Consider the following 56283-nt stretch of genomic DNA (forward strand, 5'->3'; position numbering starts at 1 on the left):
GTGTCAAATGACCCATTCAGCGAAATGCAGCACCACTAACGTGAAACCTGAGGAGGTGCGAAGCATGCATTGATGTACCGCCAATGGGCTCATACTGCCTTAAGCAATGGCTCAGAACCCCGTAAACGCGGCCTCCCCATTACGACGACAGAAGAGAAGTGAAATTCTACGCTGGAATGATGAGCGGCAGCGCAGCCAGCTGTGGAAGACGACGATGACGACGAACGCGGGAGCAGTGGAACGAGCGCGTGCCAAGCGCGAGCTCGAGCCGCTTGCTTTACCGTGACGACCACGACAGGGGACACCGACAACCCGAGCGCAAAGGACGTGATTGCGCCTCCCACCCCGTGATAGCTTGTGATTTACCGTAACGACGACGACAGGAGACGCCGACAGCCCGAGCGCATAAGGTGGTTCGCACCTAAAATCACCGCCCCTTCCACTCTGTGAAGATGGTCGAACAGCGAAGCTGTGTTAGTTACACCGAGTGTTACGAGTGTTACAAGTGCGTGTGTTGCACGTGATGCAATTGCGCAAACATAAGTAAACAATCAACAACAGGATCGTATAACGAAACGTTGCGATGCGAGAAGAGGCCGCGACTTCAGACGATACTCAACGAGTGTCCAGTTCTCTTGTCGGAACTGGCCGAGCCGCCGCCAGAGGCATCGGCTGCAGTCACGGACACCGCGCGCATTCGGCGCCAACGAGGGGAAACGCGGACGGCGTCGGCAGCAGCTCTACGCGTTGCGCGTTATCCGAAAGGGTGCGCCGCACAGAACCTTCTTTTCTCATCGCCTCTCCTCCTCGCGTCGAGCGTGGCCTCTGATTGGTCGCCTCCTCCCACCAGCGCGCCTCTCCTCCTTTGCTGGTCACGTGACCTGCCCTCCCCCCGCGCGGCTCGCATCCTCTCCTGGTCCCGTGACCTGCGTGACGCCGGATAGACGGCGAAGGGACAGCATGCGCAGCGCCTGCTCGAGGCGCAAGCTCGGCACGCGCAGTGTTGTCCTCGGAGCTTGCCAAGCTGGTCGTCGCAGCCGCTGGGCTCGTTGTCTTCGCCCTTCTTTTGAAGTAAAAGTTAGAACGACGGCACAGTTTGTGGGCCGCCGTCCCGTCCTCCTACATATTAAGCTGTCTGCGGGATCCACATACGAACAATTCAAAAAATAACCTTTCGCGTTTAGAAAATAATACCGCTTTGTAACTTCTCACATGCATAGCAGACATAAAGGGCTATCTAGTGATGTATCACACATATTTTAGGCTATTCATTTCAGGCGGTCCACCGAAGCAACTTTTTTGGCCTTGAATACTACTAACCTTTTCTGCAAAAAGTTGGAACTTTACAGTTTTTTGTCAGACAATCTGCTGAACCTTCAAAGCTTCAAATACTTTTCGGCTAAAATATGTTAACCGGGCTACCATTCTATATTTTGAGCCCTGTGACTTGTCCTGTGTTCCGAGAAAAAATTTCAAAGTTTGTAACTTTACCGGCCGGTGCCAAAAGCACTCGAAGTGTTTAAATATTTTAAATATTGGTTATTTTGTCTGGATTGCCGTCATTGCTACCATTGTCTTGCCATACATCATTTGAATGACTGGATCATATAATGTGCCCTACTAACAGCCTTATCACTCCTCATCGCTTAGCGATCTTCACAGATGGGGAGGTTGACCCAATATGCCAAAACTGTGACAAAAATGCCATAGCAAACCAAAGACACATCCTCTGGGAATGCGAGGGTCTTCCCCCACCCAGAGAGCTTCTGCCAGCTCCCTCTGAAATGACATGGGAGACCCTAATACGGTCTCCTGAAGAAAAGCTACAAAAAGGAATCGTTGCCTGGGCGGAAGAGGTCGCCGCAGACAAGCGGCCACCTACAACGCCATGAAAATTTTTTTTATAAAGTTGTTTCCTCCTTGAAAAAATGTTGATTGATACCTTTTGGCTCAGCTGGGCAAGAACAATACATTTTTGGCAGAATGATAGAACATTTTTGGGAAGATAAATAAACGAGGAGAATGAGTTTTGAACTTCAGGAAATACGTGGAAGCTTTTTGAACTATATCTGTGACGGTCGAAAGAACGCTGGTTGATTTCGGGTGCAGACGATATAGACGATGCTTCGTCTGAAGTATAATACACCGATGTTAGGCAGCGACCGTCGCTAGTAATGTGGTATCTCAACAGAAAAAAATGTCTGTCATGAAAACACTCTTAGCAACACTATGAGAGAAGAAACATTCTGCAAGGAGTCCATACACGAATAGAACATGAACAGTTGGTATCTTCAGCCCAGTTGGCATAACATGCATACTGCAATATTGCACCAGGTTTTTTAAACCCAGATGGTTATGCGTCTGTACAGGCGTCATAATCTAAAAGTAATCAAGCGGGAGTGTGTGTGTCCGTCACGTACTATGGGACACATACCCAACTACCCAATTGAAAGTGAAAGAGGTTGGTTGGGCTGCACATAGTCGGTGGAAGACACCGCGTGACCCAAGTTGGCGTCAAAAAGGTTCATTAAAGAGCCTCATCACAGCAGGCCTGTGCTCTGCCCATTTTACCACAGGCTACATAGTTTCCCAGGTTGGCGGGAAAGATTCTAAGCGTGGGCATACATAGAGACATACAGCAAACTGGGGGAAGTTGCCAAAGAATGGAAATTACTTCAAGTCAGTCTTTAAGGTGCACTTTAAAGAGCGTTGGTATCAGAGATTCTGGCGATATCTGCAGAGAAACGCATAAATAAGGTACGGTGCAGCTGACGCTAACAGAGTGCTTCTTACCATCAGTTGCGGTGGGTGAAGGCTCTGCCGCGCTATTCAGGGAAATTTCATGTCTCGTATTGTCTGCAACTGGTGGAATTTAGGTCCAGAGCAAGTGTAATAAGTAGGTGCGTAGCTTCGATAACATTAGAACACGCGTTTGTTGAATGAAAACGGGAACATTTTGAATAGGTGCTACTTGCGTTTGACACAGGGCGACATCACGCGATGGCTTTCTCTGGAGCAAGACATTAGTATTTGGGTAACCTTTAAATTAACAAATCTAGCATTGAACTTGAAAAAAAAACGCCAATGTACAACACATGAAATACTAGAGGTGAGAAGGTGGCGCGACATCTTATTAATTGAATTCCAAGTGCAAACAGGAAATAATGACAAAGTCAGATGAACATAAGAATATGTATTGAATGGTGCTCAAACGAGACATCTGGACAGGAGCCAGCGTTACAAGGAGACTTGTGGAACCATCCGCGTCTGACCAAGCCTTTCCTTGTACTACTATTGTTCTTCGCAAACAAAATAAATCCTGAATATCATATGTCGAAACGTTCCTAGAACGCAACGCATATATCAAGTTGAACAGTTCTAGAGTTCGCAGATACAATGCCATCTTGCGAGTCTCGCACCCACGGGGCTTTTCAAATGACTATTTGCTTTCAAAAGTGGTGCGAGGTACTTATTTCTACGCAGCTGCGAATAGCGCTATGGAATAAACTAATATAACGAAAGCGTCCATCGTCTAACGGGACGTGTTCTAGGTTGGTGTTCTCGAGCGATGTATTTTTCTTGACGATATTTTTTCGCATTCTTTCATCGTTTCGAACGTGGCTAGGAACTCGGACGCCGCTGAGCTGCCATCATCGCTGGGCTCGGCTACTCACAGCGACGCCTGATAAGAAAACACGACTGGAAAATGAAACGTAATTTCAGACATGGGCTGCAGTTACATACGGGTAACGTTACTCGGCAAGAAATGAACGTGTAGAAAAGAAACACCGGTAGAGGGTCGATGTGGGAAAGGAAAACTACGATTTAATAATGGGTGACATGAGTTTGTTTCTGGTTACTCTGCATTCTTTCATAGTTGAATTTCTTGGCCAGCGGGTCTTCGTCGATCTATTTAAACATTCAAGGGGGACACATACCCAGCGGCACCTACTCAATGATCCGAGTTGGTCCGATGATTGGCTTTCATCCGAGTTCAATTATGATAGCAGTCCAATGCAATACCCATTAGACCATGACCCACCCAGTGCCCCAGTTTGGCGAGAAAGCAGTTGGAGGCATAGACAGACATATAGATGGGCATAGATATTGATACGTGAAGTATTTTCAAATACTAATCGCAATAAACAATGAACAGGGGGGCACATGCTAGGTCGATGTGTGGCGAATAAAAACTTTTACCTGTATCTCCCGGGAAATCGTCTGCGCTGGGATGAAAGCTGTTTACGTTTGTCTTCACATTTATTGGAGAGCTGCTTGAGGATACACGTGTGAGAACCGAGAAATCTGTAAGCTGTTTTATGATAACATCTGTGGTTAACAGCTCATAAAGAAGAAACATGTGGCATACATGTGTGTTCTATTAATTTCGCTCGTCTTGCGCCGTAGCACAGGCCTGCATTCACAAACGCTTTTGATTGCACGTTTGTGAAAAAGGCTTTATTAGCGATGAAAAAATGCACATAAATGTAATCAAACGTGCATGGCCGTCGCTTAATACCTCTCGCTTATTATATCTGATTTAGGTCTTTTGTCTTCTCACTTTTGAAGAAATGGCAGCAGATGATTGCAGGATCTTACGAAAACATCAACAGCGCGCGTAAAACGTACGGGGATGCAGCGCGGGATTAGGTTGCGTTTGCGTGCAATTGACTGTCTGCAAAAAAGGTGAAGTTTTTCATCGCCAAGCAAGATTACAAGCTACCTCGCCATGGTGTTCGTTACCTTTCGCCCTTTCGGCTTGGAAGCTCTTTTAGAGCTATTACTATTTTTGTTCTTTGCGGCGGAATGCCTTCCTGTAGTATCGGTAAGTCTTTCTCAATTTAAACTATGACCCCGTTATAAACTGCACTATGTGTGTTTTATCTTGATAAAATATATGCATACATGTGCTGGAAATAACTACACTGTCAAAAGATATGCAAAGCTTTGCTGCTCAACATGTAAGTAGCAATGTAAGTAGTAGCATGTATTAATGCTGCCAGCTAAAATAATTTCACGCATTGTGCACAATCATGCCAGACTGCAGGAGTCCGGGTACGGAGCTGCGTGTTATAAAATTATTAGGGAATATAGTCTGATGTAAGTTTAAAATGAGATAGAAGAGACCAATTTGTCACTAAATGCCGTCCGTGAGGAGTATGCATTCTATGTTTTTTAAAACAGTTTGCTACAGTCAATCAATCAATCAATCAATCAATCATTTTTTTATTATTTCACAAAAACTTTCACAAATAGAGGTATACAGAAGGAGGTCCATAGTAAAAACTGAATTGGGACCTCCCGTTCATGGTTAACAAAATAGTTACAATGGCAAGAATGGCAGCTGAATCAGTACAATTCTTGACACTACAAGTTATTTTTGCACAAGTATCAGTACACGTATTCTTGACAATGCAAACGTTCACATGGAAATATTATCGGGAAAGTTTTATTACGGGTGCTTTACACGTACTAAAAGTAGAGCTTCTTTTTCCCAAAGATGCTAGCAATTTGCTTGCAAGAATTTGCTGGCCATGAAATTTCTCCTGATGGATAGTTAAGCTATGGCCCATGTTTGCGTAATTCAGAGTGATCTAGTAGTTACAACAATATATATTTTTTTATCAACCTTACACGTACCGCTGCTCTTTAGTTTAGACATTTACGTGGGATGGCTCGTTTGACCCATCTAGCCTTTGCCGCAGATAAGAAGAATAAGAAATAGTATTCCGACGACACATTATACGGACCACTGCACCTGTTTATCGCCAAGGTGTCCTGTCTTCTGCGTGCTGAAAAGTCATGGACGCAATCAGAACAAAACGTAGAGGAAACAGTTGAAGGCACCGGTTCGCTACCTCGTTGTTGTGTTACATGTTGTGGACGGAGGCCATCACATCTTTAGTCTTCCATAACAATGTTTGAATTTCTAATTTGTTTCAACTTCTTTATCACGTTTTCTGAAAGAGGCACTACTAATTTACCTGAATAGCCCGCTTGGAAGAACCTCGTAGTCTCGCGATGAGTACTTGTTTTGAGAAGAGCAAGGTGAGTGACGCGGAGTTTTAATTTAGGGATAGCATAATTTAGGGAGTCAAATACTATTAACCGGGAGTCTATCGGTTTCCTAATGGTGTCCAGAAAACTTCAAATTGTTGTAGCCGTCGAATAATCATTTCTGAAACAGAATTGGTTAGAGGAGAGCATTTCGTACTTTTTCAAGTAAATTGGTGAGCAAGTAAAATGTTTTTCGGAAAGTACTGAAATTTCGTACACTCAGTTGACTACTCAGCAGCAATGTATAAAATTTTGTTTGCTTTCATCTTATGCAACATGGAATCTCATCGAAGTTTATGCTTTTCCACAACAAAGGTGACAACATTATTCTCATGCAACCTATATGATAATGTACTAGACCACTTACAAGCTATGCCGGAATGCAAACTGCCAAGTCAGGAAGATGCACAGTGTGAGACGCTTACGCAGCCGTGTCAGGTAAACGAAGGTGAAGTGTGATGCCTGTTGAGGGAAGATTGGTGAAGACAGGTGTATGTAAATAAGTGCACGACACGTATCAAGGTACATTTAGGGATTCTCCACGGCTTGTGTCACAGCTCAACATACTCATTCTGGAGGATTACCCAAAAAGAGGCGCGCATTGATAACTACAGGCCAAATGGCTACGTCAACGAAAATAAAAATTAATCGAAGGATCTGGTCAACATAAGCCAGTATTTAATTTAAACTTTGGTGTGCTTTAGAGATATCTTGAGCCGACGTTATTAATTGACGTTATGTGTTGGGAGTTAATTTTTTGGTACGCACAATAAGTGAACTTACTCGCACTAATCTGTCGGTCAGCATACAAGGGTTATCTGAGCATCGTCGCTGGAATATGCATTCGGCGCAAGTCTAACCTTCGTGTATATATCCAGAAATACATACGTTAAGATAGTGACCTACCTGAAACCACGCGAAACTGGCAAAGTAGGCACATGAGCTTTTTTTAAAAAAAGTACATTATCATTAGACAACAAACTGGTTCCCATTTGGTAAAATGTTTCTATTCTAGCATTCAAAACCCGTATTACTGGGGGAATAAAACAAAGCTAATACCGGAGGATATAGTCCCAGAGCATTGCCACGTTTTCTACCCACCGATTCTGAAAGCCCACGGCTTTCAGAATAGGTCTTGGTTTTAGGTAAGGTAGGTCTTGGTGTTAGGTAAGCTGTTTCCGTGAATGATGCCTTTTATTGCGATAGCAATTATATGGATATTCCAAGCGGATTTCTGCTGTCGTCGTCGCCGTGAGGCTCCGTATATAGTCCAAGGGCGATAAAATTTTCGTCGCGCGCCGTATGCTGGAGTGAGAGCGTGCTTTCACGAAGAGCGAACGCACAGCGGAGAGCAAACGCGACGTCTTGCGAAAGGCCGTGGGGGGGATGGGAGGGAGGGAGGGGAGGTGACGTTTAGCTGCGGCACCAAACGCGTATCTTGCGACCGGGCGCAAGGGGAACTGTAATCTCGCAGGCGAAAGGAGGAAAGCGGGAAGGCAGCGCGGGAGGGAGGGTGTGCGGCTTCTGTTCTGCGAGGAACTGCGTACTTGCACTTTGTGCGGCGGCGGGCGGTCGTGCGCCCCGTATATTGAAAGCGATCTGCAACACGGCTGCTGCCTTTGTATGCGCTGTGCTTTCGCCGCTCAGTTTCTGTTGAAGCGATAGACCGCACGAACCTTCGCTCGCTGCTTCTCGCGCGCTTGCTCACGCCAGCGTTTTGACAGCGGTTGTGTGTGGTCACCGAGTGTGATCTATTAATGTTTGTCTGTGCGCGCTGACACCATGCTTGTTAATATAGTTAGTAGGCGAATGTGTCCAAGTTTATACGGCCGATAAAACTACTATCCTTACTTTTTGATATCGCAATTGATGCTTCGCCTTTCGGGTGAAACTGCGACTTAAAAAAATTTGGTAAGCTGTTGATGAAAATCAACTCTGTTCAAATGGTTGAGACGGCTGCAATGCTGTCAGATCGCGTGCTCTGGTGTCCTAATTTATTTTTACTCCCCCCATAGGTCTATGTCTCTTGCTTCGTTTAAATTTATAGACGTGAGTTTATCTGGAAACGAGGAAAACAGCCTCGTTTGCATGTGGACGAGTAAGGGAGCCATGAACTTAGGAGCGAAAAGCAGCACACCATCCTTGCGAAGACACTACACCATACATTACTATCATGTAGTAGGGACAGTGAAACACTACCAATCCTGTGAAGCATGCATCTTTCTTGGGCGAACCTTTGCCCAGTAATATAAGTAGCGGCCTTGGTTTGTGGGTTGTATATGTTTTGAAATTTGCAGTGTAAAAAGCGGTTGTTAATTTAAGCCGATGATTTCTCCCCGGTAAGGGAAACCGGGGAAAAATCCGGTTGTTTTTTGTCCGTTTTGCTGCGGATTTCTGTGCGCCTGGATGGAAATATTGATCTGCCCTTTGCGAAACAAATGTATCCTGCGCCACCTAACAAAAAGGAAAGGCAAATCTCAGCGTTAGCAGACAGATTAGGGTGCATTAATGCACTGTTCCGGAGCGGGTGAGATGGAACGTATCGATGCACCCTAGGACCGAGCACGACAGGGTGGTCGTGCTGCTGAGCATCTGACTGTAGACGCTTGTACTAACATTAACCAGGAACTGTCCATAGGCACAGCAACCTTGACGGAGTTATGACAGAGTCATCTTGGTGACGTGTTTGGCTGAGTATTGACATGGAGGAAAGAAAATTACCTGGCCGCGTATCTGCCTGCTTCACTGCAAATTGCGTGTAAGCGTGTAAGCGCGTAAGCGTGTTGGTTGTATGGCAGTATACAGGGCACCTGCAAAAGTTTATTGTACACCTTTTGCTTTGGTGTCGTGAAGTCGCACACTGTTTTGGCATTCTTATATTCTATAAGACAGGTGGGGCTACCATATCCAGAAAAAAATTAGGGCAGAAATCAATGTAGCAGCACCAACGAGGCAACTGAAAGATGAGAAGAGCTACTGCGGATGCCGTCAGCGTTTCCCCGCGTTGATGCCGAACGCGCGCGCTGTGTCCGTAACTACAGCCAGCGCCTCTGACGGCAGCTCGGCATGTTCCGACCTTGGAAAAAGAATTGGGATAACTTGGAGCGTAGCGTCAGGAGTCGCAGCCTCTTCTCGACTCGTAACGTTTCTGATGCAACAAGTTATTGTTGTGCACTCGGCCACAAAATATTGCGGGGGGCGCGAGCGCGTGGCGAAGCGCTCCTCCTCTCCTTCTAGCAGCGCACCCCTGGTGTCGAGACCAACGCTTGCGCGCTTGCGCGTCCTTCCGTGGCTGCAAGCGTGCATGTTTCCGCGCTTGTATCTTGCGCGCCGGCGATATCCGAGTGTAGCCGCGAGGTGCACTGTGACGACTTCGACAGCCCGCGCCGCTGCGGCAGCTTTTTGTCGAAACCACGACAGGGATCACTTTTTTTTGTCGCCTGTCATCTAAAGGCATACATATAGGCGAGAAGCCAGGGCAGTCTTTGCCAGCCCGTATACTAGGTTCATTACTTTGTCACGCTGTTTTGCGGGAGAACTCTTAAAGAAAAAAAAAAGAACGAAGATTGGCCACGTAAAGGCGCAGCGTAGAAAAAAAATGACTTGTTGCGTTTGCGACCGGGCGAGATATATCTGCGCTCGTGTTCCGACAAAAAGCGGCCGCAGCGGTGCGGGCTGTCGAAGTCATCACAGAGCTCATCGCAAAAGGTGCACCTCGCGGCTACACTCAGATATTGCCGGCGCGTAAGGGACAAGCGCGGCAACATACACGCTTGCAGTCATGGAAGAACGCGCATGCGCGCAAGCGTCGGTCTCGACACCAGGGGTGCGCCGCTAGAAGGAGAGGGGGAGCGCTTCGCCACGCGCTCGCGCCCCCCGCAATATTTTGTGGCCGAGTGTACATCTGTGTTTACTTGTATTTACTTCTGTTTACGCAATTGCATCACGTAAACACATGTACTCTACATCTGCACCATCCTCTATGATTATTTAAGTCCATACAAAGCATTTCTCCTATGCACGTGGTGCAAAGCCCGAACGAACTCACGTCTTCCCGGGGAAGCGCTCGTTCGAGGGCGGCTACATGCGTGGGCCGTGCCACCCTGACGACGAACGATCGGAGCACACCGCACCAAATTCGTCTTCGACAAAGTGCTTTTGAAAGTATGCGTCTGCGTACCGCAAGTGGAGGTTCTCCAATGGGCACTGCTAGGTAGGTCTCGGCGGCATCATCAGCATGCCGCTGTTCGCTTGGCGTGCCGCTGATCTTCGGCCGCGCTACGCTTTTCTTGTTGCTCGCGCTTCCTGGCCACGTGTCTCTTCCCGTCACTTCGCCTCCAGCCTCGGCACCCTCCTTGCTTTGGTACGCATTGAACCCTTCTGTAAAATCTGCAGAGCCTTTGCTAGTTTAGGCTCCCCTTTCGCTTCATACTTTCGAGCGCCCACGGTTCTATCTGCGCGTAGAGGCCTGCGCGCAACATAGCGCAGCTAGCGCAACCGAGCCACGTCTACTTGTGGCGCCTGAACCCGTACCGCGAGTGGAGCAAGGAGAGGAGGCACCAAGCCAGTAGCGGCGTGCAAGCGGGAGCGTGAAGGAAGGAGGGGCCCAGCGAAACGTGCACGGGGGGCGTGGGCATCAGAGACAAACTCTGTGACCTTGAACGGCCTCGCGTTTCGCCTTGGCTCCGACTAGGCATAGGAATGCTTCGCATATAAAGGTACACAAGAGGTTACATGTAAATCTTGTTTTGCATGTAGTGAAATGTGTCAGCGTGTTGACGTCTTCTTGGGTTAATGTTGCTTCAAGCGGGGTCACGTTGCTAGCCTATAAACTTACCCTGGGTCATGATCCGCGCTAGAGCGCAGTATCAATTTATTTAAACATATTCAATTAAGCTAAGAAATATATTTTAATATAGCAGTCTTTTCGCATGCCACAGAAATTACCTTAAAAATGATATTGATAAGCTGAACACCGTGCAAAAAATCTAGGCATATCTGGCAGGGCTATAGATGGGTTTCCGTAATGTTAAGTGGCGCAGCGCAAAGCAGGACCGAAGGCACGTCTCGTCCTCGTCTTTTACGTGTCCCTCTGCTCTGCTTCGTGCTGCACCCCTTAAAATTAAGAAAATCTAGGGAATTCTTTTATTTCACTTACGAAAAAATTGGTTGGTGGTAGTTTGCCCCATTGCGGGCAGCTCAAAGTTCAGGGATTTTTGGTAACTTTTGTATAAGATTAACATAAGCAGCGGTCTCGTTTTCGGCACGCACGTTCTATTTAAACAAGTGAATTTACTCACAGGAATATGTAATGCCAATGAGAGCTTCCCGCAGAAAGAAAGAACTGAGTTCTAGAAATCTTCGTTGTCAGGCATTATTCCATAAAAAAAGTTGCAGTGGCTTAGCTCGGCTATGCCAGGATATACGTAGCGTTAGCAAAGGTTCAGCTGATTATTCTTAGCTTTCCTGGTTGTCTCCTACGCTCAACCGCTAATTGCCAGGCAACTACTTCGGGATCCGATGAGTCAAGCTTCTCCGTTCTGCGCTGTTGAGCAGCATTTGCGCTCTCCTTCTCCGTGGATATACCACACTGGCAAACGCCAGTCAGAAGCGCAGCGGCTCCAGCGCAGTGTCAGACGGCGACTGCACAGCGAGCGCGCGCCGGCGCCAGTGCGTCTACCACGGCTACGACGTCACTCCTCTGGAATGCGCAGACCGGCGGCGGTGAGTCGCGCGCGGCGGCGGCGGAGTGCGCGAGAGGTGCCGGCTCCGGTGGCTCCAGTGCGCAAGCCGTGTGACATCACTGATCCTTGCGCATGCGCAGCACGGCTCTTGATGTGCCGCGCGAAACGGGCTTGGCTAGGCCAGTGTAGCTAACGCTACAAAACATCTTAACAAAACACAACTAAACAGATAGGGGTTTAGCGACCCATTATGGACGTTTTCTCTGCACGCTTCATCAAAAAATGTCACAGTTTCGCCCTAAGGGCGAAGCAATGAATGCGATAGCAACACAGCAATGTCATACGAAGTAAGGTGAGCGGCTTTGGTAGCAATATGAATTGTAGTAAACATGAGCTGATTAAGTAAGCAGGTGTGCTGCGGCGTAAGTAGACCGACTTGAAGAGAGACTCGATGACCACGAGAAGGCGCGTGGGAAACGGCGGTGTTGATGAGAAGCGCTTCCCGTGGGCAGCGCGTGCGAAGGGACACACCTGTAGTGCTGCACTGCCGATCCGGGCAGTATTGCATGTGTAGCGTGCGTTGGAAAATGTGGCCCGACTATTACTAACTGAATGAACAAGCGTGGTGTGAGCGCGCACAAACAAACATGAATAGATCACACTGAATGACTGCAGACAACGACTGTCAAAACGCTGGCAGCGAGCCCATACGCCGCAGCGGGCGAAGGTACGTGCGGTCTATCGCTTCAACGGAAACTGAGCGGCGAATGCACGGCGCATAAAGGTCAGAGCCGCGTAGAGATAAGAGACGGTGCGGACGAGCGACGAGCGCGGTTGTTGGCAGCGTAGAAGTGCGCCCCCCCCCCCCCCTCCCCACCGCGCTCCCTCTGGCGCTGGCTTCCCGCTTCCTTGCTTGCGCGTGGGTGATTGAGTGCGTTCGCTCTCCGTGATAGCGCGCGTCCCCGCACGCTTCCGCTCGGGCATACGGCGCGCGGCGAAGATGTTATCTATAGGGAACCTCACGGTGACGGCGACGGCGACGGCAGAAATCCGGTAGAAGTGTTCATATAATTGATATCGCAATAAAAAAAGACAGCACGAAAGTAGTGCGCACGATCACGCTTCACAGTAGGTGTGGTGCTTTTCCTTATCTTACGAGTACTTGATGTGCATTATGAAATGCATGCATTGGGAGCATTTCTGTGTCCATCCACGGTGGGCGGGGCTTGTCGGGCCCTTCGTGTTCATCTGTCGTCCTGTTTTACTGGTTCTCAATATACGCTATTGCAACAAAATTATAGGAATACCAACTAGACGAGTCAGACGCCCTTCTTTGAAGGTAACGTAGTTGGGTGAACATCTGCTCAATTCACAGTTACCGTGCGCACTGCAGAGTAGCATCAGCGGTGCGTTAACTAGCTTCCTAGTGCTTTACCGCCGTTTACTTGTGCGGGAATTGCGATGAAATGCGCCATTCATGTAAACGGGGCAACTAATGAGGCAGCAAGCTTTCGTTCACTCTAGAGTGGCTGGTACTGAATGTATTGTATTTTTTTATATACCGGTTTTAGCTCGAGCGTTAAGCGAGAATTAGGTATATAACATATCTATAAAATAATATTATTGATAAACTGACGTATCTTGACCACTTGCTCACAAACCCGCCGTGGTTGCTCAGTGGCTATGGTGTTGGGCTGCTGAGCGCGAGGTCGCGGGTTCAATCCCGGCCGCGGCGGCAGCATTTCGATGGGGGCAAAATGTGTAAACACCCGTGTATTTAGATTTAGGTGCACGTTAAAGAGCTCAAGGTGGTCCAAATTTCCGGAATCCCCCACTACGGCGTGTCTAATACTCAGATCGTGTTTCTGGCACGTAAAACCCCATAATTTAAATTTTTTTAATTGCTCACAAAATGTGGGTAGCGTTCATCAGTTATGTATGACCTACATTTATTATCCTTTAGGAAAGAGCAAACATTAGGGACAAATCGAGGTTTACCCGACTTCATAAATATTGTTCGGGGTGGAAAAATTGGGAATTTTCGTGTTTTACCCGCAAACGAAGAACCCTAAATGTATGCACTAATCAGACCCTAGCCATAGCGTCAAGCAGAACAGTAGGTCGTCAAGACATGATACCACGGGTCATGTGCGTCCGCTAGTTTTGTATGGCATTTGATGAATTTTAACGTAATCGTTGGTCACCGCGTACAATCGAGAATTTTGGACATCACTCACATCACGCGCAATCTTATTAGACAAGGCTCTCTCATTGTGGAATTGGCTACACCATTGAAGAAATTTTGGGCACTGTAGGCGTCTCGTGCGCCGAGCAATAACTTTGTGACAGTACTAAGGTAGTGAAAAACGGTCTCCATCTGAGAGCTAAACAATAATGGCCGGACGATATCTCGAACGCTGCTGGTAAAACTTCTTGCTAAACAAAATAAAACTGCAGCTAAGGCAATAATCAAGTAGATCCATAAATATCATCAACGGTAAACGCCACGTATGCAGGAGGCCGGCAGCGCAAGCCGCTGCTTTTATTATACTATTGTAATTGTGCCGAACGACCGTGATGTAGCACTGAAAGAAAAATTGGTTTGCTGTATCTATGAAAAATGCAAAGGCGTACATTTTGCTGTCCTACCACAGCGCTTCGTCTGTCTTGTCTGTTGTCTGTGTTCGTGCCAAATTATTAGCCAGTGCTCTGCACATTCACTAGAATCATAGCGTAATTCATTTATTTATTGACGCCTTCCTTGCAGGCTCGCCGCATGTCCACTTGCTCACTAAACACCGAGAGTAAGTCTCCATTCTCATGTATTCAAACTAATATGTGTTTTTATACTACCGTACTCATCAATAAGCTTTCAGAGTGAGCGATGATCCCAAGCACTTACAGTAAGTGTTTGCTTGTATCTTAGCCTTCGTCAGTGGCCCTTATTGCACCCGAAATAATTAGTTTTGACAGCGTAAGCTGGTATGGACCAAATCGAATAGCCATTCCGGTTGGCAATTTTGTCATCCGCCGCCACCGCCACTGGTTTCCGTCGCAGCTAGCGTCAAGAATGAGAAAAAAAAAAAGTTCCAGCCGTGATAGAACCCAGGCCCTCACCGCGGGAGTCAGCTACTCACCACTTCGCCACAGTAGCGCTTGCTAGCTGCGGCGGAAACATGCCATTTACAGGCGTCCTAGCGCACGAGGAGTCATGCGATTAGGGAGCCTACATGCAAGCGCTGAAACGTGCAATATTATGCAATTGCAATCGAAAGTGCGCAGGTATCGACGCTACGCGGCGCGCATCTGACATCGCGTGTAGGGAGCCTACATGCAAGCGCTGAAACAGCGCTTACATGTAGGCTCCCTACACCCCTTGTCAGATGCGCGCCGCGTAGCGTCGATACCTGCGCACTTTCGATTGCAATTGCATAATATTGCACCAGGTGGCCCTCCATGTAGCAATTGCATTGTATTTTGCCACGTGTCAAGGGATGAGACATGTGCGCCGCGTAGTCTTGATACATTTGTTTACTGTTCGGTACGTGTTATGGCACCTCCTCGACAAGTACGAACCACTGCTGAAGAAGCGACTGGTAAAGATACGCGCGCAACTATAACTAGGCAACGTCGGGCTCAGCAGACCGCTGTGCAGAGAGCAGCCCAAGCGCTAAGTCGCCGTTGACGCCGGGCGGACAGTGCAGCTCGTTCTCGTGAAAACGTCGCAGAGACTTTGCCGCGAAGACCCTCAAGAGCGTGTTGCCGATAACCAGGCGCGACAGTTTCTTCACGAACAACCTTACGTGCCTGCAGCCGAAAATGAGGTCCGGGGGTGTCCCTGCGCAGACCCTCCCGTGCGAGCAGCCGTAAATATGGCCCGGGAGCTTCAGCCGCGTAGACCGTCACGTGCGTGCTGCCGAACATGAGGCCCTACAGCTTCGCCGTGGAGAAGCCTAAGTGTACGGGCACGTGAGAGCCTCTCGAGGCAGCTTCGCCGACGAGATCCTCATGTGCGGGAACGTGAAAACCAGACGAGATTTCACCGAGAAGACCCACAGATGCGTGCTGCCGAAAGCGTTGGCCAACATCATAGGCGACAAGTACCCGCGGTAGGAACACGTCAGGCATACTCCCGGCAACTTCGCCGACAAGTTTTTCAAGTGCAGGAAAAGGAAGCTTCCACATCCAATCCTCATTTAACGGGGCCAATATAGAGTTTAAACGCACGTTCCTGGACAACGCGTTTGGTGCTATGTGCGATCTGTGTGACCGCCAGTGAGTGAAGCCTGTGGGAAACGCACACGTCCCTCTCTTAGTACATTTCCAGGCGACACCATTGACTACTTTTTTGTCTGTGCTACGTACCGCAGATCCTTGATCAAGAGCAATCCCTCTATCGTTGTCCGCCAGCCATGGGTAAGCGTATCCTGCACTACCACACGGAATTCCTAAACTCAATAAAGTGAGTGAACTGCTCAGATCACCTCGTATACCTTTCATGTCTTTGCGCCGGCTGATGCAATGGGGCACTCAATACGGAATCACGGGGCCCGTGGTCAACGTGCCCGTAGACATCAACAAGATCGCCATGTCACTTCCTCGGAATGTTGACGAAGACTACAGCGTGAATGTCCACTTGAAGAGACGCCTCCTCAACAAGCCATCCAGCGTTTCGGGCACCTTCAAGAAGTCTGAGTGGCTGACCCAGCTTTGTGTGTAAAAGTACTCCACAAGGAGCACACCATAATTTGACAAACTGTTCACACGCAAGATGGCACACAGGAGGACATAACCGATGACGTGATGGAACACCTTCAAGAAGATTTACAATTGCACAAGCCCATTGATTCTTCAGGCGCACTGGCGTCGTATCAGCACACACAAGTTTGGGATAGTAATTAGATAGCCAATTGCCATTGCTCCAGGTGAAACAAATAACCCCTTGAGTGTATTGTTTCATGAAGATGCGGAAAAATCGTCATTTCCTCAAATTTATCTCGGAGAGCCTCGACAGGTTGATCCCGCTGCCCAGCTGATCCCCTGCACAGCTTATCACCTTCACCAGGTGAAAGAATGCTTCGATTATGATCTGTGCTTTTCCAGGGACTAGAATGCGTTTGTCATTGCGTACTTGCGTAACAACAAGGTGCACGTCAAACTTTCTTTGTCTGAAGCAAAATTGACGATGCGCATCTTTGCACAACGCACGTGAATATTGCAAATTCTATAGTTCTGGACCTATAGGCAGGAAATAATTCTCTTTTTCGGCCTAATGTAGTAACCTCCTTACCAGCTCACCTCTTAAAGAAATTTGTAGTCATGATGTCACCAGATGTTAATCGAAAGCAGTATGCAATTTTCGCCATCGACGAAGTTTACTTTTAGAGAGACGCACGCAGGCTTACTTTTTTTTCGGTAAGCCGCACCTCACATTTGTAAAACAAATATTTATTGCTCGTGAGACCGTGCTCACTTGTTTAATAACCTTCAGCTCAATGATTTCTGAGCAAATCACATACAATAGAGACAGCTGCACGACTGTCTGAAGCGCTCTTGGCAGGACGTGTGCTTATCGCCAGACAACTTGAGTAACTTCTGTGTATCACTGACTTTATGTTCAATTTACATCGAAGCATATTATGGTTGAGAAGATTATCGTGTATGTCGTTTGCGACTCCAAAAATGTGCAAAAATTCGATTTCACACTCTCTTGCTTCTTTAAAGTGATTATCTGTGAAATGTCTGTGAAGCTTCCTGCGAACACTTGACCATTTACTAAAGCCCACACTTCAGAGTATAAGGAATGTGACGTGGAATATTGTTGAGCACTGTTAATATTTATTTATTACGTTTAAAACTGGAATTGACTAGCCCCTAGTGGGGCTACAAAATTTCAGAAGGCTGAAATGTTTCACTTCACCCATCATATGCATTCATTAACGCAACAATTTTACGTTGTGGAAGAGCCGGAAACAGTATTGTTCTCCTTGGAGACATTTATCATTTATAATTAGTAGGTAAACCTCAACTATGATTCACGGTTACAGAAATTCAGCGCAAACACAAGATACGAAGAAGGAGAACGCACCTTGTCCCTGTGTTTGCGCTGAATTTTCTTAACCGTGAATGCAACATTACACCTAGCCCAATTAGCAGTCTTAACTATGCTGCATGTCACCCTTTCTTCTTCCGTAGTTTGTGGACAAGGGTACCCGACGTCCCGGGTGCTCAGCTGGGAAGTTTGTTCAGAGAGATCAACAGCCATGGATGGTAAGCAGGCGGTTGCAATCACGTTCGAGTGCTACGGGCGCACGTTGGCGTTCTGTTGCTTCTATGAGCAACCGAATCATGTGTCGTTATGTTGCTCATAAGAAAGTGTCACTAAATCCTCACTTGGTAGTGAGTAGTCTGCCCTGTCCCCATGGCCTGTCTTTCGGATAGAATTAGTTTCTAGCTCTGCGCAATCATCACTTTGGAGTCAAGATGGAAAATACATGGTGCGGTAATAAAACAGTCAGCCCCGATAGGTTGCTACGAAGTTCCTAATTAATGTAAAACATTACACAGGCAGCGAGATTATCGATCACGTAATCATTCCTAATTAGGCAAAAGTTGAAACACCAAACACTTTTAAATGCGTAAGCATTTCTATGCTTACCCAATGAGAAAACTATGCGTGCATCCGTCCGCCCTTCCCGTATAAGACGATCGCTTTCAAGGTAGAGCCCGCAGCAGCGAGCGACTGTACCTTAGCGCTGCCTGTTGCTTCAACGCGAACGAGGCGGCGAGAATACAGCGCTCACATAGCTCTCAGCACATGCCGCACTCTGCCCGTTTCGCAGATCGATTTGAAGATATGGACCCGCGCGTCTCTCTTCAACGCTAAGTGAGCGGCGAAAACACAGCGTGCCAAGCTATCAGCAGTCGGCACTTTCTGTCGAGATTTCACATCGCTTTCAAGTTATAGGGCCCACGCCGCCGCGCCAGACATAGCCGCCGCCGGAGCACGGCTGATCACGGTTCATAATGGTTCGACGCGGGTTGATAATGCGCTAAAGCGCGATAACCGCTTATAATGATCGGACTTTATCAGCGCTCCTGGCGCCGTCACTTGCGGTCGAACCAACCAGCAAGAGACAGTGTACGTTATAAATGTTGCATACAGTTCATTCATTTCTTACATCTCCCTTGACATTTCACCCCACGGCCACATCCGCGGCGGGATATCTATAACACGGGTGAACATTGGTTCTGCTCGCCTCTTCTACGTCGTCTCGGGGAAGTCTTCACTTAACAGTTCGGTGTTGCAACCGCGTTTCTCTGTTTCACGAGTCTTTCGCGGTCGTTCTCGCAATAATAGGAAGCACACCAACGTACGACCATAGAACACCACGTCGTTACTGCAAAATGCTTACGCATCTTTCAGATAACTCCCACCGGAGAATGTACGTGGATTTTTTGGAAGGCGAATGGTGTGGACGGAATTTATAATTAACATGCAAAAAGTTTATGAAACTTAAGCTATTGTACGCTAAGAGCCTTGCTCTCCTTGCATAAAAATTATATATACTCGACAACTTCGAAAATTAAAACTTTCTTCGAGGTGCTTTTCTTTGAATTCACGAAAGCTTCCGATAGCATTAATTCCCAGGTGCTTGAACAACTTTCACGCTACGTTATAAGGCGTAAGGGCTATTTTTATTATCACAGTACCCCAAATATCGTTCACCGCACGTAGAAAATCAACGCGTTCGCACCTTCTCTTAATCCAGCTTATCTAGAATTGGCTGAGTAGTGTTTTAAGCCAGCATATAATTTTGACTGTATAAAGTGAAAAAATATTTGACGAGCCGAACTTTGTTTTGCTGAACAAGAACGTTCGCGTCAGACATGGGACGAATGACCTCGAACCTAGGCGTGTGGAATGTTCCTTACTAAACGCAAGGAGTTCCTTCCGGGAGGACGGGTGAAAGTAGTATACGCTTGTTCACTTCATGCATTCTTCGTAGTAAGGAAGCTTGGATGACTCCTAACATAAGGGCAGTGTGTGGCGCAAGGAAGGAAGGTTTCAGATTTGGCTCATGATAATGTAACTTTATTTATGTAGCCAAGAGACGGCAAATTTTAAAAGAACTGTTATGTAAGAGATAGGATTATTACGACGGTAACGAAGCAGGATGAATCGACATGATCACATGAAAAAAAAATCAATAGCCTACTTGGCTTAGTGGTTGGCTTTTGTCTTAGTCAAGCGGCGCTACCAACTCCGGACGATTGGCCATGGATCAGGCAGTAACAGAAACAAAATGAAAGCAAACAGTAATGATAAACATAAAGCACCAAACAGTTATAAGTAGCAAGATACTCAATAATCTTAACGAAATGGCTTGGGACTTTTAACTTTATTAATATGAACATTAACAAAAAAATTACCGCAGCTTGCACTAGTGGTGCAAGGCTGGAGCAAACAGCGGAGCTTGTGATCGACCAAGCTACAGCCAGGGTCGCTATCCCCACGACGCTGGATACTCAAACTCAGACTTTCGCGTTCTCGTTCTCGAAACTCGGGATCTTCGACTCGACGACGCCTCTTCTCGGTTGCACCTTCGGCACGGTATTCCGGATCGGCTGACCGCCGACGCGCACATTCTCGCTTGGCCACACGACTTGCTTCAAGACGCGGCCTGGTGAAGCGTTGACATATCTAGGGGAAGCGAGGCACATGTGGTTGCTAGGCGACACGAAGTGACTGCACCGCCTGGACCCATCCCTCCAACTACGGATTCCATCTGGACTTTCTCGAATCGAGACAAGTGCTCTCTGCCGACTGTGGCTTAGAGTATCCTTTACGAATGCTTTATCTTGCCGCATCGGAATGGATTACAGTGCTGTGATAGTTGCGGCAGCGAGGAAACAATGCAAGATATCCTTTGTCACGGTCCCCGCTACAGCTCCCAGAGACAGTCGCTCGTGACGGAGTTGGCACGCGTCGGCGACCGGCCGCTTTCTGAGCAGACGATCTTAGAATGCCGGCTGATACGGTCTTCACATCAGAAGGCGATGAGGGCGCTACTGAAGTTCCTCCGGTCAATCAACCTGTTTGAACGACTGTGACGCTCCTGAGTTCCTTTGTGTGTGTGTGTTTTAATCTCCCTCTCTTTCTATGTGTGTGCATTTTTCTTCATCTTTCTGTCTCCCCTTACCCCTTTAGTCCTGCGCTGAGCATGACACGCTCAAGCCTCCCCGCAAATGTAGTGTACGTCAAGTGCTGTGATCATATTTAAAAACCTGATTTTTTAGGAATAATAGCGACAATGCTGCTAGTTTTTCACACATCTTTTAGAAGAATATGTCCCATGTTGTCAATTCAACGAAAGCAACGCAAGTTCGCAAACTGGAACCGCCACGCTCTCTCCTTTGTAATGGGTAACGATTACATAGTGCTTCAGCCAGTCGTTGACATCGTTATAAGGTTCACCGGAAAACGTGCCTTATTCTTTGGGTTGGGCACAGCGTATGGCACTGCGCATTGACTGTAATACTGTATGAGTGCGCCACGACAGATTGTAAATTATTTACGTACAACCAGCTTCAGTTGAAGCGCAAGCTAAACATAACTGATAAGAACGCTCGTACCGGGTAATCACACGCCACTGAGACGTATAAATTGATGTGTGGGCATTGACTCAGCGTTGAATAATTTGAAATGCATGTTACAGAGTCTGAATAAAGTCGGTGTTACAGGTAAAGACGAAACTGAAAACATCACAACGTATCCAAATTGCAGTTGACTTGTTCGCGCTTGAATGATTGTTGATCGTACTTGTGTTGGTTTCAGGGACTGAAATTTAGCCGTGGTTTATAAAGAACACTGTAAAAAACATGCACTCAGGTCTGTTAACCTAGGATGATCTGTGTTTAAACTGAGTGGGTGATAGCTGGGACGCACAGCATGTGTCGTAGTTTTGTGCACATAAAACTCTCATGATGATTCTTCCCTGTTCAAGCATCGTACATTGCCGTGGTCGTCGCGACAGAGAGAGCCAACTCTTAGAAGCCACGAGACCGTCTGTGTATCATCGGCTACCGCTGCTAGCTTGTTAACTCACAGAAGCGTCGCCTCATGTAGCTGACAGCGTTGTGCTCGATTCGCGTAGTTTTTACGAATTTGGTAGGTAACTTAGGTAAACATGTACAAAGCAGATTCCTTTTGAACCCACATCTCGATTATTTGTGACGACAATGCGATTAGCATTCAAGAAATGGAGCGACACTGCGTATTGCCACCGCCAAAACACGTCATTTATGAGGCTTCCAATGCACCTCACTTGCGCCTCCCTCTTGGCATGCTGCATGATCTAGCGGCGCCACTATTGTGAGATCCCCGTGGGGCCTCCGAGATGCGTAGTGCCTCGTTGCCTGCGAACGGCGCCTCACGTATAAGGCGTCTACTTAAGCCTACCTACTCTATCCCGCTGGCCTCTGGACACGCGTCGCCATCTGGCGGCAGCGCCGTCACGACATCCGCACGTGGCCTAATTGACAAAGAATAGGCGCTTACCTAGTACCACGGAGCTGCGTCCGGATGCCAAGAATTGTCATCTCGCTGCCAATGCGTGTTCGGGGTGCTGTGTTCCAGGAACTCGTGTGGCGAGGTTTCGATTTTGCCCAGCGTCGGATAAATTTTAATATTTAAACTAATGTTGTTGAATGCGGCACTTCGTCATTCTGGAGAATTGCCTAACAATAGACACATACCCCGCGGCACGTACCTAGCAATGCATAGTAACTCGTCCTTGTTCAATATTGTTCTCTATTCGGGCCCAGACCCAGTGGTGCATAAGCAGTGATCGATGTTCTGTGTTCGAGTATAGACGACGTCACGGATACCTTGTGGCCCAAGTCGTGGCGTGAGAGATGTTAAATACAAAGATCCCCCAAAGTTCTCAAAGAATGCTTCTCGTATTATTAAAATGAAGTAAACATCATTTTTGAAGTATTCACCGCATCACACTTTCTGAACCCCTATTGGGAACATTGTTTTTGCACGCCTCCGTTGTTTGTCATTTGCCCACTTTTCTTCTACAAATCTTTCAATCGCTTCTTACTAATCTCTACTGCGGACATGTTTACTTTTACTCTGCTCTCGCTGAACCCAAGGGCTTCAAAGAGGCGAGAGGTGCCTAAATCGACCACTGGTCAGATATCTTGCTAGCCGGTGCGGACACACTGACATCATACCGCATGGAACTGCTGCAGTATATAACTGCGCTGTGAAAACAATACTTGACCGAGTAAGTCAGTGCTGTACAAAGATACTACGCTCTGCAAACGCTTGCATCGCAAACTGTGGCGTTAATGTACTTGAACGAAGTCGTACAGAGCGGGAAGTTATCTAGTAGGGAAAATTTATATCTAATGTGAACGCGTCACCGACGCGAAATATTTTCACCAGTTTTAATTATTGACACTGTACAATTATTATACGCAAATAGTTATTAGCACGGTAATTTAGAGGTCTTTCTGCAATCTGCAGCATTCATGTAGAAAATGCTGAAATAAAGCGAAGAGTTTGATTTATATCAATTTTATAATTAAAGAAGCCTCACAGACGTCCGTGACTATTTAGAGGTAATCTTCTGTTTGGTTCGTAGTCAGTTTGTAATGCGGGGAAAACAGTGCGAACGAAAGTAAGGCATATGGCATTGCGAGTGTCTGCTGTTCCTGTCCTCGGTACCATTCAAGAAACATTTCGCCGGTCAGTGTATAACTTAAGTAAAATTGATCTGTCTGTATTGAATAATTGCGGAAACTTGAAAGATGTACTGCATTTCTGCACAGCATTTCACATCATTGCATTGCACATACGTACAAGTACATTCTTTATAGATTTATATTACTCTCATCGTACATTCCTTGCGTTGAAATGACTTTATATTCCGTTACTGTTTCTGTTACTCACCAGGTGTTTCTGGCGATGAATTTCACTACCGTTGTCACGTACTGCTCCGCGGTTCTCCTGACCGAGGTACATTTGCTAACCGCGGCAAGCTGTTTGTACAGGTAAGCACATTAGAATTAAAACAGCGGAATGCCTGGAAGAGACACGAACAACGAGGCACTGACCTTCAACTAAAGTTTATTTCATGCTCCGCACGGAATATAAATGCAAAAAAAAGGTAAAGGAATCGTGACGTCTTTCTCGCTGTTATAATTTTGAAATGTAGCAACTAGCCCGCGTCAATGCCATGGTTAAGGACCAGGAATAAAAGGTACTTACTGACGATGTGGCCCTTTGTAGCTAAGTCTTTGCGACCGAATGGCGGTGGCTCAGTCGGAAGGCTACATCGGACGTGGCGTTCTGTTCACGAGCACTAGAGCACAGTTTACAATTACTAGCACGGAGGCCACATTCCGATGAAAGCAGAAACCAAGCACAGTCACCTACCTAGTTTGGGAGGAGGTTATTGAACATTAGGTGTAAAAACCTTATCCTAATACTTCATATATAGCCCCTCTCGTTACAACTGTGATGCGTAAAGGCGTTATCAATCAATCAGTAAATGAATGAATGAATGAATGAATGAATCAATCAATCAATCAGTCAATTGAAATATTTGCTTGATTAGGATGAAAAACAGTGAAGACGAGACAATTTAGGCATGAACCTTGGCAAGTGAGTACCAAAGCAAAGTGGGTATATATTGAAGTATGTCACATATAGCCGAAGCAGCGAAAGTCTCCGAAAGACCGCGCATGTTAAATAAACGTGACTTCAGGAACACGGTCAGTCGCTAAATTGCTTGAATGCTAATCGCATTACCGACGACAGTGATCGTGAGATGAATTCTGCCATACATTTTTTCCTTGGAGGAAAACGTGTGCTTTATGAAAGGATGGCAATTTTGAAGGTAATAAAGTTTATTCAATTTTAAATTGGAATTTATGAAATATGAGTTAATAAAATCAGATTATTAACGAGATATTGTCCTAGTGTCACAAAAGAATTCGCAGACAACCATGAATACGTTCCTGTGGCTAAAATCCAAGATAGAAGCCCTGAAGGAGAGATTATGTCCAGTGTTAACTGCAATGACTAATTATTGGAATGGAATTTCGGAATCATTTTTTTCTCTCGCTTTCAAATTGAGGCAGGTTACTAAAATATATATAAAAGCAGAATTTGGCAAAACAGACATGACTGGTCCCTCTAAGATGTTCGTGCAAGTGCGTCGGTCTCATTTCATTTAGAAACAAAACACGTTCACCTGGTACCCATATCAAGTGCAGCAGACGTAACTTCGGAGCGTGTAATTTTTCCAGTCCATTCAAACTGAATTTTCTGAGAATGAGTTGAGTGCGGCGCACACTGACAAGGAATCCGGCACAATTGCAGCTGACGTAGACCTTTCTGGAAGTTTTCGAAAAGCTAAAGTAATTCCTAATAATTCTGCCTGACAGATGGGTGTAAAATAAGGAAGTCACAACGAATGAGACCGGGATAGCGCATCGGAAACAGACGCCGACACCCACTTTGTCTTTACAGATGGATTCATCCGTCGCTATTGTATTATTCATTTTTCAAGTGAGCTAAATGATCTTGTCATAGGTCGCGTAAATATCTAGTGTGCAGGGTGTTATCATTGAAAAAGAAAACATATAACCAAATTCAATCTCAATAGTATAGAATAGAACCACGTATAATGGTCAGTATTACGTTTTGTTTATTGATGTAAACATCGAACTCCAATTCTTGCTTCGTTCATTAGGTTGTGCTCACCGTTGCGGACATTTCCGAGTTTGTTTACGAGTAGATGTGTGAAGCTTCATCTTTCTGTCCTCTTCTTTTATCTCCTGTGATTTATTAAACGTTGTACAGCTTGCAAAGCCTATCGTTCTACTAACCCTTTCAGTAATGTTTAAAATGTCTCTCATCAGCGCGCACGTAATTTCCATTACTTCTTGACGCAAACAAATTCATTTTGATACATGCTTGGAATAAGCAATTTGTGGGCATTAAGGGCGGGCTTTGCAGTGCGAATAGCATAACATGTCAGCGAGCGTTCAAGAGGCGGCTGCCCTAGGCTAGCGATCAGGCATAGCGCAACGTCAATGTTATGAGCAGTTGGAACGACGTCACTGACGGTATGCCCGCCGTCCGCCGTTGTCGCTTGCGTTCGATGTCTCGAGTTTGCTCGGCGGCGTGGTTAGCAGCATTCGCCCGCCCCCATTGCTGCTTGCGATTCTTCGGAATTAAATTGCTACAAAATAAATTTGTCCGGTGCGTAAGACAAGGAATGGCTCATACCCCCTTATAGCGGCCTCCCCATTACGATGACAGAAGAGAAGGGAAGTTCTACGCTGGAAAGATTAACGGCAACGCAGCCAGCTGTGGAAGCAGACGACTAAGACGAACACGGGTGCAGTGGCACGAGCGCGTGCCGAGCACGAGCACGAGCCAACGAGCCACCTGCGGAAGAAGACAACGTCACTCGATACAGTGATGATGATAGTTTTCTGTACATAGGCGACTTCGCCTAGCCATATATGATTTCGCCTAGACATATAAAACTTCGGTTTAAAATTTTTGAAAGTGTTCGCTGAAACACCCGGTATAATAATGCGCTACGGTCGAGGAAGTTTTTAACCCACTGGCCGGACGGACACCATCTCATGTGATAGATTTGACAGAATTATTTTTTCAGAGAAAGAGTCATCGAAGCAGAAGACTTGACAGCTAGCGGTCTGATTTTATGCGAAATTTATGCTGGCGTACCTCACTTTACAATAAGCTATCTGCGACTTCTAAGACGCCTTTAAGAATGCTGCGCTCTGCTTTCCCGCGTATACCTTTTTAGGTTCACGAATTTTACTGCGTCATAGAATTCTACCTCCGGAACATGTATTTGAATTTCAATGACCTTATCGGAAATAGTTCTTAATAAATATGTTGCCACATCTGTCTGAGTGGTTTGCTCCAGCATTGCATTCGAATCATTATATAAAAAAAATATTAGAGAAATGTACAAGGCAAGATAAAAAATTTGGAGGACGCTTAAGCTTCGCCATTAAGAGCGGAACGCGATAGCATTCAAAGATCCCTGGTTGCTTATCAGGCATTTTTCTCGTATATTCAAATTACAATCTGACGCTATCGCTTGTTTCTGGGTTTTACGTGCCAAAACCAGTTCTGATTATGAGGCACGCCGTAATAGAGGGCTCCGTATTAATTTTGACCACCTGGGGTTTCTTAACGTGCACTACAACGCAAGCACATGGGCGTTTTTGCATTTCGCCTCCATCGAAATGCGGTCGCCGCGGCCGGGATTCGATCCCGCGATCTCGTGCTCAGCAGCTCGACGCCTTAGCTGACTGAGCCACCGCGGCGGGTCCGACGCTATCGCATCCGTAGGTTATGGTTAAGTCACACTTTACAACATTGCTAACGAATTTGACCTTGAGAAATTTAATTTTTGTTCACTGACGCCTTCCGCCACGCGAAGGGCCTGCCCGGTCGGGGTGGTTCGGGATGATGTGGTTCGGCATAATTTTTTCCGCTAACGACGCCGGCGCTTACGCCGACGCCGACGCCGGATTTTCTGCGACACGCGGCACTTAACGATGTCACGTTAAAATTGTTCGGAAGATACCTAAATGAAAACCTCTGAGCTCTGCACAAGTGCTACACCACGTGTTTTCGGTCTCAACTGAGCTTTTCTCGGCAAGCAATTACCTTTCTCAGAGAAAAAAAAAGCCACCAGTCGCCAAGCTTTCGTGGATGTAGACATCAAATGCACCATGGACGTAAAAGCGTCCTCCGCAAGGCTGCACAATAAGCGAATATAACAAAATTTATTCACTTCACCTTAGTGGGCACACGCGTTCGGTTCAAGTAGCACTGCTGTGGCCTACGCTTCGCCTCTGCTTAAGAGCTGAAGAACCTCCACTGTCTTGAACTCGAGAAAGTGCGAAATTATTTTGGTGACGATAGATATCTCCACAAAAATTACGTTGCAGGAATGTAGGTTTTGAGATCTTACTGCAACTTCTACAAAATAAAGCGTGTTTTGAATTCATCGTAAGCGAGTTTCAAAAGTTACAGACTTTGTAGTTAAAAACCATACTGAAAAAAAAATTCTGGTGTCAACACCGAATAAGTGTTAAGATTAAGAGGGAATTTACATTGGCAGAGCATAAATATCGAGAGAGCATTAAATTAACATAAGAGAGCAATGTATACGGGGTCATCATTTTTAGGTTTTTGGAAAATTTTAAAAACAACCTGTGGGAGATATCATAATTCTTGTCATTGAGCTGGATTATTCGAAGAGGCGGACATTACGAGCACGAGAAGTTAAACATATACTCAAATAATTAACAAAAATGTCGCAGTTTCCTGCGGAAGACGAAGCATCGATTGCGATATCAAATTAGTAAACAGTCACACGAAGTAAGGTTGACGGAAGACGCGAGATTGAGCCACGATCGGCGGCTCACCCTTGCACACTTTGACTCGTACACGCAGCATACAGCGCATGACGAAACGTGTTATACGTGTTAGGCGTAATGTTATAAGAGACAGGAAGAGAGCAGTGTGGATCAGAGATCAAGCGGGGATAGCCGATATTCTAGTTGACATAAAAAAAATATGGACCTGGGCAGGCCATGTCGTGCGTAGGATGGATAATCGGTGGACCATTAGAGTTACAGAATGGATACCAAGAGAAGGGAAGCGACGTGGAGGACGGCATAAAACTAGGTGAGGTGATGAAATTAGAAAATGCGCAGGTAGAAATTGGAATCAGCTAGCGCAAGACAGGAGCAATTGCAGATCGCGGCTGAGAGAGACTCTTCGTCAAATGATCTGGTGAAGCGCCATGAGAAATCAGAAAATGTTGATAACTAGTATTATCCCCAGTCGTTGCTACAAAGAACTGAAGAAATCATTTTCCTGCCTACGTTTGGAACCCTTATGCAGCCACTCTATACTGCTCGTATGATTAGCGGAACGAAAAACCTACTTACTGAGAATTATTCGAAGTCGTAGCCTGATTCATTGTGTATACAATAGCTGGTGCTGCGAATTTCGTTTTGTAGTTAAGATACCTGCAGCCAGCAGCCTCAAAAAGTTTTATTTTGCATGGGTGAGCATAATCGAAAAGCATATACGCTTTTCTCTCGCCGCGTAATTTTTGTCAACCGTAGAGAACATTCGTCTAAAAACTATTGTCCAGAGAACGCTCGGTCATTCCCTGCCAGTCGTATGAAAGCCTACGAAAGTTAAGCGAGCGCTTCAATGCAAAGGTCATATGCAGCAGAAGTGTTAGTATTCTCAGTGCATTCTGTGCACCAGCAGCACATGCACTAGCAGCAAATTGTTATACCTGCTGCCTAACAGTACCTATAACTGCAGCCGTAACCTACCAAGAGCTCTCATATGGCGCAGCAATGGCACGTACCCTGCGTGGACTAAGGCTTACTACATGAGCACAGAAAAGCTCAAGGGAGACTTCCTCTACGTGGACCAGGTGCGACTGCACACAGACTACAATGCGACCAATCACCGGAATAATATCGCCCTTCTAACGGTGAGTTTGGTGCACACAAAATGCTTGCTCTTATATATCAGACTAACCTATGGTGTAGTTCATACCTGTCATTGCCATCAGCCAGTATTCACAGTTACGCTGGCTCAAAGAAACTGTAATCGTTTCATCGTAGCTCCGCCCACAGTTACACTACTTTTTTCCAACGGTGCAGGCTATCGCTGCTACTGCAGAGTGTTAATCTTGCCAATATGTATTACCGCTAACACCCGTCCACATACAGTTTGATCAATTGCAGTCCACTCGTACTGAGATTGATTTGCTTTGCGGCATGGAAAGGGCACTTGTACTGGAATCATTACAAAAGTGAGAGGATCTCCTATATTTATCGAACTTGAAATATTCCGGTGATCTGAGCAGGTATAAAATAAGAACTGCATCGACAACACAAAGGTCATCAAATCAGTATATGACATTATCTTGAGGATGCTAACACTCGCATATAAACTTTATTATTGTACAAGGTAAATTCGCCAGAAACGTTTTTCCATCACCCCTGCAGTGTAGCTGCCAAAACAAGAAGCAACGCTCAAGAAGAACCGACCAGAAATCTTAACGAGGCTTAGCAATAACCTGTCTCCTTCAAAAGATCATTCCATTACAATCAGTGTGGAGCAACCCACTGCAATTTACGGCTTTTGTACAATATATATAATTGGACATGATCCGACCGTTATCAACACTCATTGATTCTCATCAATCATGAGAACGGCTTCGACAATTATAAGCCTTTATCACTCTTTAGCACGTTATCCATCCACGTCGAAACATTATAAACCATGATCAAACGCCTATAACCCCTCATCACGCCTTATCATTCTTATCAACTCGTTGACCGCTGATCTTCTGTGTTGCCCGACAATACAGACAACACGCTACAACACATTCCATATGGTTCCGATATATTCACCTTCTGCAAGCGTGGGTGTTTAGCCCAGTGGGTACGACATTCTGCTTCTGAGCTTAACGCGTAACGCGTCAGTGACGGTTTTTCTCAGTTAGTCGACATAAAAATGCTTACGCATTTAAAACTTCACGACTTTCTTTTAATTGTTGCGACAGACCCAACTGCGGATAATGATCTTGATGATGATGACCTTAATATCTTTGGCACATAACTCACGGGTATTGGCCAAGAGTCGGGCCGATTTTACATGTGCTCAGCGGATAAATTTAGGAATTCAGGATTTTGAAGAATCCACACGCCGTCCATTACTCTTCCTCCTCTTCCTTGCCTATCTTCGCACCAGCTCATGTGGTTGACCGGAGCCGCGCCAGAAGAAGAAAGACGCACCACAACGGCATTAAAAAGCTATTTATGATGACGGGGTACTGTTTTTTTTTTCAACATTTTAAAGGGAAAGTGAACGTGTGGAATATACTGCGGCATATAAACATACTTGGACATAGCGAAGAAATCACCCCGATAGACCGAATCGTCTCCAAAGTCTTGGGTGGTTTTTGAACAGTGGTTGAACAGACCCTAGAACTTCTGAGCAGTGTCAAAATTTCTTAATACAGCTTCGCGGTCCTTGATGTATGAGCGGCTCGTATTGGCACTAATCGGCGTGTTTTTTGTGCCTATCTCGCTTATGATGTCATCACATCACTTATATCGAAAAATGATGTAATCTGTTCCCATATACGCGAAGAGCAAAATTATTGTGCCACACGTTAAGAAGTTGATGGTCGAGTAATATCGTGAGAACCTAACAACCTTGTTACACAGAAATGAAGCTGCTAGGCGTAATTTTTAGTCAACGTGGTGAGTAGCAAGCGGTGAAAAAGAACTGCAGGAGCAGTATCTGATAAATTCACCATTGACGAATATTTTAAGGAGTTTCGAGGGCGTTCAAAGAAACTGACAATTTCTCAGTGATAAACGGCGATAAGTAGATGAGCAGATAATAACACAATCCGTACGCCAGACAAAATGGATTGTTGCACAGCTATGGCCAGGTTACGAGCAAGTACATATCGTGCACCTCTGCTTGCTTCTGGCGGCCTACCCGTGGGATATTCAAGACAGGGTACACTCTTTCTTATTATATTGTCGCAACCTCTACCAAAATGTTGCGTGGCGGAAACAAGCACAAATGCCGTTTCTGCAAGGCGAATGCTGAAGGCACCAGCTGACACTAGAACATGGCGGCGGAAGCTCCAGCAGCAACAACACTTTTTCGTCTTCGTCTCCTGAGTGCTTGTCCTGTTCTTCTGCATCGCGACAATATTTTTGTTGCTCACTGTGGAATCCCAGTTTCCATTATGTCAGGAAATTTTAACGCTCAGAGTTGATCGTGGAAATACCGTATTTACTCGCCTAATGAACGCACTCTCAGAATGAACGCACCCCCAACTTTAGTCGTCAAAATTTAGATTTTTTTTCTCCCGCGTAATAAATGCACCCTGAACTTGCTTCCGGGAAGTAGGAAAGACACAGTATGATTCGGCGTCCGATATGGCGTCCGGCGGCTACGATTGTACCGGACGCCGAATCGTTCCGTGTGTCTGCTACGTTTATTGCGATAACAATCATATCTGGACACTCCAGGCGTATTTATGCCGTTGACGCCGACGATCGCGGCTCTATCTTGAAAGCGATCAGCGTCGGGGGCTTAGTCTAGGTGTGACGGCGGCTTATACCTTTGTGCGTGCTCCGTTATCGCCAATCAGTTTGCGTTGAAGCAATACACGGCACGAAGGTCACTTCGCTCGCTGTTGAAGCCGCGCTTTCTCACGCCAGCGTTTCGACAGCGAGTGTCCGCGGTCATCGAGTGTGATTGGTTCATGTTCTCCTGTGCGTGCTGACATCATGCTGTTTAAATCACTTTGCAAGTTTATACGGCCGATAAAACTACTATCCTTACTTCGTACAGCTGTCTATACTCATTTGCTATCGCAATTGATGGTTCACCTTTCGGGCGAAACTGCGACTTTTTTAGAGGTGGCCGCGGTAAAAAAATTGCTCAAAATTTTACCCGAATAATAAACGGACGCCCCAACTTTGCGCATATTTTTCGGGAGAAAAGTGCGTGCATTATGCGAGTAAATACGGTAGCACATCATAACGTGCTCCTGATAACACTAGAGTGTCTCTTGAGGGCCATTGGGAAAGCTTGCAAATATTTCATCCTCCTATTTTTGGCCTGCAGGTTCAGCGGCCTCTGGTGTTTAGCCGCTACACAAAGCCCATCTGCATACCAACGAACCCGATGAACCTGACAGATATGCGCATATCAGTGTCCGGCTGGGGACGACTCGGCTGACGGTAAGACACTTGAATCGCTTATATTAGAAGAGAGAAAAGTGAGAGAATAAAACGTGCGATAGCAGACCACAGAAATAAAGGTGTTTTCCGCGGTTTGAAAAAAAGTAAGGTCTGTGCAAGTATTGGTGCTTCATTCGGTTTAATCGCTTTCGATTATTGGAAGGCATATGGCAGTGGCAACGGAATGCAAAGACGTTCGTTTGCCGTATTTTGGTGCATATTAGATAATTTTTTTCGGTGGCGAAATTAATCTCAAATCCTCCTCACCTCATTATAGCATACGCACGGGTGTAACTTGGGAATTCACAACTTATTTTAAGCGAAGCTTAATAGGCTCACAAGTGTCGGTGGTGTCATGCTGAAAAGTGGGAAAATCCTGGTGATTGTGCAGAAAGGGTCTAAGCTCAATGGCACATACCAGGGACAAAAAGAAAGAAGAAAGACAGAAAGAGAGAACGAAAGAGAGAGAGAAAGAAAGAAAATCACCATAAAGGTCAGATACACACACGACAAGCTTCGCTTATATCCATTTTCTCTACAGGGGAAGGGCTGGTGATTTTTATTCGACCCTTTATCGCCAAATATGGTGCTGCATGTGCCCAAGGTGACGAACTTCTGTAGATTTGGTTACTTCGTTGCCGGCTGCGTGGAGGATTATAGGGCGCGATGACGTAAATATATTATATGTGTGTTTCCGCAATTGGCTGAAATAAAACTTACGTACCCGCTGACGCACGCGTGGGCTTCGACCCGCAAGGTTGTTTCAGGGCAACTCAATCCGATGCTTTGGTCATTTACAGCAAGTTCATTTTGCTTGGTTTTAAAGTGAATAGCATTGCCCACATGAACGTGTAGCATTGCGCGAAAGAACATCGACAAAAGAAGGAACATGGTTACCCACACGGAGCGCAATCTAGCAACAGTTTTAATGTTGATAGTTAACGGACATAAATTTGGAGGACGCCTAAGCATCGCCTTTAAGAGTGGAACGCGAAAGCATTCAAAGATCCCTGGCTGCTTATCAGGCTTCCCGGCAACTGCAGCTTTCTTTTTTCTCCAACTTCGCCTCCGCATGCGGCTGCCGAGGAAGCGAGCCCCACCTAGATGGTATTTTTGCAAAGAGCTAACCGGGGTGCGCCGCTGTGTGAGTGGTACAAATGCTAGAAAAGGGGCTTATGGTTGAGTTTCCCCGTAAGTGAATGATGCTTTCTCGTATATTCAAATTACAATCCGACGCTATCACGTCTGTAGGTTGTGGTTACGTTGTACGTCACGATTTTTCTCACGCATTTTACTTTGAGAAATTCCATTAGTTCACCAGCGCCCCTGCGCCATGCGGAGGGCCTGCGTGGTCGGGGTGGTTCGGGATGGTTTACTTGGCCGCGGATGCCGACGCGGAGATCAACACCGACGCCGACGCCGGATGTTCTTCGACATGGGACCTTCAACATCATCGCGTTAAAAGAAGGAACACGGTTACACATACGGAGCGCACACTTAAAACGGTTGATAGTTTGCGCTCCGTGTGTCTAACGGTATTCCTTCTTTCGTCCACGTTTTTTACGCGCAATACTACACGTTTCATAATGGAAAACCAGCAAGCCCAAGCAGATACAGTACTGAAGCTTTGCTTACTGTGACCGGCTTTCGTGCTTTAATCGGCTAACGAGAGGCGAGTAGCGACGCAGGTGGAGAGAAATTTGGTGGGGCCGAAAAGTGGGGTAAAAAATTTCAGACCACTACTTGTCTCTCAATGGAAGGCAGCCTGCGAAGCGAAAGCAGGTCACCGGGGGCGGAGGGTTGCGCCGGTGAGGTCGCTTTCCTCGCGCTGGTGACACCTCGGAGACGCACGGGTGAGGAGAGTGGTGCCAACGTCATCAGTTCGTCCACTTTCGCTTGATTAGGTTGCTGTGGCTCTTCGACGATCGCGCCGGTGTATAACGGCGCGTTAATCAATGCCGTTTAGGCGGATCCTCAGCGAAGAAGTGTTGGCAGAACGCTGTCGTCAACATGCTAAAAGGCGTGGCCATTCTATAACCCAATAGGGTTGTAGAATGGCTGATGTGACTGCCGACCAAATGAGAAAGTTCAGAGCTCGGAGAAGCGCTTCACTTACTCGTTTGGTGCGGTGCGTGCGTTAGGCTGTGGTTCCTGTGGGACAGTCAATATCGATAACCTTGGAAGAAGTTAATTGCCCTAAAATTGATGCATATGCCATGAAAAAAATATAATTAAAGCCTTAAGAGGCCGCTTTAGCTCGAGGCCAACATCGATGCCGGCTATGCAAATACAATTAAAAGAACGAGTGCTTTATGAGACAACTCCTTCACCAATTTGAATGAAATTTATTGAATTTGACGGAAAAAGTCAAATTCTACAGACCACTGCAAGCAGATTATCGGTGTATACCGTGAAAGCTTATTTGAGCACTTGTCGAAAAGTGATAAGTAAGATCCAATGAGTTGGAATCTATATACAGCGAAGCTTTCTGTGAGTGCATAGAAAGTCGGAACACGAGTACACGCACGCACGCACGCACGCACGCACATTATACTGAGCTTTTTAGTTATGCGGAGTTCGTGACTACTAGGGAGTACGAATGACGCCTTGAACGCACCATGGTTTCAGAGGCAGCATGCGCAAATGTACGTAGCGCAATCCGAATCCATTCTAACTGCGAGAAGCGTTTACTTCCTCATTACCATGCAGCCGTGGATGTGCGAAGGCGAGCTGTGTGGTTCTTTTTATTGCGATAGCAATTATATGGACACTTCAACCGGATTTCTGCCGTCGGCGTCGCCGTCGCCGTCGCCGTCGCCGTGAGGTTCCGTATAGGTAAAATCTTCACCGCGCGCCGTATGCCCGAGCGGAAGCGTGCGGGGACGCGCGCTATCACGGAGAGCGAACGCACTCAATCTCCCACGCGCAAGCAACAAAGCGGGAAGCGAGCGCCGGAGAGAGCGGGGGGGGGGGGGGGCACTTCTACTGTGCCAACAACCGCGCTCGTCGCTCAACCGCACGGTCTCTTCTCTCTCCCACGCGCAAGCAAGGAAGCGGGCAGCCAGCGCCGGAGGGAGCAGGGGGGGGGGGGGGGGGGGGGGCACTTTTCCTCTGCCAGCAACCGCGCTCGTCGCTCGCCGCACCGTCTCTTATCTCCACACGGCTCTGACCTTTATGCACGCTCAGTTTCCGTTGAAGCGATAGACCGCACGTACCTTTGCCCGCTGCTTGCTGCCAGCTTTTTTACTGCGAAGCTGTTAAGGGCTAGTTGCCCCAGGGTCGTGTCCACGTGTAGAAAAAAACTATCCGCAGCAGCACTTCGGCTTCATGTGCGTGGCGGTTTCCTGCGAGTTCTGCCTTAGCGCAGGTGTCAAAACGGATGGCTAACATGACTGATAGGTCATGACATTAATAACATTACATGCTTGTCAGTTACGTCAGGATTAACGATAATAAAATCACGTGTGACGCATACCCGCTTAATTGGATAAGCGAGTATGAGCCAGGTACACGAAAGAAAGAAGGAAGGAAGGAAGGAAGGAAGGGAAGAAAAAAAAAAGAGACAAAGAAAGGGAGAACGAAAAAAATAGCGTAGCTTGTACTGGAGGCACAATGCTAAAGAGACAGCGGAGCTGCTGGGCACCTTGCTAGTGCTGGCTTTTGGGCTAGGCTAAGCGCTACCAAGTCATCCCCAGCATTTTCCGGAATGTATTGATTATTGATCAATTATCGATTATCTATTAATTGGCTATGGATTGGCTATCGATGACTGACTAAGCTTAAGTAGTCCCAACCATGCTTAGCTAGACTTAACCAGGCTCAGCTTCGCTATAGTTCACAGGGGCATGTGCCATTGAGCTTGGACCCTTTCTGCACTACCGCCAGGATCGGCCTACATTTTTTTGTCCTCGACGGATGTACTAACAGCCGGCTTAAACAGCTCCGTTGTTAAAAGGGAAAGAAAGAAAGAACGAACGAAGGTAGGAAACAAATCACGTGTGGCTCAAACCCGCGTCGGATATGCGGCTATGAGCTGCCAAGAGCAGGAGCGGGAGACATCTCACAGGATCCTGACGCTGCCGTGCAAGTGTACCGAGGCTATGAACGCTGTGCCTCATACGCTAGTCTATGACGACTGGGGCGGACTTGACGCAGCAAACGCGCTACTTGGCCATCGCGTCGGGCGAAAACAAGGCGCCGCTGTCCTTGCTGTTTGAAGAACATGCCGAATAGGCTCAGCATAATCAATAATGATAACATAAAAATTCACTATAGCAATATTCACTACACTAGACCCATCATAGTCACAGCTTCTCTGGCTTCCATTTCCACAGTAGTGGAAGGGCTCTGAATTTCTTTCTTACTCTCGCCAGGCCGGCGCAGCCGCTGCCGCGTATGTGAGGCAAGCGCCGTCTGGTAGTGGTGCAAGGTACCCAGCGTGAGGCGCGGCGCGAGTGCTCTGCTGTAATTTATTGGCCTCATAGGCAAGAAAACAGCCAGGGCGCAGCCCTGGCTGTTTCGGTCACGAAACATATGGTCACGAAACCTGGCGAGGTTCGCAAAGAAAAGATTTTAAATATAGAAGCAAGATAGAAGTGCTAAGAAATATAACTCTGCACCAAAAGCGGATATGGTAGTTGTGTAAACTGCATCATTCCGAGCATCTAAAGCGGAAAAATTTATGGTATGAATTTGCAGTTTGCGTGAATTATTTACGTTGCTCACAAGGGTCGTGCAAAAGTCCTACTCGAGTATCAGCGGTAAGTTTCAAAGCAATTGATAATACAAACATTTCCTCCTCTTTAGATGAATTATTTTGCCACATTTACGTATTTGGGATATAATTTTCCATAGGTGAGTTAAATAGATGTACACTTCATAGTTCTGTTTTACTGCGATAGCAAATAATCACAGTTTCGCCCTAAGGGCGAAACAATGAATGCGATAGCAACACAGCAATGTCATACGAAGTAAGGTGAGCGGCTTTGGTAGCAATATGAATTGTAGTAAACATGAGCTGATTAAGTAAGCAGGTGTGCTGCGGCGTAAGTAGACCGACATGAAGAGAGACTCGATGAGCACGAGAAGGCGCGTGAGAAACGGTGGTGTAGATGAGAAGCGCTGCCCGTGGGCAGCGCGTGCGAAGGGACATACCTGTAGGGCTGCACTGCCGATCCGGGCAGCATTGCATGTGTAGCGTGCGTTGGAAAATGTGGCCCGACTATTACTAACTGTGGTGTGAGCGCGCACAAACAAACATGAATAGATCACACTGAATGACTGCAGACAACGACTGTCAAAACGCTGGCAGCAAGCGCATATACGCCGCAGCGGACGAAGGTACGTGCGGTCTATCGCTTCAACGGAAACTGAGCGGCGAATGCACAGCGCATAAAGGTCAGAGCCGTGTGGAGATAAGAGACGGTGCGGGGTGAGCGACGAGCGCGCTTGTTGGCAGAGTAGAAGCGCCCCCCCCCCTTCCCGCTCCCTCCGGCGCTTGCTTCCCGCTTCCTTGCTTGCGCGTGGGAGAATAGAGAATTTTAGATTAGGGGGACGCAAGCGTAGGGGCCCGCTAGCGCTTGGGGTCGCGGTACTGCGCACGCGCAGACCGGTCTGCGCGTGCGCAGTACCGCGACCCCAAGCGCTAGCGGGCCCCTACGCTTGCGTCCCCCTAATCTAAAGCTCTCTATTGAGTGCGTTCACTCTCCGTGACATCCTGCGTCCCCGCACGCTCCCGCTGGGGCATACGGCGCGCGGCGAAGATTTTATCTATACGAAACCTCACGGCGACGGCGACGACGACGGCGACCACGACGGTGACGGCGACGGCAGAAATCCGGTGGAAGTGTCCATATAATTGCTATCGCAATAATACATGGACAGCTTTTCCTGCACGCTCCTTGGTGTCATTAGACTGTACTGATGCGAAATAGAAATATCATTGTCATGGACACTCCAAGCACATTTCTGCTGTTGTCGTTGCTGTCGCCGCCGTCGCCATCGCCGTGATGTTCCGTATGAATTCCAAACACGATAGCATCGTCGCCGCGCGCCGTACGCTGTATGTACGAGTGAAAGCTTGCTCGTCAGCCGGCGATCGCGGCTTAATATCGCGCACGCGAGAGAGGAAGGTGGCCGTAAGCGTGCGGTCTTCGTTTGCTCGCGGGGAACGGGGATGGGGTGTGCGTTCTGCTCTTGCGGTTGCTGCTGACGGAGCTGCCACACGGGCACCGTATCTTGAAAGCGATCTGCCATGTGGCCGAAGTGCGCGCCCGCGTGGTCCTCATCTTCAAAGCGAGCTGCGATGTGGGCAAAGTACGCTCAGTGCTGGTAGCTTCGTATGCGCTGGGCTTTCGAATTTTACTTTGCGCTGAAGTGAGTGACAGCACGAAGGTCAATTCGCTCACTACTGCTGCAGCGCTTCCTCACTCCAGCGTTTTGACAGCGAGCTTCCGCGGTCATCGAGCGAGATGTGTTCAAGTTTACATGTGCGCGCGTGACACCACGCTTCTTAATTTAGTTTGTAAGCCGATGTTTGGTAGTTTCTACGGCTGATAAAACTAATATCCTTACTTCGTATAGCTGTCTTCTAATTTGCGATCGCAATCGATGCTTTGCCTTTGGGGTGAAACTGCCTGTCTTTTGGAAATTTCGCGATTTTCAGCACTTTTTGTAAAAATTGACTGCCTAGCTAATTTACAAAATCAACTAGTTACAGTCACCAGATATCAATTTATTTTTATTTACAAGAAGCCTCATTTATATAGCTACAGTGGTTGATAAGAAAAACTATATCTCCGTTCTTAAGTATTTAGCTTGCAGCCTCTGAGCTAAAGCCTCGACCCCGAAACTACATCAAAAGCCGCAGAGATTGTTGCCATTCGGGGGGCAATTCGTTATATATAGATGGAGCCGCATGAGACTTGGGGCATTATAACGTAAAATGATTCAAAACTGTTTTGATTCCAATTTCTGCGATAACCCTCCACTATTGGTCAAAACAATTTCGGGCCACTCCCAAATTCGCCTGTCTGTCACGCGACGTGACGAAAACCGCGTTAGCTCCCCATCTGATATAACGTGTACACACTGATTATGCATTATTAAACCACACAAAAGAAAAATAATGATTCCTGATTCGACGCCTTTTCACCATTAGCCCTCTGCTATTGATCCAATGTTTTCTGGCTACGCCCACTTCGCCTAACTGTCACGCGATATCACAAAACCGCGAAAACTCACCACGTCAAAGTGACGTGTACGCGAAACAAAAATGCATTCATATGCCGAACAAAAGTGAAAATTTTGTTGAATAGTCACAGACTGCCCCGTTCCGAAAGAAAAAGAAGATGGCTGCCTGCCGATCGCTCAGGCCCTCGCTACTCGCACCGGCCGGTGAGCATGTATTAATTTGAGCATGATAAACCTTTTGGCGGGGCAGTAAAACGTTATCGAGCCCTTTCGGCATGCATACGACATCGCTCTGCCGACTCTTCCTTGCTGAGGATCCGTTTTAGCGGCATTCTTATCCTTTCGTTGCACGCCACCGCGATTTTCGACCAGCCACCGCAAGCAAAGTAAGGCGAAGCGAACCAATCGGAGAAACCTGCACGACCCTCTACATGCGGTTATCTATTTTCACTGTGCTGTCTCGGCCCCATCGGAACCCTCTCCGCTAGAGCGTGCTCCTCCCCTCTTGTCAGCCAATTAGATAAGAAAAATCGCATAGTGTATACAATGTTATTGGTTTTGAAAGCGAACAAAGGTGACCTCCTATAAACGAGGAGAGTGTTTGATTGGGTTGTTCCGACAACGCTGCGAGTCACCGTCCGATGCTTGCGTCGGTGGTTACGTAAATTTGACGTCAGGCGTTTGGCATCAAAACAGTTTGGAATCGTTTTACGTTAAAACGCCCTTATATTATATTCTGCGATTCCAAGCCGGCACTTCAAGCGACGAATTCTGGACTTAGACGAGGACCTTACTATGTCCTTGATCAAGAGGTGATCGAATCACGCGAAGTCGCCCGAAGAGCTGGCCCTTGGATAAGGTTTCAGTGGATGCCAGCGCATAGTGGCTTACATGAAAATGAGCTCGCCGACGTGGAGGCAAAGATGGTTCGCATTAATGCCACACTAGTGGTCATCCCATTTTCACGACCAGCCACTAATGTCCTAGTATATAGACTTCTGCGCTAGAATACGGCAGTATATTGGGCGATCTGCGATGAGTACAAGAGTTTTGGTACGCCAAGGGCAGATAGCTTCGTGTGCGTTTGGTGTCGCCGCCTAGTTCGCGTTGAAGCGATAAGGAGCGCGAAGGTCAATTCGCTCGCTGCTGCTGCCGCTCTTCCTCACGCCACCCTTTTGATAGCAAGTGTCCACCCTGATAGAGTGATATATGTTTGTGTTTGCCTGTGCGCGCGTGATACCACGCTGGTTAATTTAGGTAGTACAACCCTTACTTTGTATGGCTGTCTACTGATCTGATATCGCAATCGACGCTTCGCCTTTCGGGCGGAACTACCAATTTTTGTTTTTCGAGAACTGTAGCGGCTTATGCGTTGATTCTGCATCCTATTTGTGTCGTTAAGCGCACCCAAGAAACGAGCAGCTGTGGAACCAGCGAATCGGTTCGAGGAGTCACGTTTCTTTAACTATTGCTTGTATAGCGTTGCGAGATGAAATGAAGTCTCGGCTGCCAAGGTGTACTTTCTATGGAGGCATAGTTTATGTGATGTAATCAAGCGCGAAACCATGCTTGAGTAAAACGAAGTGAGCAAACATCGTTTTACCTATCTTCGGGCCCTTAGTATGCCATTCGTATTACAAACTCCTGACGTGAACTTTACGTTAACACTGATGCAAGCAACGGACGTGACCCAGAATGTTGTTTCAACAGCCCAGTCAAATGCTATCATATTTTATAAGAGGTCAGTATTGTATGTTTTCTAAAGGAATCACCTTACCTGCCTTGACATGTTTTCTTATCTAGTTGGCTCACAAGAGGTGAGGAGTGAACAGAAGTAGAGAGGGTTTTGGTAGGGGCGAGCTAGCACATGAAAGTTGCTATGCGGAGGGGGGTGTCTGCGATTGGCCGCTTCCCCTTGCGTAGCTCGAGGTGGCTGGTCTAAAATTGCGGCAGCATCCAACCTACTGGAAGGTTAGAAATACCGTTAAACATATCCTCAGCGAAGAAGAGTTTGCAGAGCGGTGTTGTATACCTCGTATATATATATATTATAGGGAAACAAATGATTTCACCCCGGCTGCCCCGAGCAAACAGTGCCAGGAGCTCGGTGGGCATCCTTCTTCTATTCCTTTTGGAACTGTGTAATCTCCGGCTACTCCGAAATGCATGATAATTAACGGCGGTCTGACAACAACGCAATGACGACGATGGCCTCACAACGGCGCCATAATCGCGATTGAATGATGATAAAAAGATCACGATATAGTGACGACGATGGATTGACGTCGATGGAACGAAGATGGCGCTGTGGCACCGATAAGATGACGACAAGGGAATTGATGTTCCTGAAGTAATGACGATGGGAAAGAGACAGCATGGGGACGACGGCATGATGAAGATGGCACGACGACGACATGACGAGAACCGGATGACCAAGTTAGAATGACGATAATGGAATCAACGTGACGGCATCACGCTGATGGTTAGACAACGTATGCATGACGATGACTGTGCGACGGCAACACAACCACGACGATGGCGTGACAACGGGATGGTGACAAGTGTGTGGCGATGGCGAGACGACGACTGTATCAGGAAGCATGCATGACGAGGGCCGAATGACGACGATGGAACGACCAAGACGGTATCAGACCACAAGCGCACACCTAATGGCGCAAGCTCGCAGACAACTTGTGCTACTGTGTCGCCGTAAGAAGCTGGATGGATAGATGGAGAGATAGATAAACAGATGGATAGATATGCTCAACACCGGTGAAGTAGGCAAAGAATGGTAATCGTACTAAAAAGATACGACAGAATGCGTCTAACGATGACTGTCGGCGGTACTGCGATGAGCCTTCAAGCATTGTAGATACTTACTGTATTACTGCTGTCACGTTTAATAAAATATGCGGTGGTTATTTCGAGACTTACTTTGCTTCGGTTATATGCCACATACAATGTCTTCGGTATCGGCCTACTTTACTATTGCAGTCGCTTGCCAAGGTAGTTCATGAGCATGACGACAAATGTATGACGACGAATACTGACAAAGATGCTTGATGACAATGGCATGACGAGAACCGGAGGAAGAAGTTAGAATGACGACAATAAAATGACAGCGACGGGATCAGGACTTTGACATGATAACTAATGCATGAGGACGACTGTATGACGACGACACATCGAGGACAATGGGAAGACAATGGTACGAGGACAATGAGATGACAACAAGCGTGTGACGAGGACTGCACAACTAAGCCTATATGACGACGATGGTGAGACGATGACGGCATGACGAGAATCGGATGACGAAGCTGGAACGACGATGATGCAACTACTACAACGGCATCGCGCCAACGAGCATATACTAGGCCACCAAAGCTATCAGACAACTTAGGTTACTGATCAACAATTACGACAACTGTGTCACTAAGCCTGTTCTTCTTCTTCTTCTTTCTGGGGTTTTACGTGCCCGAACCAGTTCTGATTATGAGGCACGTCGTAGTGGAGGGCTCTGGATTAATTTTGACCACTTGGTGTTCTTTAACGTGCACTGAAACGCAAGCACACGGGCGTTTTTGCATTTCGCCTCCCTCGAAATGCGGCCGCCGTGGCCTGGATTCGATCCGGCGATCTCGTGCTCGGCAGCGCAACGCCCTAGCTAACTGAGTCACCGCGGCGGGTGTCACTAAGCCTGTATGAAGACTATGGCGTGACGACGACCGCATCGCGAGAATTGGATCATGAATCTGCAGGGATGACGACGCAATAACCACGACAGCATCACGAGCACAAGCCCATACCTAGAGGCCAAAGCTATAATACTCGGGGACAACTTGGCTGTGAAGCGAAGGCTAGAGGGGTCGGAGCATCTGCACAATCATGTTACTCCGGCCAATGCATTGCTCCGGCAAGGAGGTCGGCAGCTAGCATATGCTTTCGGTGCCAATGTCGGTTTTGCTTACACGCTGCGTACGCCCGTAGCCCGTCTTCACAAACTCCGATATAGCCATAGATGTCTAATAAAATTTGACGAAATATTTATTTTACCGTTGAAAATGCCATATAAAAATCTCGCATGTTTGTGAGAACTTTTTATCAGACATGTCTACAAACGTGCCCCTCAGCTCGGTTGTCCGTGAGCCTGCACCCTGTTTATTGTATAGAACAAGTGCTCAGAAGGTGTAGGGGGATTCTAGAAATGAAAAAAAATATGTCGAAGTTTAACCCGAAAGGCGAAGCATCAATTGAGATAGCAACTTAGTAGAGAGCTATATGGAGTAAGGATAGTAGTTTTATCAGCTGTATATACTTGGACATGCAGCAGCACCAGAAACGCGAAGAACTGTTGTCGACGCCGTCGCCGTTTTGCCCGCGTTCGCACCGAACGCGCGCGGCGTTGGTGACTGTTGCCAGGGCCTCTGGGGGCGACTCGGAGGTTTTCGACGAGATCAGAATGGGAAACTCGTCGAGCAGCGTCGGAAGTCTTTACCACTTTCTCGCCTCGCAACGTTTTTATATGATGATAAGTGGTTCTTGAGGGAAAAGGGAAAGGTTGGCGCTATCTTCTGCAGCCCTTGAGGGAGCACGGCTCAGCGCCAACGTTTTTATATAAATACGCATTTGGTGCCGCAGCTAAACGTCGCCTCCTCTCCCTCCCATCCCCGCACGGCGTTTCGCGCGACGGGAGAAGTCGCATTTACTATATATATTGTGAGCGCTAACTGTGCAGTTCATCATCGTCTTCATGTGTATATACCCATCCTCACAATCATCATCATGTTGTCGGGTTGGTGTTCGTGGGTTGTCTCGCGCTGTGGGATAATACAAGAGCTCTGCCTTCGTCCCGGGCGTCGTCTCACAAGTGGTGGAGCGTTTGTTGATATCCCCGTCCTCTTGCTCTACCGGTCACCCTGGAGCTCCGCTATGGTCGACGGCTGTGCTCGTCAACACCAGTCAGTCATGGCACAAACCACCGCATCCCCTACTGCACCACCTCAGCTCCGCCAGCTGGGCCTATTTGGTCCGTCATAGCAACGCGACCCTCAGGTTTTTTTCTGGCCTTCACGGCGAAGACGTGGAAGACTGTCTTGACCAGTACGATAGGGTGAGCGCTTGCAACCATTGGGATGAGTCAAACAAGCTCCGAAACGTTGCCTTCTACCTGAGGAAGGTCGCCCAAACTTGGTTTTTCAACCATGACCACGACTTCCCTGATTGGCCAGCATTTACTGCGCAGCTGCGACAGATATTTTGTACATCTGCCGAGAGCTCCAAAGTAGCGATACAGAAGCTCGCTACCCGCATCCAGGGAGCCGAGTAATCCTATACCTCTTACATTGAAGACGTTCTGGCTCTCTCCCGTCGCGCTCAGTGTGACAAGCCCGAAGTGGAACGTATCCGCCATATCCTGAAGGGCATCAACTCCGTTGCTTTTCACGCCCTTGTTATTCAGAACCCCACTTCCGCTAGTGACGTCATCACGACTTGGCAACGACTTGCCACTATCTGCTCCTTTCGCCTTCCACGCGCCTCTTGCGACGCTCACCTTTCCGACAACGACGAATTGCGAGCGCTCATCCGCATCATTTTGCGTGATGAGCTTCACGGCCATGCTCCGGCCAACACCACCATTGCGTCTTTGCGCACTCCTCCTCCCAATTTGCGCGAGATCATTAAAGAAGAACTGGCGTCCATGCGAAGTGTCACACATGCCCGGTCCCCTGTGCCTGTTTGTGCACCTTCTCGCGCCGAGATTGCTTCGCGGCCTGCGGTCCCAGTTCCATCTGCACCTGCCACCGTTGTCTGCGACCACCTGGCCTCGATGGCAGCGAAAGCCCCCGTGAGTCCATACGACTCTACCTGGCGCCCAGTATGTTTCTACTGTGGCATACATGGTCATATCTCTCGTTTCTGCAGCCGGCGCCAGCTTGATGAACGACGTGGCTATTCCACGTATGAGAGAGACCATGTGCCCAGATCGGACGCCTACGTTCCCTACATATCCCTATATATCCTCGTAACGTCGCTCGCCCTCACCTCCATTGTCCCCAAACATGTCACGGTCTTCTCGCTCACCCCGTCGTCATTCCCCGTCTCCGTTCCGCCGTACTTCATCGCCCCTGCATCCTGCCTACACTTCTTTCGACAGCCATCCGGAAAACTAGACGCTGCAGTTGTTGGAGGAGAAACTGCTTGTTTGCGAACTCTCCCAATTCCTCCTGCTCGCCCGACTAATTTCCTCGCTGTTCCTGTGGAAGGTGTTTCTGTCGACGCTCTTATTGACACTGGCGCCGCCATCTCTGTTATTCATCGCGAAGTATGCTTCCGTCTACGAAAAGTGCAAACTCCGTATGTTGGTCCGGTCTTATGTGGCGTCAATGACAGTTCGATTTACCCTACCGGACAGTCTACTGCTCGTGTCCTTATCGACGGAATTCGCCATCATATACAGTATACTGTTGTTCCGTCGTGCGCTCATCCGATAATCTTAGGCTGGGATTTCTTGTCAGCTGCATCTGCTGTAATTTCGGGCGGCCAACCACTTATACATATTACGAACACCGAGCTCTCTGACGCTGCCGATTCCTCGCCGCCCCACCTTGTCACAGCGGCAGATTTGGTTCTTCTACCCGACCAAGCCTGCATTCTCACCATTAGATCTAGCGAAAATATCCACGGCGACCTAGTGGTTTCTGTCATGAGTAAGACGCCGGCGGCGCCATAAAAGAAGACAAAGACGATGTGAGCGGAGCGTTCTGAACGGCGCGAGCGCGCGAGGCGCGTGAGCCGAGGCGTGATCGAGGGATGAACGGCGCTGTCTGAGGATTATCGACGTGGTTCCGGGCCAGGAAGGTCGCATCGCCAGCACCGCACTGGCGACGGGAGACTTGGGGGTCTGGCCGAGTCCGTGACGTTGGCCGTCCAAGGCGTGGCCGTCGACCTCGGCAAGTTCGGGCGAGGCTCCTGGACGAGCTGCAGCTTCTCACGGCAGGACCAGGCACCCCAGAGAGGCTCCCCCTTCTGCGGCAGACCGGCACGATTGATTCTCCTCGGGACGCCACGTCGGCACTCTTGAAGAAGTAGCGACGCGTCCCGACGTTAGGCCTAGGCAGGTAGGCCTAAGCTACGGCGACCACCATTGCTGACGAGCTCATCTCCGACCAAGTACCGGCGAGCTCCCTACTGATAAAGGGACGACGCGCCGACAACAAGGCAAAAGCGACTATAGCATCAACGAGAACACCTACTGCTGGAGAAAAAGGGCCGACGAGCTTCGGACTCAGACAAACGTGCAACGACGAACGCAGCAAGGTGACTCTTATTCGTAGCGTCTCAGAGATAAGACAGGGTTGCCTGACTTTGAAGAGTTAGCCGCCACGGACGCGCATAGGCGCCAAGTAGAATGTTTTGTACATTAGGCTTTGTACTTTAGTTTGTATTTTTATTAGTATTTCTTCCCGTAGTGTGCTTGGGTGTGCTTGATTTTTAGTTTTGAGTGTGCGTGTTATTAAAAAATCTGCTTGCTGTGTTGCCATCCGTCTTCCTTCTCCATCTCTTCTAACACCCGCACGCCTCCGAGATCGGTGACACAAAAACATCACAATTGGCGAGCTTGCCAGGATCCGCTCCCGGATTCTATCCAGCCCAGTCACCGATACTCGGGAGTAGCAAAGATGGAGTGGGAACGTTTGGCGGCGATAGCAAAGGATTTAAACCTCTCAAAGGACGAGACAATGACATTTTTTGAGTATACTAGTCAAGAGAAAGAGAAGGAGCACGAACGGGCACGTGAGCAGCAGAAAAGCGAAAAGGAAATTTTAGAACTCAAGATAAGACTAGCGGAGATGGGCGCGGGTTCTCGCGAAGGCACAAGTTCACCCGGATCGGCGTCATCCGACTCAGCTGCTTCCAGACCAAAGAGAATTTGCCCTAGAAAATTAATGGCTCCTTTTGACGAGCGAAGAGACGACTTAGATGCATATTTGCATCGGTTCGAGAGAATAGCCATCGGGCAAGGCTGGGAGAAGAGCGAGTGGGCTAACGCCTTAAGCCTATGTTTAGTGGGTGAAGCGTTGAGTATATATGGGCGTATGTCAGCTGAAGAATCACTAAACTACGACAAGGTGAAAAATACTTTATTACAGAGATTCAGGTTGACGGCAGAAGGGTTTCGAGAGAAGTTTCGCTCATGCAAGCCAGAAGACTCGGAGACAGGCAAACAGTTTGCGTGCCGACTAACTAACTACTTTGAAAGGTGGATAGAGCTTTCAGAGACTGACAAAACGTATGAAGCAGTTCGTGACAAAGTCGTAGGTGAACAATTTCTGGCCAGGTGCAGTAACAGTTTGGCAATATTCCTCAAAGAAAGAAAGTTGCAAACAGTAAAGCAGATGACCGAACAAGCCGAACAGTTCATAGAAGCACAAGGGTTGAAGAATTTGGGAAAGAGTGATAAAGATACGCACGCAGCAGCGGTAGAAGAGGTGAAGAATCAAGGACAAATGAACAGACCAAGGGGACCGCAGAGGTGTTTCCTATGTAATCGGCTGGGTCATGTAGCGATGAACTGTCGAGTGAGAGATAATCGTCACGAAGCACCGGTAGTTTGTCAGTTGTGCGAAAAGAAAGGTCACAGAGCAGATGAATGCAGGACTAGTTACATGGATCAGACTGCATGCATTATGAGCGCAAGAGAGGAAGGACAGAGAGGACAGAACATGCCTGTAGTGGAAGGCGAGGTAGAAGGGCACAAGGTTACAGTGTTGAGAGACACAGGAGCAAATACCATTATAGTGAGGAAAAGTTTAGTGCCGCATGAAAGCATGACCGGATACTTTAAACCAGTGATCTTGGTAGACAAGTCAGTCAAGTATCTGCCAGAGGCACAGATCCAAATATCGACACCTTTCTATACAGGACTAGTCACAGCTAGATGCGTAGACGATCCCCTCTATGATTTGATTGTGGGAAATGTACCGGGAGCGAGGAAGGCAGATGACCCCGACCCAAATTGGAAGAGGACCGAGAAGGACGTAGAAGAGAAGGAACGCTTAGAAGCGCGAAAGGTGGAAATGCAAGACACAGACGTAGCCGCTGTAGTACAAACACGAGCAAGTAGCAAGGGCATCAAACCTTTGCCAGCATTGCAGGTTACGGTCGTGAAGGGGTTAAATATAACTGTAGAAGAATTTAGAGAATTGCAGAACAAGGATGAGTCGATAAGGAAATGGGAACAGAAGATAGGAGAACGGGTGCAAAGGAAAAGGAGTCGGACAGTAGCGGAGTTTATAAAGAAGAATAATTTATTGTACCGGAGATGTATATTTAGTTCAGATAGGGAAGTATTACAGTTGATGGTCCCAAAGGAGCTGAGGAATAAAGTATTGAAGTTAGCGCATGATAGTGTAACGGCAGGTCACCAGGGAATCAAGGACACGTTACAAAAAATAACAGAAGAGTTCTTTTGGCTGGGAGTGCAGAGTGACGTGAAACGATATGTAAAAGCATGTGACGTATGCCAAAAGACGATGGCTAAGGGGAAAAACGAGGAGAAGACTGGTGTTTGTTTGGTGATTGCCGATGACAAGGACATAGCGTTGACGATAGAGCCAACGAAGTGTGAGATAGGCTACAAGACTAGGGAATTTGTGGGGCACAAATTGGGAACGGGACGAGTCGAGCCCAATGAGGACACACGAGATAAGATACAAACAGTGGGCAGGCCCCAGGCAGAGAAACAAGGTCGAGGAAGGATTTTCAGACCTACCCGAGCAAATAGAAGTTGGGCGGAGCGAGATGCAGTGTTTAACAGAGGAGCCCGTGCATATAAAGCTAAGCCGACGTATAACAGATATAATGAGAGGGAGCCTTACTTTACACATAGAGTATATTAAGGGACGACAGAACGTGGGGGCAGATTACATGAGTAGGGCGATGGATTGACTAAACAGTGAGAACATAACGCGTACAAAACAAATGTACATATTTGAAGTGGTGCGAACAATGAACTCGTGAGTGTTGTGAACAGTACAAACAGTGAAATGCGCGCGACAGTGCAGTGAAGTGTGGTGATAATCGGTAAGCACCGACGAAGCACAGAGAGGCACCCAAGTCACAAGAGTCAAGTTGGCCACCAAGAAAGAAGACGGACAGAAAGCAGTTTTTTCAGAAAAAAACTCTTAAAAAGGGGAGCCATGTCATGAGTAAGACGCCGGCGGCGCCATAAAAGAAGACAAAGACGATGTGAGCGGAGCGTTCTGAACGGCGCGAGCGCGCGAGGCGCGTGAGCCGAGGCGTGATCGAGGGATGAACGGCGCTGTCTGAGGATTATCGACGTGGTTCCGGGCCAGGAAGGTCGCATCGCCAGCACCGCACTGGCGACGGGAGACTTGGGGGTCTGGCCGAGTCCGTGACGTTGGCCGTCCAAGGCGTGGCCGTCGACCTCGGCAAGTTCGGGCGAGGCTCCTGGACGAGCTGCAGCTTCTCACGGCAGGACCAGGCACCCCAGAGAGGCTCCCCCTTCTGCGGCAGACCGGCACGATTGATTCTCCTCGGGACGCCACGTCGGCACTCTTGAAGAAGTAGCGACGCGTCCCGACGTTAGGCCTAGGCAGGTAGGCCTAAGCTACGGCGACCACCATTGCTGACGAGCTCATCTCCGACCAAGTACCGGCGAGCTCCCTACTGATAAAGGGACGACGCGCCGACATCAAGGCAAAAGCGACTATAGCATCAACGAGAACACCTACTGCTGGAGAAAAAGGGCCGACGAGCTTCGGACTCAGACAAACGTGCAACGACGAACGCAGCAAGGTGACTCTTATTCGTAGCGTCTCAGAGATAAGACAGGGTTGCCTGACTTTGAAGAGTTAGCCGCCACGGACGCGCATAGGCGCCAAGTAGAATGTTTTGTACATTAGGCTTTGTACTTTAGTTTGTATTTTTATTAGTATTTCTTCCCGTAGTGTGCTTGGGTGTGCTTGATTTTTAGTTTTGAGTGTGCGTGTTTTAAAAAAATCTGTTTTCTGTGTTGCCATCCGTCTTCCTTCTCCATCTCTTCTAACACCCGCACGCCTCCGAGATCGGTGACACAAAAAACATCACAGTTTCTCCTTCTAAGCGCTGCATTTTTCGGGGAATCGCCATCGCTTCTTGTCTAGTGCGTTTCTCACGCGGCTGCGCCAGTCTGACCGCCTACAACACATCAGAGCCACTTAATCTGCCCGAGGGGTCCACTGTTGCCATGCTTATCTACGCAGCACCAGTATGCGTCGTCACTGCTTCGCCTGTTTCGTCGTTCGCTGAGTGTACGCCCACGGACGGTTCACCCAGTGCTCTAAGGGCCACTGTGAGTTCAGATCTGAGCCCAACTCAGAATGATGCCTTGCTGACCATCTTAAGGAAACACCAACCTTCCTTTGACGTGTGTTCAGATGGCTTGGGTAAAACAACCACGGCCGCTCATCACATCGAAACCGACGGATCCCGCGTCATTCGTCGCCGCCCTGACCGTGTATCGTCTGCTGAACGGAAAGTTATAGAAGACCAAGTCAACGACATGCTCGCACGGAACATTATAAGGCCTTCAGCAAGCCCTTGGTCGTCTCCTGTTGTCCTAGTTAAAAAAAAGGGCGGTTCGGTAAGCTTTTGCGTCGATTATAGGGCACTAAACAAAAACCCGTAAGGACGTATATCCTATGCCCCGTATTGACGATGCTTTGGATACCTTACAAGGTGCCGAATACTTTTCGAGCCTCGACTTGCGTTCTGGATATGGGCAGATCCCGGAGCATGAGCCCGACAAAGAGAAGGCGGTGTTTGCAACACCTGATGGCCTTTTCCAATTCAACGTAATGCCTTTTGGTCGCTGCAATTGATGCGCCAGCCACATTTGAACGAATGATCGATACCGTACTACACGGCCTCAACTGGAAAACCTGCTTATGTTTCCTGAACGACATTGTCATTTTTTCGTCCAGCTTCTACCAGCACCTAGAACGTTTAGACGACGTTCTCACGTGTCTAGCCAAGGCCGGTCTCCAGCTCAATACTGAGAAGTGTCGATTTGCGAGCCGCAGCATCAAAGTATTAGGTCACGTGGTCAGCAAGCACGTCATTGAGGCAGATCCCGACAAGGTCGCTGCTGTAATGCATTTCCCAACACCAACCACACCTAAAGACCTTCGCAGCTTTCTCGGATTAGCGTCGTACTTCCGCCGCTTTGTCCGTGGCTTCGCCACTATGGCAGCTCCTCTTCATAAACTCCTGACCACGACCACACCCTTTACCTGGACGGATGAATGTGAAGCCGCCTTTCAGACCCTCAAGCGATGCCTCACATCAGGACCAGTGCTTCGTCACTTTGATCCCACAGCCTCTACTATCCTCCACACTGACGCAAGTGGGCATGGAATAGGCGCTGTCTTGCTGCAGCGGAACCACGCGTCTGAAGAGTAAGTCGTGGCCTATGCGAGTCGTACTCTTTCTCCTGCTGAGGGAAACTGTACTATCACCGAACAAGAATGCCTCGCCATCGTATGGTCCATAAAAAAGTTTCGCGCCTATTTATATGGCCGCCAATTCACAATTGTGACTGACCACCATGCTCTGTGTTGGTTGTCCTCCCTGAAGAATTTGTCCGGACGCCTCGGCCTTTGGGTTCTGCGTTTGCAGGAGTACGACTACAGTGTCACATATAGGTCTGGCAGGCAACATCAAGATGCTGACGCTTTATCTCGTTGCCCGCTGTCGCCAAATGCCCATGTCTTACCTTCTCTCCTTTCGGCACCGCCCAGCCAACCGACCACAACCATGGCCCCGGTACGGTTCGTGACCTCGGTCGACATTCTGTCCTCAGAAGACCTCGCCTCCCTCCAACGTGCAGATATGTACTGCCGCACAATTATCGACCGGCTCACTGGCTTATCCCGTTCTCCCAACAGCCGCTTAAGACGAAAACTGGCACGGTTTAAACTTCATGATGGCACATCGTTGCGGAAAGTTTACCACCCCACCGGTCGCCGATGGGTCCCAGTCGTCCCTCGCTCACTTCGACTGCAAATTTTACAAGATTTTCACGACGACGCATCGGCTGGCCACTTAGGATTTCATAAAACCTACGACCGCATTAAGACTCGCTGTTTCTCGCCTAGCCTGTCTACTAGTGTTGCCAAGTACGCCAGTTTGTGTGCGTCATGCCAAAATCGAAAACGTTCAACCTCTCTTCCCACCGGTCCTTTACAACCATTGCCGTGCCCGTCCGTTCCTTTTGAATTCGTGGGCATCGACTTATACGGTCCCCTTCCGCTTAAACCCGCGGGTCACCGCTGGATTGTCACCGCCGTGGACCATCTCATTCGCTACGCTGAGACGGCAGCTCTTCCTTCTGGTGCGGCCTCTGAGGTCGCCGAGTTTGTCCTGCAAGCCATTATCTTGCGCCACGGTGCGCCTCGTGTTCTTCTAAGTGACCGTGGCAAGACATTTCTTTCCCATGTTCTTGCTGAGGTCTTGCAAGCCTCAAACGCCATCCATAAGACCACCTCTGCGTACCATACCCAGACCAATGATCTTACCGAGCGTTTCCATCGAACACTGTCCGACATGATCTCCATGTATGTGAAACCCGACCACACAAACTGGGACACTATACTTCCTTTCGTCACGTTTGCACATATAATACTGCCGTTCAACGCATCTCTACCAGAGGAGTTCGCCGCCCGCGTCGCCCACTGCCGCGAAATTGCGCGCGCCCACACCGCGACCATTCCGGACAAGAGGAAAGTCCGTTGTGATGCGACCCGTCGTGTCATTTCGTTCCGCCCAGGCGACGAAGTGCTCCTGTGGACACCTGTTCGAGTGCCAGGGCTCTGTGAAAAATTTCTTCACAGGTATCGCGGCCCATATACCGTGCTTGAAAGAACATCTGCCGTGAACTATCGCGTAGCTGCTGTTACCTCGGTTACTGACCGCCGTTGCCGCAGCACTGAAATTGTTCACGTCTCTCGCCTGAAGCCGTATCTTCGGCGTTCCGACCGTTTCTGACTCGCTGGCTTACCGGCCGCTTTCGTTCGCGAGGGGGGGGGGGGGGGGGGGCGAGTTAGTGTGAGCGCTAACTGTGCAGTTCATCATCGCCTTCATGTCTATATACCCATCCTCATAATCATCATCATTTTGTCGGATTGGTGTTCGTGGGCTGTCTAGCGCTGTGGGACAATACAAGAGCTCTGCCTTCGTCCCGGGTGTCGTCTCATAATATATATATATATATATATATATATATATATATATATATATATATATATTGTCACGTAGTAGTGACGGTAAAGAAAACAGTCGTAAAACTGTGTATGACGAAACTTGTTATTTATTGGGCGAGCCTGTGCCCACAAAAGCAAGCTACACTCAAAGCACAACGATAGCGGCGAACACAGTCGGCGATCGTCGAAAATCTGATCAGCGGCGAAACGCGTCGGCTTTTATACCTGAGTCATCGAAGGTTCTAGATTAATCCCTGATGCCCGCGTGTCTTCCAGAAAGTTCTAGAGAATTCGCGTCAGTCATGCAATCAGATAACATAAGCGTCGGTGAAAACAAGCAATGGAAAGAAGCATCGATAGCGTTCTAGAAACTTCCGATACAGGCGCGTCCTGCGCCGAGCGATAACGTTTAACATTTGTTAGCCGGTGGAAAGCGGCCACCGGTGAAAGATAAACATCTATACGTGTCAATACCCTCCCCTTAAAAAGCATCGTCCCGATGCTACAAACAAATGTGAAAGCGAAAACAAAACCACACGTAATAAAGAAAAAAAAAAGTTACAAAGTACCTAAGTTCGTCAGCGGGCGTAGAAAGGCTTAAGACGCACCACATGGACGATTTCGGGTCGTGCGCGGCGCCGCTGTGATTGCGAAATGCCGTCTGGCACGACCTCATAGTCCAGTGCGCCAATACGTCGGATGATCTTATATGGTCCGAAATAGCGACGTAAGAGTTTTTCGCTAAGTCCTCGTCGGCGTATCGGAGTCCAGACCCAAACACGGTCTCCGGGCTGGTACTCGACGTAGCGTCGTCGAAGATTGTAGTGTCGGCTGTCGGTCCTCTGCTGGTTCTTGATGCGCAGGCGGGCGAGCTGTCGACCATCTTCGGCACGCTGCAAATAGGTGGCAACGTCTAGATTTTCCTCATCGGTGACGTCCGGTAGCATGGCGTCAAGCGTCGTTGCCGGGTTCCTTCCGTAGACCAGGTTGAACGGCGCCATGTGCGTCGTTTCTTGCACGGCCGTGTTGTATGCGAAGGTCACGTACGGAAGAATGGCATCCCACGTCTTGTGTTCGACGTCGACGTACATTGCCAGCATGTCGGCGATGGTCTTATTTAGGCGCTCGGTGAGGCCATTCGTCTGCGGGTGGTAGGCGGTGGTCCGGCGATGGCTTGTCTGGCTGTATCGCAGGATGGCTTGAGTTAGTTCTGCCGTAAAGGCCGTGCCTCTGTCGGTGATGAGGACTTCTGGAGCACCGTGACGCAGGAGAATGTTCTCAACGAAGAATCGGGCTACCTCGGCGGCACTGCCTTTGGGCAAGGCTTTTGTTTCGGCGTAGCGGGTGAGGTAGTCCGTAGCTACGACGATCCATTTATTCCCGGACGTCGACGTCGGAAAAGGCCCAAGTAAGTCCATCCCGATCTGCTGGAATGGTCGGCGAGGTGGTTTGATCGGCTGTAGAAGTCCGGCTGGCCTTGTCGGCGGTGTTTTGCGTCGCTGACAGTCTCGACATGTCCTTACGTAATGGGCGACGTCGGCAGAGAGGCGAGGCCAGTAGTATCTCGGAAAAACCGAGATGTCCAGCCGTTGGGTCGTCATGGAGAGCTTGCAGAACCTCTGGACGCAACGCTGAGGGCACCACGAGGAGGTAGTTGGCTCGGAGAGGCGAAAAGTTCTTCTTTAGGAGAATATCGCTTTGCAAGAAAAACGACGCCAATCCTCGCCTGAACACCTTCGGCACAGTGACGGTCTTGCCTTCTAGGTAGTCTACAAGGCTCCTTAGTTCCGGGTCGGCTCGCTGTTGTTCAGCGAATTCGTCGGCACTGATGGGTCCCAAGAAAGTGTCGTCATCCTGGTCGTCCTGTGGCGGCGGTTCGACGGGGGCGCGAGACAAGCAGTCGGCGTCAGAATGCTTTCGGCCGGACTTGTAGACGACGGTGATGTCGAATGCTTGAAGTCTCAGACTCCATCGTGCGAGGCGACCTGAAGGATCCTTCAAGTTAGCTAGCCAACACAAGGCGTGGTGGTCGCTTACAACTTTGAAGGGCCTGCCATAGAGGTAGGGGCGAAACTTTGATGTAGCCCAGATGATGGCGAGGCACTCCTTTTCTGTTGTGGAATAATTTGATTCCGCCTTCGATAGCGACCGGCTAGCGTAACTTACAACCCTTTCTATTCCGTCAGTCCTCTGCACAAGCACGGCGCCGAGTCCTA

General features: G+C 48.0%; 1 protein-coding gene across 1 annotated transcript; it reads left to right on the forward strand.

The window, feature by feature from the left end:
* Positions 1–4646: 4646 nt before the first annotated feature.
* Positions 4647–32603, forward strand: LOC119463611 (uncharacterized). The gene is made up of 6 exons (XM_049656456.1): positions 4647–4825; positions 14509–14545; positions 17937–18011; positions 23707–23804; positions 29188–29329; positions 32500–32603. Exons 1-5 carry the CDS (start codon positions 4730–4732, stop codon positions 29212–29214), a joined length of 333 nt encoding a protein of 110 aa, XP_049512413.1. The 5' UTR covers positions 4647–4729; the 3' UTR covers positions 29215–29329; positions 32500–32603.
* The last annotated feature ends 23680 nt before the right edge of the window (positions 32604–56283 follow it).

Source organism: Dermacentor silvarum, chromosome 9 (assembly GCF_013339745.2).
Source record: "Dermacentor silvarum isolate Dsil-2018 chromosome 9, BIME_Dsil_1.4, whole genome shotgun sequence".
NCBI lineage: Eukaryota > Metazoa > Arthropoda > Arachnida > Ixodida > Ixodidae > Dermacentor > Dermacentor silvarum.

Bases quoted from the DNA above. Each gene is read 5' to 3' on its own strand.
- LOC119463611 (XM_049656456.1), top strand. From the start codon at position 4,730: ATGGTGTTCGTTACCTTTCGCCCTTTCGGCTTGGAAGCTCTTTTAGAG. The intron at 4,826-14,508 runs GTAAGTCTTTCT...CCTTCCTTGCAG, and splicing joins AATGCCTTCCTGTAGTATCG to GCTCGCCGCATGTCCACTTG. The intron at 18,012-23,706 runs GTAAGCAGGCGG...GTTACTCACCAG, and splicing joins GAGATCAACAGCCATGGATG to GTGTTTCTGGCGATGAATTT.